The sequence below is a fragment of the Callorhinus ursinus genome, unplaced genomic scaffold (assembly GCF_003265705.2).
Source record: "Callorhinus ursinus isolate GAN/ISIS: 27379988/994484 unplaced genomic scaffold, GSC_fseal_2.0 scaffold1, whole genome shotgun sequence".
Lineage (NCBI taxonomy): Eukaryota > Metazoa > Chordata > Mammalia > Carnivora > Otariidae > Callorhinus > Callorhinus ursinus.
This window is the reverse complement of record NW_027397063.1, coordinates 17,806,718-17,876,346: the sequence shown is the minus strand read 5'-3', so window position 1 is coordinate 17,876,346 and position 69,629 is coordinate 17,806,718. Positions and strand designations below refer to the sequence as shown.

The following is a 69,629-nucleotide window of genomic DNA, read 5'->3' as shown; positions in this document are numbered from 1 at the left end:
TCCCACTCCCCCTGCTTGTGTTCCCTCTCTCTCTCTCTCTGACAAATAAATAAATAAAATCTTTAAAAAAAACACAAAAAACCAAAAGTGACTTGCGGGTGGTGGTGGTGGTGGTGGTGATTTGGGGAAAACTGAAATTGCCTGGGCTTCTAGCACAATTCAAATTCCTATACTATTTATATTCACTTAGTATCAAAATGAATTGTGATTTGGGGTGCGTCAGTGGCTCAGTCAGTTAAGCGTCTGACTCTTGATTTTGGCTCAGGTCATGATCTCAGGGTTGTGAAACCTGCTTAAGATTCTTTCCTTGTCTTTCTGGCCCTCCCTGCAAGAAAGAAAGAAAGAGAAAGCAAGAAAGCAAGAAAGAAAGAAAGAAAGAAAAGGGAAACAAAGAAAAGCAGTTTGCATTTAAAAAAATGAATTGTGATTTTAAGAAATATAGCAGTTTTGAAACAATCAAAGGAGACTATTATTATAAGCATGGTATAGCAATCAAATCAAAAGTGAATAACAAGACTCAAAAGACTGACGTCTGAGTCTGGCCTTCATCACATATTTACATAGTGTTGTAATTCTAGAATTTCAACAAAGATTAACTATGTGAAATCTGTGAAATCAAGATGACTGGGAATAATTTTCATTTGACTTTTCTTTTTCACCACTCCTGCCCCTAAAACTTAATGTATATTTAGAAACAGATTTAGAAGTATATGGTGTTTTATTAGGTTATTTATGTGTGGGGTTTTTTTGTTTGTTTTGTTTTGTTTTGTTTTATAGAGAGGGAGAGGGAGAGGAAGAGAGAGAATCTTAAGCAGGTTCCATGCCCAACTCGGAGCCTGATACTGGGCTTGATCTCACAACCTGAGATCAAGTATCCACTTGACCTGAGCCAAAATCAAGAGTCAGACGTTTAACTGCCTGAGCCACCCAGATGCCTCTATTTGTTTTTTTTTTATTTTTTAAAAAATGTTATTTTATTTTATTATGTTATGTTAGTCACCATACAATACATCATTAGTTTTTGATGTAGTGATCCACAATTTATTGTTTTCATGGAGCACCCTCCTTAATACCCATCCCCCACCCCCTCCCCTCTAGAACCCTCAGTTTGTTTCTCAGAGTCCATAGTCTCTCATAGTTCATCTCTCCCTCCGATTCCCCCCCTTCATTTTTCCCTTCCTTCTCCTAATGTCCTCCATTCTATTCCTTATGTTCCACAAATAAGTGAAAGCATATGATAGTTGACTTTCTCTGCCTGACTTATTTCACTTAGCATAATCTCCTCCAGTCCCATCCATGTTGATGTAAAAGTTGGGTATTCATCCTTTCTTTTTTTGTTGTTGTTTAAAGATTTTATTTATTTATTTGACAGAGAGATAGAGAGCACAAGTGGGCAGAGCAGCAGGTAGAGGGAGAGGGAGAGGCAGACTCCCTGCTGAGCAGGGAACCCAATGTGGGGCTCCATCCCAGGACCCTGGGATCATGACCTGAGCTGAAGGCAGATGTTTAACTGACTGAGCCACCCAGGTGCCCTGGTATTCATCCTTTCTGATGGCTGAGTAATATTCCATTGTATATATGGACCACATCTTCTTTATCCATTTGTTGAAGGGTATCTCGGCTCTTTCCAAGTTTGGCTATTGCAGACATTTTTGCTATGAACATTGGGGTGCTTCTGTTTATGGTTTTTTATTTTTTTTAAAGATATAGGTTTTTATTTTATTTAAAAAAATTTTGGGCACCTGGGTGGCTCAGTCATTTAGCATCTGCCTTCGGCTAAGGTCATGATCCCAGGGTCCTGGGATCAAGCCGCACATCGGGCTCCTTGCTCAGCAGGGAAGCCTGCTTCTCCCTCTCCCACTCCCCCTGCTTGTGTTCCCTCTCTCGCTGTCTCTCTCTCTGTCAAAAAATAAATAAAGATCTTAAAAATTTTTTTTTTAATTTTAATGTGAAGTGTTATGTTGTTTAATGTTTAATGTTAGCATACAGTGTTGTATTAGTTTCAGGTGTACGACAAAGTAATTCTGGGTTATTTATGTTTTTAAAAAAATTATTCCTAAAGGAAATGTCTGTTGAGCCTTAATCACTGTGCCCTTTGGGGATTAGTGAGAAATAAATAGGTGAGAAAGAAAAGAAGTATTTGTATTGACGAAGCTGAATGAATGTACAGGTTAGAAAGATCCTGTGGCTACAAGAATGGGGATGGATTTCATTAATTAAAATTAAAAACTTGGAGTGGAAACCATATGGGAAATAAATCTTTAGAGGAAAGAGAGAGCAGCTTCTCAGACAAGAATTAAGTGGCCAAAAATGGTCTATCACATAATTATATAATTATATGGATATTTTCTTTGATGAAAGAAAGATAGATAATTTGAGGACTAATAGGGGAACAGAGTGGGGCAAATAAGCTAGATACATGAATGGCTTTTCTTCTTCAGCCAAAGTCTTCCTACTGATGTGTTACCGTTTTTAATGGATCGTGGAAATGAAGTTTTCCCTAAAGATGAGGTCTCTAGTATATGAGTTACATCTTTAAATATTTTATTTTTGCACTCTAAAGTCTTTTGCTTTTCTAAAGGCAGCTTTATAGAAAGATACTTTCAAAAGTATCAGAGGAATTATGAATAACAAGAGGTTGGGACAGGCTGAGAAGTCTCAGGACAAACTGTGAGCTGGAGGAGCTAAGAGTGCAAAAAGGAGATTGCATCTTAGTATAGAAACATCTGTTATGGGGGTAGACAATGTGGTGAAGGGCACCATGCTTACAGAAAGGAAATCAAAGTCAAAATGTCATGCCAAACTAGTGTTAAAAAAAAAAGACAACAGGCCCCAAAGGGAGTCACTTGTACTAAGCCCCACGTGTGCAAACCAAGACTTAACTACTTGACCTAATTGCAGTTGCAACAGCCTCTCCCAGGATTATAATATTTAACCAGTCAGTCTGGAATTATCTGGCCAGCACTAGTGAGGTAATCTGCCTGATGGACACCTGCCTTCCTTCAAAGGGAGGTAACCTTGCCTGAAACAATCCATTCTTTGCCAGGGTAACTTCCTTGCTCTGACTCCTTCTGCCTCTAAGAGTCTTCCATTTTGTCCAGCTCCTTGGAGCTCCTTCCTATCTGCTAAAATGGGATGCTGCCCCATTCATGAATCAGTAAATAAAGTCAATTCGATCTTTAAATTTACTCGGTGGAATTTTGTTTTTTAACACGAGAGAGAAGGCAAAGTTCAGGGTCCAGGAAACTAGGTCTGGGTTTAATGGGTTTGATATCCAAAGATTCAGGTCCATTTTAAGAGACTCCTACAGAAGAAGATCAAGAACATTAACCAGAATTCCAGGGTAACAGAACTCAGTTGAAATCTGGGTTTGTGGGTGTCCTGGTGCTTCACTGACAGGAAGAACAGAGAAGGTGAGATGTGGGCAGGCAAGAGCAGGCAATGGTATGAATGGGTTTCTAATATTTACAATAAAAGAAATGAGTCTTATAAATATTACACCAAAAGCTGGCTTTAACGAAAATAAATTGGGTTTATCCAATAATGTTACAGAGAAGTATTCCTGATGATTGGAGGAGACAGGAGACAGGAAACTGAACAAATACTTTGACAATATCAAGCTGGATCTGGGACTTCCTTGAGGAATGGACTTATCTTAGTCACCTCTGGGTCTTTAGGACCTAGAACTTGGAGCTGAGTTGTGGCTCAGTGAAGTGTTGACTCTTTTTTATAGGAACCTTTAAAAGTCTTCCATAGTGACCTGGGGGGAGCAGAAACAGATCTGAATGAATTAAAACAGGTTCTAGGTATAGCGAGTCGTAGAGTATCAAAAGTGTTAGCTGAGAGGCTGAATTTGGCCTATAGACTTATGATCGTTCCCCTCCCCTTTGGCTTAATCAGCTCAGATTTTTATTTATTTTATTTTATTTTTTTAAAGATTTTATTTATTTGACAGAGAGAGACGCAGCGAGAGAGGGAACACAAGCAGGGGGAGTGTGAGAGGGAGAAGCAGGCTTCCCGTGGAGCAGGGAGCCCAATACGGGGCTTGATCCCAGGACCCTGGGATCATTACCTAAGCCGAAGGCAGTCGCTTAACGACTGAGCCACCCAGGCACCCCTCAGCTCAGATTTTTAAAAAGCAATGAATTTGAGTCCCTGGAAGGGAGGTGCACCCTTCAGTTTGCCTTGCTTATTCTATGACACAATTGTTTTACCAGCCTCATACCTGAGCCATTTGAGTTTGACCCTTGGTCACTGCCTGGGAAACAAGAAGCAGTCAGCTGAGTGAGCTGATGTCAGTAAGCTAATGTAAAAAACAAAATTTCAGAAGGTCACACAGGACATTTTCAAACTCACATCCCTGCCTCAAAACTAGGGGCAGATGCCTACATCCTCTTATCTGTTCAATTAGCATCTTTAGTACCCAATTGCCTTTCAATAGAAGCCTAGAACCTCCTTTTTATTTTTATTTATTTATTTATATTTTTTAAAAAAGATTGATTGATTGATTTATTTATTTATTTATTTATTTATTTGAGAGAGAGAGCACGCACAGAGGGAAAGGGAGAAGCAGACTCCCTGCTGAGTGCAGAGCCTAACATGGGGCTCCATCCCAAGAGCCCAGGACTATGACCTGAGCCCATCAGACACTCAACCCACTGAGCCACCCAGGCATCTTTGCATTCATATTTTTCATGTGAAGCTTTTCATTGACTCAGGAAACAAAAACTCAGGTCTAAAAAAATTTATGTGGAAAGATGATTAGATTTAGTGATCTGGGCAAATTCTGTTGAAATACTTACCTGAGTTACAAATTATTTGAGTGAGGCTGTAGAACCTCAGTTCTTAGAAGGCTCTCTTCTACCAAATGTAATAATTAGGTCGATCGTCATAACTTTGTAGATGCTGAGGGCTTTCCAACAGGGTGCCATGTATGCTTCCTCGTGTTTTTTACATCATTTAAAAATCTCAAAGAAGGTACCCTGGGAAGATTCTAAGTAGGAGTGATCAAATCCTAGCCAGCTAAATTTTTTTTTCTTTTTAAAATCAGTTTTACCAATGTAATTCCATCTGACTGAATTGAGAAAGTAATTTATTTTACTAAATTATAAATATGTTAACTAAATGGAAATAGCTAAACCACATGCCTGTTCCCTTCCTGATACACTATAAATCTGAGCTTCCCAGGTAAACATTCAATAAAAAGGCTTTAGACCCAGCGCTTCTACTACTGACCTTCTACCTAATTAGGTATAGAAATGTTTTAGAAAAATATAGACCCTTATGATTTTAATTTACTTTTTTTCAGCTTTGACTCAAAGCAGACTTAATTACGGCCTAATTTGCATGTGCTTAATAGAGATCCTATTTAAAATTTTTAATTGTTATTTTAAAAATAACAACATGCACTGTATGTTAATTATCTAGAATTTAAATAAAAATTTGAAAAAAAACCAGATCTGCTTGATTAAAATACCTATAAAATTCTGTGCACTGAGAAATATCCTTCCCATCCCATTCTCCTTTATTGTCCCAGTTGGCACCCTCATTCCAATAAGGTAACCACATTTATTTCATTAATCCTGAAAATTTTATTGTACTTTTTGTAGGGGAGAGAGGGAGGGAGAGAAATGAGAATTAACTTTATGATATATAAGTAAATACAAATGTTATTCTCTGCCCTTTTTATATAAATGGCAGGCAGCATAGTATACAAATTGTTCTACATCTTTTTTCATATTTATTAATATATTTTGCAGATAATTATATAAGAGTACATAAATAGCTTCCTCATTCTTTTTATAGCTGCACAATATTGTTTTGGATTGTTTCCAGTTTTATGCTGTTAAAAAAATTGCATCAGCAAGTGACTGTGTACAAATACCACTTTACAAATGTACAGGTATTTCTGTAAAATAAAAAGTTAGAATTGGAGTTGTTAATTCCAAGAGTATGTTATGAATTTGTTATTCTTGTAGATGTTGTCCAGTTACATTCCATTAGGGGTTGTACCAAGTTATAGTCCCACCAGTTTATGAGAGTGCCCCTTTTCCTGCAGTTTAATCAATACTGTGTATTATCAAACTTTTGGTTTTTTAATACATCCAACAGATAAAAATGACAGTTCTAATCTGTATTCCTGATATTTGAGGAATATTGCACCTCATTTTCATATATTTGAGACCCATTTATATTTCCTTTTTGGTGAATTATCTACTTATATCCTTTATCCATTTGTATTACCTTTTTTCTTATTTGTTGAAACACACTTTATATTTTAGGAATATGAAGTCTTTATCTACAATACATTTCAAATATCTTTACAAATTTGTCATTTGTTTTGATTTTGTTTATAGGCTTTCTGTTTCTGATTCTCTGGTTTGTTTTGTTTTATCACACAGAAGTTTTGATTATGTGGTTGAATTTATCAGTTTGGTTTTTTTAAAAGATTTTATTTATTTGAGAGAGAGAACAGAGTGAGAGAGCACAAGCGGGGTGGGGGTCAGAAGGACAAAGGCAGAGGGAGAAGCAGGCTCCCCACTGAGCAGGGAGCCCGATGCGGGGCTCGATCCCAGGACCCCAAGATCATGACCTGAGCCGAAGGCAGATGCTTAACAGACTGAGCCACCCCGGTGCCCCCAATTTGTTTTCTTTTAAAATTTCTGAATGTTAGAGTCGTCATCAGAAAGATCTTTCCTTGTTTTCTTCTGTACATTTATGGTTTTATTTTTTTATTTCATTTTTTGATTCATTAAGAATTTTTTCTGGTGTGCATTGTGAAATTTGGGTTCTATGTTAATCCCCCCCACCATGGCTACCTACTTGTCCCAGCAGCATATATTAAATAGCTTGTCTTTTCCCCTGCTGATCTGAATTGCTATCCTTAATCCTCTTATGTATTTTGATCTATTTTTAGACATTTTATTCTGTGACTTGGTCTGTTTATTCATGAGCCAGACAACACTACTGTAACTGTTAAGGCTTTATAACAGATTTCAACATCTAGAAGTTCCAATCCTCTTGCACTGCTCTTCATTGTGCTTTTCCTTCGCTTTTTTGCCTATGTCCTTTTTAAAAATGTACACCAGCACTATCTTGTCTAGTTAAAAAAAGGTTCTTATTTATTGTATTGAAAGGATAAAAAGACTTATGAATAGTTGACATTTATATAATATTGAGTTTTTTCTCATACTAAAACAAAGGATGCCTTTCCTTTTGATCAGTTCTTCTTTTGTGTTCTTCAGAGGGTTTTTAATTTTTCTACCTTTAGCTTTTGTTCATTTCTTAAGATAATTCTTAGGTGTCCTGTCATTTTTGTTGCTATTGTAAATGAGATCATCCCTTCAAAGCTGTTGACACATATATGGACAAACACAAATTAAAAGTAAGAGGTTTAATTCTCCCTGTTGAAAACAAGGGAAGAGGGGCGCCTGGGTGGCTCAGTTGGTTAAGCGACTGCCTTCGGCTCAGGTCGTGATCCTGCAGTCCCGGGATCGAGTCCCCCATCAGGCTCCCTGCTCAGTGGGGAGTCTGCTTCTCCCTCTGACCCTCTTCCCTCTCGTGCTCTCTATCTCTCATTCTCTCTCTCTCAAATAAATAAATAAAATCTTTAAAAAAAATAAAAAAAATAAAAAAGAAAAATTAAAAAAAAAAAGAAAAGAAAACAAGGGAAGAGATTTTCCTCCCCCTCTTTTTCTTAGAGCATTTCCTTTAGAAACTTATAATTAGAAGTACTTTCTCTTCTCTTTGAACTGCATATAAATTCTTATGGAAACTAGATAGGCCTTTTGTCAGCTTTTCAACTCAGGAACGCCTTTCTCAAGAACTCGGGAACCATGTCCTTTCCATGTAAACATCCAAGGAAGATAGCACCCTATTTCCAAGTTTCAGTAGGAGGGCAGGAGCCTCACTTTAGGTAACCTGGCTCCCAGTTGTAAAACTACCTCCTGTCCCCCCAAAATATGAGAAATTTGTTTTTCTTTTGTCAGTTAACTAGCACAGATGGGCACTTCGATTGCCAGGTAAATTTAGGACGAACTATGTGAAATAAAATGGTGCTGTTAAGTCTTAAACGACTTAAGGACTAGTTACTGTTTATCTTGAGAACATGTACGTAATGGGTTGTATCTGCCTATGTGGCTGAAGGGTGAGATTTCTCTCTGCCTTTGCAATCTCTTATCAGATTCCCTGTGATGTGTATCACATTCTGGCTTAATGCTTATTCGATAATAGAATTGTTTTCTTTCTCTACTACCTTTGTGGAGAGGTTTTCTGGATTGGGAGAAGACTTTGTTTTTAGTTGTATTTCCTCACATTCAGCTGGGAGTTGTGTGCCCCTCCCCCTTCTTCAGCTGCAGCTGCCATCTTGGACTGTACAGGTGACCTTGAAGATGGAACCCCCCCTGTGTTGGCTAAGATGTTGAGGAAAAAGGAAGAAACTTGGAGTCTGATGACTGTGGACCCACTGTACCAGCCCTGAATTGCCTAGCTTTAGATTTCTTTCATGTGAGAGAGAAATAAAATGCTCTTGTTTCAGCCACTGTTATTTTGGTTGTTCTGTTATATGAGGCTGAATCAGTTATTCTAACTGATACACTGCCAGAAAGAATAACTTCAGATAAAATAAAGCCAAATCAGCTTTCTTATTTAAGCATCCTTTAACATTTAACTGTTTTTTTGCTTACACCCATGTACTGCAAGTCAGCTGATTTAGTTACCAAGACATGCATTTTGTGACCAGTTTATTTTTGGTCTTTTACCATGAAGCCATTTGTTCAAATTTAAATGTCTTCTGGGTGCCTTTCTGGCTTTAAAAAATGACTGAGATGGGGACACCTGGGTGGCTCAGTTGGTTGGGCATCTGTCTTCAGCTCAGGTCATGATCCTAGGGTCCTGGGATCGAGTCCTGCATGGGGCTCCTTGCTCAGTGGGGAGCCTGCTTCTCCCTCTGCCTGCTGCTTCCCCTGCTTGTGTGCTCTCTCTCTGACAAATAAATAAATGAAATATTTTAAAAAAATGACTAAGATGGACTTTTGCTAATACATGTCTTTATCTTTTATAGGTAAAAATATTAAACATTGGTCACATTTTGAGCATCAGTCCGCCATTAATGCATATGTTGGAATGGGCCTATAATGTTCTTAAGGGTAATCTTGACCCTCTCGTAGGCTCACTTCTATGCAGTGGTAGCTAGATCTATTTCCACATGAGACTGGAAGTGTCTTCAGCTTTTCTTAAAGGATGTTAATTCAGTTCTAGCTTTGCTGGTGATTAAAACCTATCATTCTGTCCTACGACAACACCAGAGAATGTCTCCAGGCACTTGTCAGGAAGTGTAACATTATATTCACAGCCACTTAGTATGAAGCAAAAGCCCTCTGAGAAGAGTAATATTTATGGAGGACAGCTTGAAGGATATGCAGTCCTTCCTTTCTTCAGATGATCTACAATCCATCCTTAACTTAAACAGATCCTCTCGGGGCTGTTTGTCTGAATTCCATTGTTTTGGTCCCTTGTACATGGATTTTATTTAATTATGTTTTGTTGTTATGACTCCTGCCTACATTTAAAGATATTATAAATAATAGCTGTGTGAACCTATTATAATTACTATAAAGCTATTGTTGACTCAGTTATTCATTTCATGGCATGGTGTTTTCTCTTCAGTTTCAGTACAAAACTGTGCATTTATTGAGTAAGTGACTGGTTACTTTTTATTGAGCAATTGGTTTGTTTTATGGATTATGAATTATTTTATGGACTTTTGTGTGGCATATAGTTTTAAGTCTGATGACATCTATATCTGGAACAAGAACATCAGAATAAACCCTTGGTTTACTGTCACTTCCTGATTCACACTTTCATATATTGTCGTCCTTTTTCATGATCTCTATTCCTGTGACTTCTCCCTCCTTGGCTCATCTCTGGTTTTGTGTCTTTGGATTAAGAGTAAAGAAGGTTAGTTGGTTTAGCCTGTTTTTCTTAGCAGGATAAAAAACAAACAAAAATCACTTTTTTTTTTAATTTTTATTTTTTTTTAAAAAGATTTATTTATTTATTTTGAGAGAGTGAGAATGAGAGAGAGAGAACATGAGAGGGGGGAGGGCCAGAGGGAGAAGCAGGTTCCTCGCTGAGCAGGGAGCCCGATGCGGGACTCGATCCTGGGACTCCAGGATCCTGACCTGAGCCGAAGGCAGTCGCTTAACCAACTGAGCCACCCCGGCGCCCAACCACTTTTTTTTTTTTTTTTTTTTTAGAGTGGAGAAGTTTCATTGAGCTTTTAAGAGAAAGAACTTCAAAGTTGATAGTCTTTTAGAATGATTTTTTCAAGAAAAATTGGAATTTCTACTTTATTTTTCAGGCTAACAATTTACTTATTTTTTAAACATGCTTAGAAGTCTTATTTTCCTTCATTTTTTTAAAAATTGATTAATACATCCATGCGGCTCTCAGTGCAAAAGGAACAAACAAGTATGGAATGAAAACTCTCCCCCCAACCCGTGTCCCAGTCTCCCAAGTTCCCTTCCCTTGGAAGTTGCCAATGTTAGGTTTCTTTTGTACTATATATTTTTGGGTATACTTTTTGTATAAGCAAACAAATATATATCATCTCTTTCTTCTGATTTTTTTTTTTTTTTAAGATTTTTTATTTGACAGAGAGAAAGAAGCACTAGCAGGCAGAGCGGCAGGCAGAGGGAGAAGCAGGCTCCCCGTGGAGCAGGGAGCCCGATGTGGGACTCGATCCCGGGACCCTGGGACCGCGACCTGAGCCGAAGGCAGACGCTTAATGACTGAGCCACCCAGGCGCCCCTTTCTTCTGAATTTTTATGGTAATATAGTCTTCACACTGTGCTGCCTTCCTCTTTTGTCAAAAATGGCCTGTATCACCACGGATATATCTCCATACCCGTGCATAGAGTGCTTCCTCATTCTTTGTTCCAGTGGCCAAGGATCTTACGGTTATACTTTATTTAACCACTTCTCTATTCATGTTCATTTTGGTTGTTTCTAATCTTTTAAAAAATTATCAGTACAACTAATATTTTATTGGATAACCTTGTACAGAACCAGTTTGCCTATTTGAGTAGATCTGTAAGACACAGTCCTAGAAGTACAACTTTCAGCTCACTTTGTACATGTATTTTAAGTTTTGAGGGCTATTGCCAACTTGCTGTCCATAGAAGTGGTACTAATTTACATTCCCCCAGCTATTTTTGTATTACTTCTTAAATGAGGCCCTCAAAGCATCAAATTATTTGATAATCATTTATGTGCTATACAGGATTAACCACAGATGATCTCTGCCCTTAAGAAACTAGCATTCAGAAGAGATGAATTTTTTCTAAGTACGCACATATTTTTTAATTGGCCGTCCAGCTTTTTGTAATTTACTTGCCCACATTTCTTTGTCACTTTAGAAAAGTCAGGGAGAGTGAGCATGTGAAACTGACAGAAACAGCTAGAAAGGTAGTTAACAAATGGTAGTCCTCCCTTGCCCCAGGGTCCATCATGTCATCTTAGACGTCTCCCACTCCTGGATTTAAAGAGACCTATGGCTGCAGGAGATGAGAGGGTGGGGAGAGATGAGCTGCAAGTCTGGTGTCTAAAAGTGAACGCTTAAACCTAGCCTTTCTCAGGAAACTTTCCAAACTACAAATTACTCTTAACTTAAAAACAAAAACAAAAAAACAAAAACAACTCCAAACCATTCCCACGGAGGATTCTGATTTGAAAGAATAAAAGAGCAATATACAGGGGCACCTGGGTGGCTCAGTCGTTAAGCATCTGCCTTCAGCTCAGGTCATGATCCCAGGGTCCTGGGATCGGGCCCTGCACTGGGCTCCATGCTCCGCGGGGAGCCTGCTTCTCCCTCTCCCTCTCCCTCTGCTTGTGTTCCCTCTCTCACTGTGTTTCTCTCCGTCAAATAAATAAATAAAATCTTAAAAAAAAAAAAGAGCAATATACAATGTCCTGCTCACTAGTTGGCAGAAGTCATGAAGAAACACCTAGTTTCCGCGGGCTGGGCCTGGCAACGTAGCTCTGGCTCGAAGTGGTTCTATACCCATTTCTGCCCATCTCATTTTATCTGTGGAATAAAAGGACAAATATGCTTTTCTCCTTGTGAAAACAGACCCTCTGAGAGCTTGCCTGCTTTGCAGTGGGATCCTACAGTGGAGATGTGGCCAACAAAGCAAGGATTTGAGAAGGTTGTGCTACCTGCCTCCATTATAGGCCTCAGGCCTCTCTTTTCACTCTATGAGAAGCCAGAGCTCTGCCCCGAACTCAGGGTTCTCCCTCCCAAAGTGGATCTCACACTATTCTGACTCATTCTCAGATTAATCCTTCTCACGGAATCTTCATTCTAACACAGAAGTACATGCTTATCTGGTAACATACTCTATTCTTTTCCACTTCATGTCTTTATGTTCTTCTTGTGCCTGGAAGATTCTTTTCCCCATTCATGACACATCAAAATTCTAGCTGCACTGTGCATTCATTAAATTTTCCCTAACCCTGTTCCAACAAGCTCTACGGAATCTCTCTCTTGGCCAAATTCACGCTGCACTTTCTCATACTTCTCATCTGGCATTCTGGGCGGAGCTGTTCATGTTTATGAATTTGCCTCTCATCTTTCCCTGCAATGGATTATAAATCCTTTTATGGCACAAACCATTATCCTTATATCCACTGCAGTGCCTGACTCACTTGAATGGTTTAAATACACACACACACACACACACACACACACACACACACACACACACACACGAGTGTATTTAGCATATGCATAAAGCAATTATTATTGAAGTGAATGAATGAAAAAGTGTAACTTTTTTCTTGTCAGTTGAATGGGTGAAAGACATTTATTATAATTGATGCAACCAGAAGATATCGTTTCCTCCATTTCTAATTAACCAGTGGTTCTCCATGGCATCAGGATCACCTGCATAGTTTGTTAAAACTCAGTATGCTGGGCCCCATCTCCAGAATTTGATTCAGTGGGTTTGATTGGATATTTCTAACAAATTCCCAGGTGATGTTGATGCTGCTGGTTCAGGCACCTACAGGTTGAAACCAATGAAAATAAGCTATTAATTATGTAAGTTTAGTGACATAATTATTCCTCGGTCACTTTTGTCCAATTAGCCCTGGTCTGTTTACTCAGGAGGATGTTTGATAGATTCCAGAAGCAGTTTGGCCTGTGAGTGTGTCAGTGGACTGTGACTGATGAGAAGACCATGCTTTGTGGCTGGCATTGTTTGGACATTGTTGCTCCCTTGAGCCTGTGAGGGAATCCAAAGAAATCCTTTTTCCACATCCCCTACCTCCCAGAGGAAGGACCGTAGACTTGAAGGTCAATCACTATTTATTTATTTATTTATTTTTTTTTAAGATTTTATTTATTTATTTGAGAGAGAGAATGAGATAGAGAGAAAGAGCACGAGAGGGAAGAGGGTCAGAGGGAGAAGCAGACTCCCTGCTGAGCAGGGAGCCCGATGCGGGACTCGATCCTGGGACTCCAGGATCATGACCTGAGCCGAAGGCAGTCGCTTAACCAACTGAGCCACCCAGGCACCCAGGTCAATCACTATTTAAACTTTGGTGCCCTGTTGTGGTAATGCTCGGGATGGGATACACCACAAAGAGGTAAGACACTGTACTGAACATGGAGCCTGTGTGGTCCTGATGCCTAAATTTTTAAAAGAATGGGGTCACAAGAACATAATTTGTGGGGCCTAGCACAAAATAAAAATGAGGGGTCTTTTGATAAAGAATTATGAAGAATTTCAAGTGGCAACAGCAGAGCATAAAGCACATTCGAGGCCCTTCTCTCTTGTAGAGCTGGAGTGACTGCTTAGTCACGTGTCCATGAAGTTGGTCCTGACCGTGGTCATGCAAGAGTTTCCAGCCATTTCTGGAAGAGAAAGCAGATGCCAGGGGAAGAGACAGGGTGAGGCAGAGGAATTGCATGACGCCTGTGGAGATGGTGGAGCAGGAGGCTGGAGTTAGAGCTGAGTTTCTTGACCCTTCTTTCTCTCCACTTTGTTATTTTGCTTCTCCCACACACCCTCGCCCTCCCAGAATAGAGAGCAGTGAAGGGTTGGCATGTCCCTCGGGATATATGGGCCATGATGGGTTAAGAAAGAATGCCAAGGATGCCACCAACCTGCCCCCCCCCGCAGAGCAGGGAAGAGTCTGAGAAGTGCCAGGCTGCCTGGGAGCAGCAGGTCACCCCAGGAACCTACCAGAACTTAGAGTTGATGCCATTCTCCCCCTTTAGTGCCTCTTTTTCTTCGGGGGCTTCCTTTTTTTTTTTTTTTTTTTTAATGACATATATTATTTTTCTTGGAAAAAACTTGGATTTTAAAGAAGATTTTATTTATTTGTCAGAGAGAGAGAGAGAGAGCACAAGCAGGGGGAGTGGCAGAAGGAGGGGGAGAAGCAGGCTCCCCACTGAGAAGGGAGCCCCATATGGGACTCAGTCCCAGGATCCCAGGATCATGACCTGAGCCAAAGGCAGAAACTTAACCGACTGAGCCACCCAGGTGTCCCCAAAACTTGTATTTGATAAAAAAAAAAAAGGATCCCTAGGTTTTCATTAAGTGCCTACCAGCTGGCAAGCTCCTTGGGAGCCAGGATCGTGTCTCAGGCGTCTCGGTTCCCTGTTCCCAGTACAGTACTAGGCCCACAGAAGAAGTGAGGTACAATTATGTTGAAAAATTGAACAGAATTCTTTCTGACATTTGTTCTAAAACTTCAAATATTCTCCATAGTGTCTAGCACAATGTCATTGTTTAAATATTTTAAAAGAAAATAGCTAATTTGAGGCACACATTTGGGTAATGAGCTAAAGTTTTGCTAGTTTTATTATGGAATTTTTCTTGTTATAATAAAATCCTTTGCTAGAATATGTATGTAAAAAAATTTAAGACCTTTGAGATTTAATCTGACACACAGTCACTGTGTGATCTGGGTAGCCAGTTAATAAGTCTGGGCCTTCTTTTTCACATTCATTAATTTGTCTTTCAATTGAGTAATCAATTAACACCCATTTATTGAGTCAGGCTTTGCTAAGCATAGAGGATCTTCACACATACAAATAGACATAGGTACTAGTTCTTACCTTATCAATTGGTGCTCGTGGACATGTAAAGAAAGAACAGTGTGATTATGACATGTGCCAAAATGGTAGCGGTTGTAAAAGGGCTCCGTGAACCGAGGGGAGGACCCCCCCCCCGAACTGGGGAGTTGAGACAGATTTCACAAAGAGGGTACACATGAGGAGTATCTCCAGGAGTGGTAGATGGGCTCCCCAGAAATGGCCTCAAACTTCTAAATATGTGGGTCAAAATGGAAGAATCCCTAAAATTCCATGCAGAGCTCGCAAAAGATGGCCTAAAAATGTTTGGGAGCAACACATATTTCCACTGACCCTCTTTTTTTCTCTCAGGCACTCAGCTAGCTCCTATTCCAAGACTTAACTATTTTGACCACATGGCTCTGTTGTGGTGAGCAGACTGTCCTTAATATTTTTATTAAGGAGCATAGTTTCTGTCCTCACCACCCTCCGCCTTCACATACTGGTTTATTCTTTTCACTCCACTTTCTTTTTTCAAAGATCCTTGAAAAAGCCTTGTTTTACAGAACCCTCTTGAGGAAGAGCTAATTAGTTTTCTCGGCAAAATTAAAGGTGAATCATCTTTGAAACTCATAGACCTTTACACATTTCTGAATTCTGCAATTTCCAGTAAGAGTCCCTTATCTTCTGATGAAATTTTTTTTGCTGATAGTCATTTGTAATGCAAACAGATTGCTTAACTCTCTCTCCGGAGGGTGGAAGAGAATCTGTTTCCAGAGAAACCATGTAATACTTAAGACTTTTATGATTACATTAATTTGGGGGAACATTTTAGTGTGACCCTTTTTTAAAAGAAAAAGGGTGTAAAGTTTCATCCTTCTGATTCTTTATAGTCTAAGAACTTGTTTAAAAAAAGGAGGCTCCTGAAGACCCAGAGTTCCTGCAATGGGCGGTTTTAACCTTGAACAACAATTCTGTGTTCTCAAAATGGCTACAATGGAACCTTTGAAGCTTTGTGGGAATAAAAAGTACAGCAACTTCTTAGAACCTCAGGTTGGTTCTCTATCTACTAAACTAAAGCATTAACTCCTATCCCATGATGCATGATTATGTCGCTTCAGTTTTATTCCCTCAACATTGTTTTGAATAATGGGAGTAGGGGGCATGGATACGTGGGAGATAGCCCACGTATGGGTTTTATTTGTTTTTATAGTGTGACACACATGAGTGTTTAATAAGGGTCTTTTGGTGAGTGCTTGTGTCATTGTTGAAGGAAGCAAGGAATACTGAAGGCAGCACAGAGACTACTGAGTTTTGTGCTTCCCTGGTGCAAAGATACCTCGCCCTTCATCTCCCAAATGGGAGTGGGGGTGGGTTAAAAAAGCTCAGAGAAATAGGTTTGATGGGAGGCCGACACTCTCAGCCTCCTAGGGAAGTGCCATGCACCCTCCTGCTCCCCATAGTCTCCACGCAATTGGGGCAAAGAATGGTTTTTGTCTATTGTGTGGCATTGCTCTGTCCTCTTCCTTCCCCATCACCTCTGCCTGCAAAATTTGAACTCCACAAGCAAAAGATCCTGCTACCCATACTCAGCAGTTTCAGGACAGCTGAGAAGGTTGAAATAATTTGGGTTTGATTCTCTCCCCTGCACACCCTGCATATTTATCCATGGATTTAAAAGCAAAATCCTAAGTTATCGAAACAGGGTTTACTTGGTAACTGTCACAACTGCTAGGGCACCAGTGTTCCCTCCGCGTTCCTTCCCCCGTGTGGAAACTTTCTTTTAAATATTACTTCCACCGCCAACCTAAAGTCAAAATAAAGGTGAAGCATGATGACAGATTCCCAAGAAATGTTTCACAATTCGCTCACTCAGAGTAAGGTAGAGTGGGCTGTTCACTTGCAAAACAAAAACCATCCTTCTCAGCAGAATTCGCTTTTGTTTTTCTCCCTGTAATTTACTGCCTGGTTAGGGTTTAATAACACAATATACTCTAGTTCACTGCCCCCGTAAAACTTGCAGGCGGAGAAACAGCTACAGTCGGATACGTGCCCACTATGGGTAAAGAAATGAAATCCTGAAGTTTAATCTTGGTGGCAGAGGAGCTGTGAAATGATAAGACAAATCAAGTTTACCAGACATTTTTGCTGAGATCAGGTTGCTAGACACTCAAACACTGCAACCCCCCTGGGGGCCTATTTCATTCAGCACGCTCTACTGCTCTCACTTGGTTTCATTTCTTTTTTTTTTTTTTTTAAGATTTTATTTATTTATTTGAGAGAGAGAGAGTGAGAGAGAGCATGAGACGGGAAAGGGTCAGAGGGAGAAGCAGACTCCCCACTGAGCGGGGAGCCCGATGTGGGAATCGATCCTGGGACTCCAGGATCACAACCTGAGCTGAAGGCAGTCGCTTAACCAACTGAGCCACCCAGGCACCCTTGGTTTCATTTATGAACATTTATTTGTGTTGATTGTTAGTATCAAGTGATGCAATATTGTAAGCGATGACAAGAGCTGAATAGAGCTTCCAGAGCTTTTCCAAACAGAGAACACTCTTGCATACCAGAGGGGTTAAATCTAGAGTGATTTCAACATGGTCTTTCCTTTTTTTTAAGAGAAGCATTTTTCACTTTGTGGGTGCTAAAGGGAGTGCAGGATGTGATGGGGTGCAGATTGTAGAATTATAGGAGATGCCTGTGTATGTGTCTCTTACAAAATGGGAGTTTTTATGACCTCAGGATAGGTTGATGAATAGACATTTAAATGCCGGCTGAAGAAGCAGCATCTTTTATTAGTTGTCTCCTAGTTTTTAAACTAAAAGATCATCTATGATCTGGTCCATTGAATTAATATCACATTAATATCACATCTCATGAATTAATATCACAATATAATTGAATGTATAATATCTCCTTTCATAGACACTCTTTAGCATGAGGGCTGTTTGCAAGGCAAATCTGCTGGTGCTTAAAAAGCCAAACAAATGGGAAGAATCACAACAGGTGAGAAGAGCAGTAGTACATTTTGTACACGGATGCTAGAATTACTAAATGCTGGAGCTAGCAGCTGAGCCCAGACCCTGTTAGCCAGAATGCCTGGTCTCAAATCCCAGCTTCACCACTTACAACCTCATGATGTGGTCAACTCAATCTTGTGCCTCAGTTTCCCATCCATAAAGTAATAGTACCCACCTCTTAGTTTTTTATTTTTTTTAAAGATTTTATTTATTTATTTGAGAGAGAGAGAGTACAGAGGAAGAGGGAGAAGCAGACCCCTGCTGAGCAGGAGCCCAATGTGGGGCTCAATCCCAGGACCTTGGGATCATGACCCCAGCTGAAGGCAGATGCTTAACCAATTGAGCCACCCAGGTGCCCCAGTACCCACTTCTTAGGTTTGTTAAGAGGACTAACTCATTATTAGAGCAACTCGTGGCATATGGTGTTCATTGTTTTGTCATTATTATTTGCTATTATCATTTATCCCAAGTTCCTCCGGTCAAATATCTTGCCTTCTAGTTCAGTGCTCTTCTTTTATACTACGGCTACCCAGAAAAGAATCTCTTTGTAGGTTCAAGTGTGCTACATCATGCTGGTAAACACAGAAACTGGAGTGTGTGTGTGTGTGTGTGTGTGTGTCTCAAATACGTCTATGCTTCCTTTTTTTTTTAAGGTTTTTTTTTATTTATTTAAGAGAGAGAGAGAGCACAAGATGGGGGAGGGTCAGAGGGAGAAGCAGACTCCCTGCTGAGCAGGGAGCCCGATGCGGGACTCGATTCCGGGACTCCAGGATCATGACCTGAGCCGAAGGCAGTCGCTTAACCAACTGAGCCACCCAGGCGCGGCACAGTCTATATTTCCAATCATGGTACAGCAGGGTACTTGAAAGAAATGTTGTGTCCCCTTCCATGGAGACAGGCCATCTAGAATACTGTAAGAGCTTCCTAAGTGATGTGTCCTTAGCCGTCACTCTCACTGCCCTCCTGCAGAGTGGAACATACCTCCAAAAACTACATTTTGTAAATGATACTAGGTTTTCATCACTGACCACAATCAGCATTGGATTTACTGTTATAGTTCTCAAGACTCTTGCTCTTTTCTGAAAACAAAAAAGTGCTTTTACCTGAAGGGCAAAATGTAAATGTGTGACACGCGCTTGTCCCCAGGCAAGTGACTCACTGCAGATATAGTGACAAGCTATCCTTCAGTTTGATAGTTGATCTGTGAACTGGATGTGGAACTGCAGGAAATTTGCAATGTTAGGAAATTAGATAAGCAAGATTATCTCTAAAATAAACCTCTACTTATTAAAATTACTACTGCAGCCAAAGTGAATGGCTATCAAAATTTGGAAGGAGTATTCGTAGATCCAATTCATTCCCTCAACATTAATTTAATGAGCATTTACTACCAGTCTCTGCAAGGGTTGAGGATCCAAAGACAAGGGGATACTGTCCTTGCCCTTTGGGCATTTTTTAGTCTTGGGCTGAAACTGATCCTAAATAAATGCTTTCCAAAATAGAGCTGTAAGCAAACTGTTAAGGAAGCACAGAAATTTGGAGAAAACTTTTAAGAAGGTTAAACACTTAAAGTGGGTCTCAAAAGGTAAAAATAATTTCTGGAGAGAGAATAGGGGCAGGACATTCCAGAAACAGCCAGAGAGCATATGTAGAGGCAGAGAGAAGGGGCTGTGTGGGCTGTGCTTGGGGACTTAGTGGGAGGGAACATTTCATTGAGATGTGTAGTGAGAAATAAAGTCAGCAAAAGTAATTGGGTCCAAAGGTACAGTTTTGAATACCCTCCTGATGGGTTTAAACCCCACCCTAAGGCAACATGCCATCACACATTTTTAGGAATGAATTGTGACTTGGGTAAATGTCTTTGAAAGCTGACTTAGGAGATAGCCTGTACTACAGGTAAGGATGGGGAGAGTGGGCCTCGGGGAAGTATGAACACTCCGGTCTCTTTTCTTCTTGGGAGGACACTAATCCCGTTGTGGGCCCCCTCCCTCATGGCCTCACCTAAACCTAATTACCGCCCAAAGGCCTCACCTCCTAACACCATCACATTGGGGGTTAAGTCTTCAACACATGAATGCTGGAGGCACACCAACATTGAGGGCGTAACAGAATTAGAAGGCCCCTTAATAACCAAGGCATTAAATAGCAGGGCTAGAATTAAGGTTGAGATGGTTATGGGGGCAAGAGAGAGCTCCTACACAATGTTAATAGATCTTAGATGACCGATTAAATGTGAGGGGGGATAGAACTAAGGGTTAGGGTTAAGGATTAAAACTGCCTGTGTAATGATTAAATTCACCTAAGTTCACTCTGTGTGATGTGGGACTTGGTTCTTAAATTCTCTGTACCTCAGTTTTCTGATCTGTAGAGCGGGGATAATAATTATACCTGCCTCTTACAGAAATTTTGAAAGTTAAATGTCATAAGGTGTAGAAAGCACGAAGAACAACGCTTGCTATTTAGGAAGACACTACATGTCTGTATTTTATTACCCACTATAACAAATAATAGTATTCACTACATTTTTGAGTTGATTCTTTCAGATTGGTGACATTTGAAATTCTGAGGGTCAGGATTTGTGTGGAGAGCCATTATATGATTTTTTTCTTTGCAAAAATCTTGTCATTTATTTTTGTTTCAAGCGCTTTGTTATCATGGGATAGCCTTAATTCATTAAATTTGTTTATTTTTTAGCTTTCAGTGAATCAGACATAAGAATAACAGCCAAGAATTGGAAAATGTTTTCCAATTTGTTATTTTTATCAGTTTTATATTTATATCATTTAAAAAAAACTCAGATTGCATGTTCTGATGGAAAATAGCAGTTCCTTGCCTCTTCCGGCCCCACCTTCACCCCCACTCTCCAGCGTCACTTTGATTAACTTAAGGTGGAGCTGTAAAGTTACTCGTTTCTACTTTGTAAATCATAATTATTTAGGGGGAGATGTTTTGAGATTATGTAACTCTTCCATCTCTCATGACAAACTCAATTTATTCACTTTTTAAAATCAGCATGGACATCTATTTTCCCATCTTACTCAATTGATTCACAAATTGTTTTGATACTTAAATGGTCTCTGATTTTGCCAATGGGGTCCTTTTAATGTAGCTTCTGTGTTCTTTTACATGTCCATGTCAGTTTTTGAGCACTTTTCTACTTTTTGGAACAAAAGGACTCATCATGTTCTTTTGCTGCCCTAGCTCTAATGTCAATCATTTCCCTGAGGGGCCTGATTGAGTAGAGAATGATTTGTAGAAATTAAGGTTTGGTTCTAGGTTTCTAGGTGATACTTGTTGCTTTTGTCCAGGCTCAGTGTCCCAGACCCTTTCAGTGGACAAGCACATATAGATGCGTTTATACCTGTTTGCACCTTTGTTCCTCTATTTATCATCTACCTTGAAAATTATGAATTTATTATCTTCAATTCCATTGAAGCCCACAGCGTTCAGTCTAGGATTCCCCCTTTCCAATTTACAAATTGGAAGCTCCCATTGTATTTGATCAATCTCTCTCTCTTCCTCCTCCAGATGCCATCCTCAGCCCATTGAGACTCTGACACCCCATAGCCAGGTCTTTATCTCTCCTGATGCCCCCATGGGTGACCTCCTTACCTCTCTGGTGGTCCGTCAGCTGGCATCAGCAGCCCCCACCTCCAGCTCTAATACCCCGCACCATCAGGGCCCCCTCCGCCCACTCTGGACACCTCACTTATTTGTCTCATTTAGTAGTTATTACACCGAATTGTTCCAGAAGGAAAGGGAAAGAGGCAACACAAACTTCCTGAATTTTCTTAGGGCATCTTGCTTGTGCTATTTCTAGCATCTCCAGTAATGAGATTTCACCTAAATTGACTGATCAGAATAATTCAGCACACCCAGACATGTGGCCAGCTGCAGGCTGCATTCAGACACCAGTTCATGCTTCAGTAGTCTCTCTCTTCCTGTCCACTAGCACAACAGGAAGCCAAGCAGTGGGTAATTGGATAGGGCCTCCTTTTACTTCTAATGAGCATTAAGTTAGTGGTAAGAGGGTGACTTACCTAACAGTTTCAGTTCTAAAGTTTCTTTGTATCTAACTAGGTTTCCATTTCAAAATCACTTAGGTATGGGATTGGAATTTGGCTTAATGAGATCTGCTGGTCCAGCTACCTTAGCTGCCTTCTCATTGATTCTAGCGTGTGATTCAGAAATACGTCACTTCTGCAAAAGAGATTAATATAATATAATATAATATCATATAATATAATATATATAGAATATGGGCCATTTGGACTTTAGACATGCTGTTATCATTTCCTTCTTTTGACAGAGGAAATTCCACCCACATCATGCACAGTCCCTTTAACATACAATTATTACAGTAATATATGACTTTAGCACCTCTGTTTTGAAGAACCAGTTAGGAGCAATGGGGTATATGTTTTCCTTTTTTTTTTTTTTTCTAGGTAATAGCAATGGGCATTTCTAAGCTTTCATTTTTCCTCAGAATGAATTTTGCTGAAACTGGCTTTTTGATGTCAGGAATGCACTTGCTGTCTTCAGGTTCTGATAGGAACTGTTCCTGGAGCCTCTCCTGGTTGCCTTCCAGAATGAGGACATCTAAGATACTCTCTGGATTCACTAGCCATTGTCCTGGTTCAGACAAAACCTTGCTTTACTTAGCAGGGAAAACTTGCCCTATTTTTTTCTTTTCCCTGTGTTTTCCTCTCCTGGTTTTTTCTGTGGTCCATCAGAGTGAAGAAATATCCTACAGAAATATCCTTGACAGAAGATCTTGTGTGATAGAAATAAAAACTAGGAGCCCAGGTACGGGTGGGGACTCTGGAAATGGAATCAGGTGATTTGGGATTTGATCCTTGCCTTTGTGGCTAATAAGCTCTGTAGAATGTTTGGAAGGTTCTTAAGTGCTTTAGGCCACTTTAGGAGGTGAGACTAGATCAGCAGTTTCTTACAGCACTTTGTAGGTACCCCAGGGCTGTAGTCACTCAGAGCTGACCTACAACTTTGGTGCAGGTGACAGTTCGGGGGAACCGGCGGGATAGTCACTGACAAGGATGTGAAGGAAGCTTTGCTCCAAGAATCTCCATTGTCTTTCACGTAGAACAGTGGCAGCATCTCTACGTTCATATATGTTACAATTTATGTTCTTCAAGGATCTTTTTGTTTTGAAGGGCTCTCCTACAATAAAATGAAATCAAATCAAAGGTCCCTTTAGTGCCACATGTTTAGTGGTTTCCTATGATATTTATGTATCTCCCAGGCTGGGTCACTTTGTTCTCAGAGATGAGACCAGGCTGTGTCGATCCGAGACCGAAATTCCCTCCATACTTTGATAAAAAGCAGGGTAGCCCAGCAGGATGTGAACTTCTATTTGCTGGCGCTTTGTTCACACAGGTATGAAGATGAAAAGAGAGGGAGGTAGCAAAGGAAGTATGGTTTTCTATGTCAGTAGCTTGACTCCCCCTGCATTTTCTTTTCTGTTAAGGGAAACTCCCCCAATCTCTCTGAAGGGGAGCAGCAGTGCCCAAGGCCCCCACATTTTTTTCTGGTGCTTTTCTGAGAAGCACTGTGGCAGCAACTAGCAGGGGGCCCAGATGCTACATTTTCTAGTCTCTGAGCTATCTGATTAGGACAGAAAGGAACAAACTCCCCACAGTGAGATCACCAGAAACTTAGTGATTTACCCTATTAATTGTGGGGAGCACTCTACCCTCAGGACTAACTAAATTTATTTCAAAAATGTTTGCTTTGGAGTGATGGTGGTTGAGATTTGGTGATATCTTTCTCTGATACAAAATAACTCTCTAGAGAATGATTTGTGTGGTGGAGGTAGGAGAGTGCGAAGATGATAAGAGATGTACAAACCAACGTTCAGTATTCCAAAACCTTCAGTAATTTATCTAAAATTATTGGGTATTGAGCCTACTAGGGGCTGTATCTTTTACTTTTTGTAGAACACTCAGTTTTCAAATAATTTAAGACCAACACCAGATTAAGAGGAAACATATTGGTAGATAACTGTCTTTGTTACTCAAAAGATTATTTAAGAAATAATGAAAAGTTGTTCCTCTAAGCCCTCTTAGAACACATGAAAACATTCAGAATAGAAGAGCTTGTTGAGTGCATTTCCTTCTCTGGCGATCAAAACCTAAGCTGACCGTTTGGGGGAAGTGCTGCTTAGCGGCACCTGCATGGATGAGGTAATGTCAGATCCATGGTTTTCAGACTTATCAAATGCATGGAGTGTTAAAATAAAATGAAAAATAGTGACCAACTATGGTTCAGTGGTTGAATTTATGTGTCAATTGGACTAGGCTGTGGTGCCCAGTTGTTTGGTCAACACCAGTCTAGGTGTTGCTGTGAAAGTATTTTTTGGTGTGGTTAATATTTAAATAAGTAGACTTTGAATAAAGCAGACTCCATAGTGTAGGTGGGCCTCATCCAATCAGTTAAAGGCCTTGAGAGAAAAGACTGAGGTTCACTGAAGTGGAGAGGATTCTGCCTCCAGATTGCCTTTGGGTTCAAGACTGCAACATTAAGTCTTTCTGGAATTTCTAGCCTGCCCTGCAAATTCTGGACTTGCCAGCACCCACAGTTGTGTGAGCTAATTCCCTAAAATCAATCAATCTCCCTTTCTGTGTGTGTGTATACACACACACACACACACACACACATACATACATATATATACATAATACATATTTATACACATACATACATATATACCTATTTATACAAATATGAATATATACTATATATTAAACGTAGTGGTTTTGTTTTTCTGGAGAACACTAAGTTAATCACTGACATAAGATTGTGGTTTTAATTTTTTTACCAAATAAGGACTCAAAATTAAACAAATAAAAATAAAAACTACCATCTACTGCTGCTATCACTTTTTGAAAGAAAGAACAATTTTCCACTCCCATTATAGGAAAGCTATAATCTCAGGATACACGGCAGTTCTGCTGATGGAATACATGATGTTCTACTACACAGACTATCACACTGCTTGACATTTTCATTTTCCATGCATAGGTGCAAATGTCCGAGCCAGGTATCAGGAGCTGAGCTGCAGGTGACCCAACTTCTGATTGTGTGGCAGAATCATTCCACTGTTACTCTTTAAGAGAAATAATTTTCCCTGATATAAGTCTGTGGGAGAGTAATAAGGTGTCAAGACTTAGTCTTTTTTTTTTTTCCCTTTCTCCAGACAGTACACAGAGAATCGTATAGCTGTTTATGAGCCAGGTTGATTCTGCTGTCTTTTCTTTTTTGTCACAGATGATCATAGACATATCTTGCTGTAAAATCACCTCACAGTTTCTTCTTAAATGAAACCACACTTCCTTTATGTTCTTTTCAGCTCAGTTCTGCTGTTCATGCTGGGGGCTGGGGAGATTTTCCTTTGCAGGCTTCTTAAAATTTATGATCCTTTTAGGGTATGGGCTGGCAGTTCCCCTAAAGAGCACCGAGTTCAATGCCACTCTTCACAGATGAGAGCACAGAGTCTAAGAGAAGAGAGGTAGAGCTGTGCCCAGCAGTGACCAAAGAGGGTTAAAACCCACGTTCTCGAATGCAGTGTAGCAATGGCCTTCCTCTTTAGAACTTCCTCTTCTGCCTCCATCACTTCCCATTCTGTTGCCTCTTTCCCCTAGAAGTGCCCCCCTCTTTTTACATTGCCTTCTCTTTGCTTCGAAGCTGCAGATCCGAAACTGTCTAGCCACACCTTGGCTTCGCTTCACATTCTGTATACCGACTCGCTTCTAATAAGCTGCTTTTTTGTGGGTTAGACACGTCCCACTTCCCTCTGCTGAAGCTTGATAACCAACTGACCTAGAAGGGCTTGGCCTTCACAACAGTCTTAGTCCACTCTTCAAATGAAAAGAATTGCTCGAAAATTTTGCTTGAGTTAAAGCTACAGAATTCATTTTTTTCCCGCAACACACTATTTGTAGTAGCTCTTCAAATTTCTCATTTTTCCTGTGTTTGAAATTTTATCTCTTGGGTAAGGATTTTGTGAATTTCCTTTTTGAGCTACAAATTTATCTGAGTTTCAGATTTCGATTTTCAGTAGTGGTTTCAGTTTAGTTTACTCCAACTGCAAAAACAGTCCTACTCTGTATTTACAGCAACAAAATCTGAATGCAAATGGAGAAATTCAATCGATGGCAAGTCATGGACCCCAATCCCTATCTCTTCTCAACAGTCCGGCAAGCCCTGTCTCCTGCAGCCAGGACCTCTCTCTCACTCCTCCGAAAGCATCTGTTTAGCACTTCACCACTTCTGAGCCTCTGACCCCATCATCTTTTCCTTTTCTCTCAAAGAAAATAGAATCAGCCAGGTGGGGGCTTTCTCAACTTACTCCCCCAAACACATTCATCTGCAGTTCTGCCTTCTCTCCAGTGTGAAAGCCTGAGATGATCCTAAACTTCTTCAAAGACAAACCATTCTAAATGTGCTATTGTGTCCTGCCTCTTCAGTACTTTACTCCTTTTATGATGACTACTTCTCCATCTGTAGTCTTCCCACTAGATCTGTCCTCTTAGTATTTATGCATGATCAAGTACTTCTTGACTTAAAAACATAACCTTGAGTCCACATCCAGACTTCATTTATGGTTAAAATTCGTAGAGATCACAGCCCTGGTCCACTATCCTCTTTACCCACACTTCAATTCATTTTGATCTACTTTTGCTCCCAGAGGTTCATTAAAACTGTTCTCATTGAATTTTTGGTTGCTAACTCCAATGGACATTTTTCAGCCCTTATTAACTTAGCCATGGGGTGGACTCCATTTCAGTTGACCAAGAAAGTCTTGTTGGCCTTTGTATCCCTTGGCCCAAAGCCTCCAGGGCTTGGAAGAGTTCCTGGCACATAACCAAGTCTCAATTTGATGAAAAAAAATTTTTTAAATGGAAAATAGGAGCCAAATGGTGAAGGCTTTTAACACTGAGGTCTGAGAATTAATTTTCATTTTTTGGACAGTGGTCATCTAAAAAAGTATGAGCAGGAAAGTAATATTATCACATCATTTGGGAAATAAACTCTGGGGCAATGGATGGTTTCGAGCAGTGGTTTCCGAAGTGCTATGTAGACCAGCAGCATCAGCATCACCCGGGAATTTGTTAGATAAAAGTTTACAGGTCCCACCCCTGACCTATTGATTCAGAAACTCTGGAGGTGTGGCCAAATGATGTTATGTCTCAGTGGTTTGGAGAAGAAACAGAGACAGAACAAGTGTGAGTTATCAAAGGCCTGAAATAGTCATGGAGGTGTTGTGAAGAGTGGGATACCAGGAGAAATGTATTTAATCACTGGATGAAGGCCCTGGGCACTTTTTGGATAACGACTGATTTACTTTTAGAGAACATGCAGTCCTAGTGCTGCCTCTGAAGTGTCATTCGCATATTCATTCAACAGATGCTTACTGGGCTGAAGGTCATTTAGTATTATCAGGGAGCACATGGGCAAAAGCCCTGAGCTAAAGTTATGATCTTCACTGTTTCTATAAGATCATCTCTTCCAAGATCCCGCTAGATACAAACTGTGAGCACTTTCAGTAATTAGTGGAGAACAGTGAGAGGTTCTCCGATGTCACCCGAAGTCTGAACAATGAACACGTTTTAACAGGAAAACAGACATCCACATTACCAAAAGGTTTCTTTTCAGAATTTTCCCATCATTTTCAGTTGACCCAAGAGGCAGACCATGTGGTCCTAAGGGCTCTCAGCGGTTCACTTTTAGGAACCAATTTTGTTAAGATCTCAGAGCAAAAGAGCATTGGACATGGACCCAGTGGATGAAGTGAGGAGTAACTTGAGTTCTCAGTTATAAACCAGGGAAAGCAACTAGTTGACTTAGGCTGAAAAGGAATTTATTCAATGGGCAGAGAGCACCCAGAAGGTTTGGAAACCAGCAGGAACAAAACCAACAAGATTCATGGGCAGATTTACACAGAGCAATGGCTTCTCAATATCAGATGCCAGGAGCTTACCTGCTGCCCCTACTCGATACTGGATACTGGATGTTTCTCCTATTGATGGACACCGCTGCTCTCAAGATGGATCCTCCCCTACCCAGATTCTCTGTTTTGCTGATCAAGGTAGGGTGTCTCAGATGCAAGAGAGGTTGGGATTAAGTTTTTGCTTCTAGAGGTAAAGGTGGTTTGTGCCATTTGAACACGGGAATGGAATTCAGATGCAGAGCACCAAAAAAAAAAAAAAAAGAGAGAGAGAGAGAAAACCACTAATACAAACTTGCAAGTCATGTAATTTAAGATCGTAGTGATCTGAGATGCCATCTAGATCAGAACCCAGAAGTAAAACCTTTTATGAATAACTCAGAATACCAATATATGTGATATAAAAAGGACATTATTCTGCATGCTGCTCTCCCTCCTTTCTATCCAATACATGCACACCTACTTGCTATGCTCTAAGATAACCTGCAAAGAATTCCAGGCCCTATAAGGACATTTATTTATTATTTATTTTAAAATTTTATTTATTTATTTGACAGAGAGAGACACAGTGAGAGAGGGAACACAAGCAGGGGGAGAGGGAGAAGCAGGCTTCCCGTGGAGCGGGGAGCCCGACACAGGGCTCGATCCCAGGACCCTGGGATCATGACTGAGCCGAAGGCAGACGCTTAACGGCTGAGCCACCCAGTTGTCCCCCTATAATGACATTTAAAAATGAGGGAGAACAAATCATTTTTTAAGTAGTTTGAAAATTCCCATCAAGGCTTGGAAACTGGGCAGGAACAAAGGTGATAAAGGAGCAGTAGGCTTGCATTTTACCCACTCTTTGCTCTAGCTCGGTGAATTCGGGCTTAGAAAAGTGAAGTGACCAATTTCCCTTAACATCACAAAGTAGTTAAAGCTAGACAGGAGAACAATGTCATTTGTGGTCTGGTGCTCTTTCCAGTACTTTCTCCAAACCAGACTCTCTTGGTCTTCATTGCCTCCTCTGGAAAACAAAGTGGTCTTAGACTGTTAGATGTTCAAAAGACCTTCAAGGATGATTACTGTTCTCTTAGCAACCCGTTAAATGTTCCAGTTCTCCAACATCCCTTGTTTTGTATTCGGCCTCTGATCTTTTGTACAACTGTCCTTGTTTCCTAGTTTGAAGCTATCACAAAAGCGTATACATTACTTTAAAAATCATTTGTGGGGAAAAATAGTAATTGTAAATAGTCGGATTCATGATGCTAACCACAAGTGACCTTGAATACTTTAACTTCTATTTTTAATTTTCTTTTCAGAGCCAATTTAAACATATTCACAACAGCTTTATTCGTATTAGCCCCAAACTGGAAACAACTCAAATGTCCATCACAGGTGAATGGATAAACAAGTTATAATACATTCCTACAACAAATGAACACAAGTCAGGAAAAAAAAAAAAAAAGAGGGCACAAACTAGTGATCTTTGTGTTACTATGGAAGAATTTCAAAGTATCCAGTAGAGTGAAAAAAGCCAGAGGCAAGTGACTATAGTACATCCTCTATGATAACATTTATGTAAAGTCTTGAAACAGCCAAATGCAAGTTACAGGGCTAGAAATCAGAACAGGGGAAGGGAAATGGGGAGTGCAGACACTGGCAAGGGACACAAAGGTTGATGGTTAGCCAGTTATGTACATTTGTTAAAACTCACAATCTGTGTATTTACTGTATGGAAAGTACACTCCAATTTAAAAAGTTGCACAGTTATCTGGTAAGCCACAGGAATCTTATTTCCTGTTTCTGAGCTCTTGGGACACAGGCGGTAATAACTATCAAAGAGAGACTTTCACAAAACATTAAGATAAACTGTTAGATAACGATCGTTAAGTATAGATTCCCTAAACCTGCAAAACTAGACCCTTCTTATAGGTCAAAAAAAAAAAAAGTACACTGAAAAATAGACACTGAAGCTAACAGATAACAAAATATTTATTTTATTGTTGTAAAATTAAAAATAGTAGACAAGCATATGTAGTTACAGTTCCAAGGCAGAATACAAATATATAAATTATTGCAGTTTTAAAAGAAAAAATTGCCAAGTAATGTCTAAAACTCTTTTAAAACCAACTTGTTTTTCACCACTGCAGTTTCATTTTCTTTTTCCAAAGACTCTAGCTCAATTCTGTAAAGTAAATTTCTAACAACAAAAAGAGATCAAGTTCAATGATCACAGTATATGCTACTCAGATTTAAAACAAGGTTAACACACACATACGAACCGTAAAAGTAGAGATGATGGCATTTAACAGAAATCACAATGGAACACTTTCTAAACTCTTTTGAAGACAGCAGAATGAAAATAAATATTCTACATGTTTCAAGAAAAACACACTTACTAAAATTCCTTTTGAGGGGTGTGCAGTTGAGGGAAGTTCAACGAACACTTTTTTGGGGGGGCGAGGGCTCAATATTCATCTTCATGATTTTTTGGTTTTACTTTGGTAAGCTTAAAATTGTGTACTAATTCAGTTTTACTAAAATGCATTAGTAATTTGGACTCTTTTTAAACTAAAAAGAATAGGGAATGTATATGTTACAAACTAGGTGCTAAAAAAATCTTAGTGCTATAGACTTGTTATGATTGGTGACCAAATTGCTAAAGGAGTTAGATTAAATTATAACAAAAGCTATTAGGAAGGGATGATGTGAATGCAGACACTGATGTATAGGGCAAAACCTCGTTATTCCACAGTATGAGAACCCTCCTCTAAGATCCCTTTGCTTGTGCCAGAGCCCTAGTACCTTATTATTCTGCTAAATAAACTCTTTCCCACCCCACCACCACAAAACATAATGTGGCAAGAATAACCTGTTGAAGGTTTTATCTCTTACTGATTCTCACCACAAATTTCCTCAAATAATTATTTCCACCGACCCAAATTTAAAAATGCAATTAAACACTGAAACGAAAATCAATTGCCCTTGCTTTACAGCTGCATCTGAACAAAAGATCTTTAAAAAGTTCGTAGGGTACTAAACTTTTTATTAAGTACTTAAAAATACTCAAGATATCTTACTTTAACACAAGCAATATCTCAGTAAATCAGAAAAAAAACACTATAAGAACTTTACATTGTACCATTTGAAAATTTTCATGTCACAACCTAATTTTAAGGTCACCAACTGAACCTCCTTCTAAGCTACACAAATAATTTATTCTTTAAAAGTTAAGTTTAGAGCATATACATTTTGAATTGCATTTTACAATATTTAATAACACAAGCAGACTTCTTCTAAAACAAACCAAAATAAAACCAAAACTGGTAAACATCAACACACACAAATAGATCTTCAAAAATTAATTTAAAAAAACCTAGCAAAAACTGACAAGCTTCAACAGTGTAAACACCAAGGTAAAAATATGTATCAACAAAAAAAGTACTTTAAACCATTTTCAGTGGTAAAGAATGTGATCAGATGAAAAACCCAAGAAATTTCAAGATGCCTGTCGAGATCCCAACAAAATAGAATATATTTTGACTATATTTTTCAAATCACTTTCCAACATGGACTTATTTTAAAAATAATTCTCAAGTGTTACAAAAATGGGCACTTTGTGGTGAAATGAGCATAAAATTTGAAGAACTAAGAACATTTCTTTGCTCCAATATCTCAGGGACTACATGATGGAACAAAACGCCACTATTCTGCTCTCTGCATCACCTGTTACCGGGTCCTAAGTGCATGCCTTCTTTTTTTCCTTAAAGAAAAAAAAAAAGACTAATTTGGGTATTAAATGCTACGATCAAATGAGGATAATCTCAAATTAGAATAGATTTTTAGCTTAATTAAAAGTCTGAACAAATTTGAAAACTTTAATCTTGAAAGTGAATAGTCTTGTGTGATCAAAATTGCTTTTGACTTCAGATTGATTTTTTTAAACTCAATTCGTCTAATTATGAAATCTAACATGAAAAAACATTAGTCTTATTTCATTCTCCCTAATCATATAAGCTCTGAAAATGTTAGTAACAGCTGATTGGCAATCTTCTCCCTTTTGCTGTTTTTGAAACTGATGGCATGTATGAGATTTTCTTCTAAACTTCCTCAAAAAGTACTAACAACTATAGAGAATAGCCAAGTACGGTAACCAATATTTGTAGTATTTCATCTTCTCTCAAGATGGAACTTAATTCTCTTATTCTTATTTTAGCATATATAATTGCATATTCAATCAAGAAAACTAACATAGAAATCAGTTTACCAAATAGTTGGATAAACTGCTGTACAAAATCCTTCAAGAAAAAATTCTTTTACTACAATATTTATCCAAATAAAGTACTAATGTGAGTACCAGCACCACAGATATTTTTTTTTACAGCACCTTTCCTTTAAAAAGCTTAGGCAGAAATATCTAAATGGAATAAATCAGAATTCCGAATTAAGACCTTAGTACACGCACCATCCCACCCAATTGTTCCAAACTCAATTAGTAAAGCTACATATTTGTCAGAAACAAACAAAACACTTTTCTTTGGATTAACACTGTTGCATTTAGGACTGCACCATATGGCTCATACTCTGGAAATATGCTACTACTGATATCAAATGCAACACATCCCAAACTTTTATGACTATCCCTAAGTGATCTATATAGAAGCACAAACATGTGCGAACACACTGGCTAGTAACATTCTTGATGAATTATGCCAAAAAAGAGCAAAGTCAAATTAAAAAATGTGACCTAAAAACTAAGCACTAAGATATTTACTGGCATCATCAGGAAATGTCTTTATTCAACTTGTAAAGTAAATTTATAAAGATTTTGATATTGCACACACTCAGTTTAAAGCTTATCAAAACTAAGGCAATGTATCCCCACTCCCTGGATTTTAAATTCATTTTGGATGACTCAAAAAATTGACAGAAATTGAAAACTTTTTTCAGAAGCTCCAAAACCAGTTATGTCATACTTAAAAGAAAACAAATCAATTGTGATATCAATTAATACTCTCAGGCAAATTTAACACAGCTTAGCATTACAAAAAGTTGTTTTCTACTAGATAGAGGCATTTCTTTGCTTAGTCAAATACTGTTTGTGTTCAAGACTCAAGTCTGACCCACGCGGGGGCAGGCTGCCAGATTTAAGATAGAAGTCATTCATATCTTTATGCACGAAGCTGCCAAGCTAATGGGCTTTTCTGCAGATTCTTTCAAGCAAAGAATCTTACCTCATAAATATATTCTAAGTACCAACTAAAAACAGAATTTAGAGCCCATTTTAATTCTGCACTGGTTATAGATTTTACTACATAATACACTGTTAAAAAAAACGTATCTAGCTGTTTGAGATGACCTACTAGTTCAGAATTCTTTGGAAACATCACAGGCAACTTCCAAGAATACCCTTTCGAAGTGGGCTTATTTTTTTGAACTAGAGTCTTATTTTTCTGTGTCACGCAGTCTTCTCTTTCCTCCTTTAAATTCTAAAGTTTAGAAAAATACCTCCCAATGCCTTCTTTGGGTATGAATTTCAGTGATGCTGCTAAGAGAATCTGGACAGTTTAAGGATTCTTGAACTTGTATCTGAAGCGGCAAACAGAAGACTTTGAAGCTTTTTTCAAAGATAGGACAACAATTTTGCAGCACATTCAATTTGACAGATATTACATTTGACTTGGAAGTGAGGCCTGACTTACTCTGTCCAAATTCTAACACATCAAAGTCATTAGAATGAAAATAATAATGAAGTAGAAGGGGCTTTTACTTCTATGGAGACAAGGTGACATATGAAAACTAAATCAGCATTTTCTTTCTGAACTCAGAACTGCTTTTGTTAGAAAAAAATAATGTACTTTTTTTTTCTTGGATACTTGCTTTAAAAAGTTATTAATTCCTCTTTCATAAGAGTTATTAGAAGTCATAACAATTCAACTAGAGTTCTACTCCAAAATACATTTATCTTTGGAAAACAAGGTAATAGTAAAAAGAGCATATTAAGAGAATAAAATGCAGTGATCTGAAAGATGGATGAACATATTCACACAGGAAGGTGTAAATATACAGAGGCATTCAAATACACATTTATAAAGAGAATGGAAAGGTACCTAAAATAGCATTTTTATATATAAAATTTTCATATTAAAATATTGCTCATAATAAATAAGAGGTGTATTATGAATTCCATTTCCCTCTTAAAATTATCTTTAGTAGTTCAGACTAATCTAAGGAGTTTTTTAAATTTTGACAGGTGAATTACATTAAAATGTTTAAAAAAATCACACTGTAACAGTAGTCACATGTGGTAAGTCAGGGAGGGCCATTTAGTAATTATGGGAAGAAAGATTCCCAAAATGATTAATCCTAGAAGACTAGAGTGTAACGATCTGCTTTATTTGATGAAGATGTTAAATACTGCCTTCAGCTTTGTAAATTTAATGACCATAAAAAAATGGACCATAACTTTCTTCAACTTCTTCAAAGTTGGCATGTCTGGCAGACCAATAAATGGTAGGGGCATGAGGGCAAAGGACGTAAGTGTAAGTTTAGTTTAATTGTTTATGGGTAGGTGTGACTTCGTTCCTGTTCGCCCCACTTGCAGACATGGTAACTTGGAATAGTTCTTGAGAAGCTGTTCGATGGCGACATGGCGGACGTGGAGCTCTGAGGCCAAAGAATCTTTTTCTTGCACTTGGTGTGTTAACTCTTCAAAAACTTCTGTAAAGATTTAAAAGGTAGTTGAATACATAAATGGGTTCAATCAGTATCTACAATGGTTTATGGACAGGAAGTGCCCATTAATATCTCGGTCTGGAAACCCCTCTAAGAGGCTTTGGAATCAGACTGCCTTCATTTCTGAATTCTTGTTCCTATGCTTTTATGAGTCTCAGGCAAGTAACTTAAACTATATTTTAATTTCCTCTTATGTATAACCTCGATATTGACAGTAAGCACATCACAGGCCTACTGTGAGGAGTAAATGAGATTGTACCGGTAAAGTACTTTCCAGAGAATAAGCACTTGATAAATAGAAGTTGCTATTACTATTATTATTGTTACACTGGCTGTGGAGTTAAGGAAGGGGTAATCTCTAATCTGTTATTAACCGAATGCATGATCTCTGAAAGCACCTTAATGCTCTGAAGTGTTTCCTCACCTAAATGGGAATCAAGTACTTAAAAAAAAAAAAAAAGAAAGAAACAATTGGGGAATTTGCACATTAACTGTTGTGTTAGCATACTATTTGATGATGTTAAAAGAATTACTAGCTGTTTTTTTTTTTTTTAAGGTGTGATAATGAGGTTGTCATTACCTTAAAAAAAAGTTATGTTTTAGAGAGAAGCTGAAGTATTTGTGCACAAACAATATGTTGTCTGGAATCTGTTTCAGAATAATCCATGCTGGGGATGGGGGTGAGGTGAAAGGAATGGGTACAAGTAGAGATGAGAGAAAATTAGCTATGCTTTTGATAAGTTGAAGCTGGTTAAGATGGGTCAAGGGGTTCACTATACTCACTACTTTTGTGTTTGAAATTGTTTATAATTTAAAAAAACTCCACAAAACAGGGCTAATACAACCTTGTGGAACTGTTAGGGAGTGCATGCATAGGTGTCTGGCATAATAAACTGTTAGGATGGGGTAGAGGTTCAGCTCAGAGGTAGAGGTCTCCATTTTTACTGAAACAAGAAAAACTTATTTCCTCTTGATTTCATAAAGAAGTTGTTTTCTTATTCTTTTTGCACTGGAAACTCCAAAAAGTTCTAATCCCATTTCCAAATTTAAATGCAGATAAAGCTAATAGTGTCCTGTCACAGCGGATTTTCTATATCAACATTTTCACATGCATAAAACATTGACACTGATTCTTTACCCTGTATTTCCTGTCGGAGCTTTGCTTTCAGTTGCTTTACTTCACCAAGAGTCATCGAATTCACTGAAACATGAAAATATGTTAATTATTACCACAATAGGAAAATAAACTATCTACAACACTAAAACAATATCCTATTTTTATTTTATTTTATTTTAATATTTTATTTATTTATTTGAGACACAGCGAGAGAGGGAACACAAGCAGGATTCCTGCTGAGCAGGGAGCCCGATAAGGGCTCGATCCCACATGACCTGAGCTGAAGGCAGATGCTTAACGACTGAGCCACCCAGGCACCCCAACAATATCCTATTTTTAAAAAAACACTGTCACTTATCTGCCAATATAGTATTCACTAGTATTCTAGGACTCATTCATTAACTCCTGCAGGGTGGAGGACATTTTCAAATCTTGACCGTAACCCACAGTAAGAAACATTTTACACCAGTACACCTCCACCTGAATCAAAAGTTTTGCCAGAGAATACTTAGTATTACATTCATTGGATTCTGTTATTTCCCTTTGTTTCAGTTTTTCAAAAGTGCTAGAAGTCACTACTCATTAAGTTGATTATACTTAAGCACCACATAGTTCATGATGCACAGTTGGAAAGACACAAAAGTACTGTGGAAATAATGTGAAAAACTGATTTGTCTACCTTGTTATGTAACCTTAGATAATTCATATGTAGAATCAAGAAGTTGTATAAAAATACACCGATAGTCCCTTCGAGCTCTAAAATCACTTGACTTAGGAGTCAATTAAAATTATCTCAGCTTCTGTGAGTTTCTGGAGAAATAAATTGCAAACTGAAAGGCTCACTTGGTTTCCAACTTTAAAATAAGTGCACACATTACCTTTGTCCTTTAGTGAAATGTCAGATTTTGGCTTTTGAAATGCCACCCCAGTCAGTGTTGTAGGGATGAGCAATGGGCTCCACCCAGGAGCCCCTTTATCTCCCAAGTTTTAAGCAGAGCTCAAGTATGTCATTTCAATTGTTTTTTAAAATGCAGATTATAGAATACATTTTCAAAAACACAATATATTTCTTAATACAGAATACATTCATACATTTTCATAAATTCAAGCTATATTATTAAAGTCAAACAGCACTGCTTTTATACTGAAGGTGAATAAGGGACGGGGAGCTGAAAATTAATGACCGCCGGAATTAACCAGTGTAAATACACTTCAAGCCAATGCTTGAAGATGTACTTCTAAACTATATGAACTCTGAACTTCCTTCTGTTTGTCAATTCCATTAGTTTAATAAATTTAAAATGGCAAAAGATATGATGGACTGTAAAATTTGAATGCTTTACAACATAATAAGGAGTATTTCAGAGAACTGATGGAGAATTTTTTTGGGGGGAGGAGGGGAAAGGGCAGAGGGAGAGAATCTTTTTGGGGGAGGGACGGGGTGGAGAGACAGACTCTTAAGCAGGCTCCACGCCCAGCATGGGCCTGACACAGGGTTCCATCTCACAAACTGAGATCATGACCTGAGCTGAAATCAAGAGTCAGATGCTTAACCAACTGAGCCACCCAGGCGCCCCAAGACACCTCATTTTTGCTAGGGTGATCCAGTCATTTAAATATGCTATAAAAATCTATAATTCTACAGCCAAATTCTTGACATATCACATATATAAAAATGTGAAAAAACCAAAGCCAACAAAACTGCAATCTTTACCTTTCTCCCCATTTTACTTACATTCCTCTTTGCTGTAACGTGGATGCTGGACCCGGACATTAGCCTCTGGATTAGAGATTATCTCTTCTTTTTTCTGTGGCTGGTTGTGACTATGAGGCCACAATACACTATTGTGGCATAAAGTGGCACCTGAATCTTGCAACATAGCAAGCCCAAAGTCTGTATTTCCCCTCTGCTCCAATATTCTTTGTGAACAGTTTGAGAGGCCGCCTGTACTTCCATCTATCCACTTTGCAGAATACTTTGGTACTTGGGAGTCAAACTGTGGGAGTAACTTTTTATCTGGCTTATGCCTGAAATTTAACAAGTGATGCTGGGGATTTTTAGAACATTCGGAATCAGAATCTAGATCCTTATTTTGTGCATACTGTACAATCCAGTTTATCTTCTTGCTCAAAATGGTTTTAACTTCTTCATAAGTACTTTTTGAAAGTTTAGATCGAGGACAATCCTGGTTCGCGATCAAATGGTATTTTTCAAAGCAGTCTTTATGGCCCCTTAATGATTTGGTGTGCAAGAGATTTGATTTTGGTACTCCTATAGGAAAAAAAAAGAAACAGAAGACTTAAAACAGTTTGTTTTTTTTAAAAGTTGCAGTAAGAGTATACAAAAATCTTAGTAAAATGTGGATGTCAGTCTGTGGTGGTTTGTAAATTAGAGGAAAAATGCTAAAGAAGATTGGTGTTAATAATATAAAATATAGTCTAATAATTTCTGCTTCAATTGAACTATATATTCAGTAAAACTAAGTTCTTATAAATAATAAAGGCCTTTCCAAGGACGTTGGTTCAGAGGCATGTTATTGCATACAATTTTAAAAAAGTACTACCAAACCAGCAATTTACATTTACAAAATGTTGGCCTTTACAGTATAGTGCTTTCTTCACTAATCCTCCTGAAGTACACACTTGCACAAATTTCTATTATTAAGACTCAACAAGAGAAATGCTTGACAATTTTTTTTCCAATAAATACACAGTCAATCCTGTTCTTAAATTATTAGTTATGTTTCACTGGGGAAAGATACACCAGAACCAGAAATATACACATTAATAAAAGCCTCAAAATTCAATGAACTGGTTAGATTTATTTTGTTAAGAAAATGAAAGCATCTAACATGTTTTCACATTTGTTTTAGCTTACTAAAACTTTATCAAGATAATTTTATCTTCTAGAAGAAACACATTACACACAATTATTTTTCATACAGCAGTAAATTCAATCTGCTAAGATACAATAACCAGTATAATTCTTTAACTCACAAATGTTTTATTATATACCATAAGTAGCAGAAATATTCTTATTACATTTTTCTATCTCCCAACTTTTTTTTTTAAAGATTTATTTTACTTATTTTAGAGAGTATGTGAGCATGGAGAGGGGCAGTGGGAGAGGGACAGGCAGACTCTACGCTGTACGCAGAGCCCAACACAGGGCTCAATCTCATGACCCTGAGATCAAGACCTGAGCCAAAATCAAAAGTCGGATGCCCAAATGACTGAGCCACCCAGGAGCCCCTCTATCTCCCAAGTTTTAAGCAGAGCTCAAGTATGTCATTTCAATTGTTTTTTAAAATGCAGATTATAGAATACATTTTCAAAAACACAATATATTTCTTAATACAGAATACATTCATACATTTTCATAAATTCAAGCTATATTATTAAAGTCAAACAGCACTGCTTTTATACTGAAGGTGAATAAGGGATGGGGAGCTGAAAATTAATGCCCGCCAGAATTAACCAGTGTAAATCTGCTTAGCTTTGAAAACAGTGTAAGTGGAGAGCCACTCAGGTGCTAGGTTTAAAAAAAAAAGCTGACTCAGAAAAAATTACATTCTGCATTCATCCTTTGTTTTAAAAATTGAAGCTGTAACAATTTTATTAACCAAATTTCAAACTCTGGGCTAATAGTAAGATAATGAAGTATTTGCACTTTAATGGTATTAAATCAGGTATAAACATGCTTGTATTAATTTGTTCTAAAACGATGTAACATCAGCCAACGGTGGGACCTGCTGAGTTTGCCAAAACCAGTGTTAAATGGGCTATCGGTTCCTTCATAAGTAAGCTATGTGAGTAGACCTCCTGAGCAGTGATAATGTAATAAGCATATGGGAACAGCTGCTCTCCTGAGGTAAACTCAAAATATCTCAGCCTTATGTCTTCCACTGAGCACTAAAACTGAACTTAAACTGACTTTCATACACATTCTATTTATGCCTTTGCTACTTGTACTGCAGTTGTGTGTGTGTGTATATGTTTTTTACCAGTTATTGTCTGATTAGGTCAAATTTTTAGCAAAATTAAGGTACTTGAAGTGCAAACTCTCAAAGCTCTACTTGATGACATAGTGTGCGTAAATTAACACAAAAGGAAGTTTACAAATCTTATTAGAATAAAAACATTAAAGTTTTATTATATATGTTTTAGACCAGAGGTAAGATAAAAAGTAACTAGTACAAATTATAGACCAAATAAATAGCTCCAATCTGCTGTTTGATTCTAATACTACTGCTCTGGATAAACAGGCAGAGAGAACTTGAATTTGCTTATTTTACTAATTGGAAGATCTGTTAAAGAGCTGCCTTACTCTGCAGCCTCCCTTCAGTCTCACTGCCAACATATGGCCACAGTCAACCCCTGAAACAGTCAACGGTCTCGTTAGGCCACTGCCACAGCTCTAAACCATGGAGCAATGATTTAGTTGAATCTAATAGACATAGTAAATTTTAAGTTTCTCCTTCTGTCTATATGAAAGGAAGTTCTTTGGCATGTAAAAAAGGGTTCTAAATTATGCTACAGAAATTACTTTTTTGCTGTTAATTTTGTGGGCTTTTGGTATTTATTTAGAAACTTCAAAAACTGTATTGATAAAAAATAAAAAATTATATAAAACGATGAATTTTATGATATACCCAGAGTTTCAAAAGCAGGTCAACAGATGTCTATTTGAAGAATAACATGGGCTTTTTGAAGTTAAAGATTTTTCTTATCCAATGTTCCTTCATAGTAATTTGTGAAATATAACTTTTCTTTCTTCAAAAATAATTTTTCTTTTAATTTTTACTTAAATCCCCCAATGAATGCTAGGAACCCAGGTAACATGATTATATGCATATAGATAATCTTTTGAGATAAACAGCACATCAGAGAACTACAACATTCAATTTGCTGTGCAAATACATAAATGTAACATAAATGTCCAATTCTTTGAGATACTCAGGAGAAAAAGTCACCTATAAAAGACATGAAATAAAGTGGCTCTTCAAACAAACCCTGCCTCAGCGAAATGCCTTTTCCTCCACTCTCAGTACCCCCAAACCCGCTTCTCCTCCTGAGTCTGGCACCACCTGCTCAAGGAAGAAACCTAGGGGTCCTCCTTGACAGCTCCTCACCTTACCCACCCCAAATGTTTTGCTGTCCATTTTAATAGATTTTTTTCTGCCATAAAATCTACAGTACAGTATCACAAATCCTGCTTCACCCTTGGATCACCCCCCCCACACACACACAACACTGTCGGGTCACCCCCATCTCCTATCCAGTTCTTACTCTAAGAAGCTTCTTTTAACCAATATACCCGGGTTAGTTGATCAGACCAGACTTCACAAGTGCCTCTTCACTGGTCTTTTTCTCCGACTGTAAGTTCTGTGAGAAAGGGGATCGTATCTGTTTTACATGCATCCTCGGCATCATGCCTGGCAAATGGCGAGTACTCAAGAAAAAGTTGTTAAAACGAATAAAGGAAAAACTTAAATTATATTAAAAAAAAACCCTAACAAAACTTATTACCAATTATCATTCAAAGTCTACTACAATGAACTTTTGCCCATCCCAGGCAAGGGAATCAGGCTGTGCAGTTTTGCCAGGGTACTCAGAGGTTAATGAAAGAAAGCCATCTTCCAGTGAAATTACTCCTGCATTTAGTTTAATGGGCCATTATTCTGAAGAACTCCATAGTGGCACGGATATAGACATGGCAATCTTGTGGCATCGTTCAATCTGCCAGGCAAAATCATGAACCTCTCCTCAGTTGTATAATTTTAATAGAATTTACATGCAGTGAATATGCAAGAAGGCTGTTTTACACAAACTGTAGCTCATTAATACCTTTAATTTCTTTAAGCTCTCTAACAATTTGAAACTTGACTGGGTTTTAAGGTTCAATTTGAAAATGTTTGTTTTATAAACGTGGTTTAAAACATCCCACGCAGTAGCAGAGGAAACAAAAAATTCAAAAAGGATAATACACTGACTAGTTCACATATCTGAACAAATTACTTTTTAGTCTGGCAAAGAATGTTGAGTAGCCCACTTAATTTGTATCTGCGATATACGTGCCATTTTATAAACTCTTGAAGTGATTGTTTTTTTCCACTTCATCAGTTCGAATTATTATAAGAGAAACAACCATTGCTATTATCAGAGATCCCAGTGAGTCTCCCTACTGACTTTTCAATTTTAATTGCATTTACAAGTGTAAACAGCTCTGAGCACTAATTTGTTTCCTCAGCAGCTTTGGAAAGGGAATGAATCTAAATGCAATTAAATGAGTTGATATTTTTGAGGAGCTGAGTTATAAGGAGTTTCCAAACCAGGTCAACAAAAATTGCATTACAACTTCCTTACTAATAAAGAAGGTGAAGGCCAATGTAACTGACACCCTATTACGAAAACTTCTTTAAAACATACTTCAAAAATGTCCTTGTAAATTTTTTTGTGATGACGTCATTATTATTAGAGAACCAAGACTTTAATTGGCAACCATAATTGCTTTTATTAAAGTACTAGTTTCTTTAAAAAAAAAAAAAAAGGGCGCCTGGGTGGCTCAGTTGGTTAAAGTACTAGTTTCTTCCGGACAGAGGCCATTTAGAAATTTATATAGGCAATATATTTCTATATGAACAGTGGTATTTTAAAAAGTTCTGTTCCTATTCAATAGTTTTCTTTCTTTATCTTTTCCCACTTTCATCTCTGATTCTACCATTCTCACATACTTTGAAAACCCTCCCACTAACCCATCTGGCATGCTATCCCCATTTCTATTCTTTAAGTCCCTCTTTAAGATCAATTTACTTTTAAGAAAACTTGGTTAAGCCCACGGAAGAGCAAAAAACACTCAAATATAGATTTTTTTTTTTTGTCTACCTACCACAGTGGCCCTTTTAAAGTAAGGATTACTTCCATGCTTATATTTAATCTGCCTTTCGTAGTACCGCATTTTTTTCCCCTAATAAGATGATACTCTAAATGGCACTACAAAATGGGCAGAAAACCCGAAGGCTTAACAACTCCTATTACATGTCCCATCATACTTGGATTTTACCCCCAGCCTCTTGAAGACCTGATTTGTGATTTGGTGGTAATGAGGTAAGCTAAGCAATCTTTTCTTAATGGTCCACCAGCTGGTCCCGTCAAATAGCACGCTTCTCAGCTGACTACACTGATGCTACATGGCTTTATGCCTCACAAATTCTTGAAACCTATCATCTGGCTGCCTTATGCGTGCTTACTCTCTGTCAATTAGACTTCATTTTGAATTTGATTCTTTCATTTCCCAAAGGAGCGGCTTCCCATAATTTGGTGCTCCCCAGGCAGGGCACGTCCAATACAACCAATAATGGTTGGATATAAAGCTGTAATACACAGCAGTAGCAGACTGGACAGCCCTAAGAGAGTGTCCATGAGTTACTTCAAACATAAAACAGAGAACTGGCAGTACTGGTTTTCCAAACTGTGGGTTTGTGTGTTCTTTCTTAATATTTAAATAAGGCAAGAAAATTTAGTATGAATTTAAGTTCCAGGCTGTTAACATGCTGTGAAGAAATTTTAAACATATTGCCTTCAAATATGACCAACATTTGTGCAACGATTCATGCAGTACCGCTTCAAAATCTTTTATATGGAGGCTCACATTGTACCCAGTTTAAAGAATTTTCTGAGTTCAGGTGTTTTTCTTTATTTGATGATCTTCTCTTGGTTGCTAAGAGAGGGAAGACAAGTACCTGCACGTTTATGTGCTGTGCACCTGAAGAAGTAATCCTGAACTTATGTGTTCATGGTAAAAACGGGACGGGAGCTAAACTTTGTTGTCCTAAGAAAGACTAAAGGGATTAAGGGGTTACTTCTTTGTGAGGATCAGACTCCCATTTCTGACCAAAGGAAGAGAGGAAAAGCTCTAGAAGCAGAGGTAGCACACCCACAACCATACTGCAGACAAGTTTTGTTTAGCCTACAAGTGTTTGAAAAGAGAAAAACAAAAACAAAAAATATATATACATACTTATCATTTGTTTTCTCTTAAAAACCAAATCAGAAGAGCTGGCAGCAACTGGCTAGTCATGAGAAACAGCTACATCTGAAAAAAGGACAAGTGCTCTTTAATTTAAAACAGTTCTTATCATTTCCTTCATGAGTGTGTTGGGCACCTGTGACCTAGCAAGCTGTGCAGCCATGTTGGTTAGCGACACTTGTCACCCATCAAGACTATGCAGTGATACAAGGTCTGAACTGCTCTGGTGTAAAAACTGCTTGTTCCAATGACGCTTTTCCTTTTTTTCCCCAGGGATGCTTTGACACCAACCTCGCCCAGGCTAGTCTCCATCTGATGAGCTAGCAGGAGCAGCCAAGCTAGGATTCAAGAAGAGTTATTACTACTGTATCTACTGCCCATCACAGCCACTCAACAGTGGAGGAAGCTCAGATAATCTATTGTGTCAAGGGACTAAAGGTAGGAAATTAGACCAAAGGCACGAAGGCAAGGATAGAAAGCTGGAGCACCTGCCTCCTTCCCCACCCACAACGAGCTAGCCTTCTGACTTTTCTCGGTTGTCCCAGGTGCCTCAGTGAGTCCTGTGGGTGTAACAGTGTCCTATCCCCTCACAGCCTGTGCCTTTAGCTAACCGAGGAGTCACTTAAGAGTGTGTCCTATTCAAGTACCAAACATACTGTTTAAGAGTAATAGGTAATTGCTTATCTCTGCATTTAGCAGATGGAATTGCTGGCAACCACAATAAGCCACTATACAGATGGGTTCAGCAACTTGCTTTTCCACATTTTGAGAATCACTGCCCTAAAGAAAGATATACCAACAGGTGGTCTTTAGACAGCAGACTGCAGCTTAGAGATGTTTATTCCATTCTAAAGTTTTTATGTGTGCTAAGAGAAGGATTAAGCAGTTAAACAGCTTAATCCAGTAAATGAATTATAAGGGAAAATTTTAGTGAGCAAGAGTTCAGAGAGATAATGTTAAAAGATAAACTGCAGTCTCCAATAACCAAGGAACTGAGGTCTGGTATTGAAAGGAGATATATAAACTGCAAATGACTTGTTAAAAAGAGAACCGCTCAGTGAATTTTACTTTTTCATTTTAACAGTTGGAACACTGGGGAAACACACCTACATAACAACTGTTTATTACTAACCGTACAAAAAATAACAATCCACACTCAATTCTATTCCCTAATTTAGCTACCTGTTTTTTAACTAGCAATGTCCAATAGAACTTTCTGTGATGACAGACAGGTTCTATATCTGTGTTATCCAATACGGTAGCCACCAGCCACCTGTAGCTATTAAGCATTTGAACGTAGCTGGTATGACCAAGGAACTAAAGTTTTAACCTTATCTAATTTTAATTAAGTTTAATAACCACATTGTGGTGAGGCTACCAAATTGGACAGGGGCAGTTTGTCCAGAGGTAATTAAACAAAAGAGTACTTGTATTGAGAACATGGATGGAAGCTACCCATGTTCTTACTGATGATTTCATATGGGATACTAAGCTCACAGCAGCATACAATACAAAAAGCTAAATTTGTTTTTCTAATACATTAAAATATGTCAAATTTAGACTATAATTTTTAAGTGGCACAAAGTTGCACTATAAAAAGTTTTAAGTCAATAATCCAACTGACCCAAGTAAACCTCTACTTGTTCCATTTTCTCCAAAAGAGCTTTAACTGAGTGTACTGATGTTTATTCTAAAATTGTTTTTGTGCACAAAGCTGTCATAAAAGACTCCTAAAAAGCTACACAAATTTACTGTAGTACGATTGAGTTATCAGTTTTAAATATCTACTTATATGTGACACAAAGAGACACTAATTTGCAGAAAAAAAACAAAAACCCCCAACTTTCCTAAAAATAAAGTTAAAAAGATACATGTTACTTAAACAAAAGAAAGACTCAAAAAAACCACCTTTAGAGTAACACCAGATGAATGGGGACAAATCATTATGACAAAGTAAAATTACAGGTTCAAAAGTCAGAAATGTGATAGGTGTATGAATTCTTTGCCCTTTATTTAACTCATGAAACCTTGTCTGCCTGGTTAAGGTTCTGAATGATTTATTTTCTTACAAATAAGAAAAACAAAATGAAAAGCTCTCCCACAGGTATTTTAAAACCTCAGTTTTGCATTTCAAACTTCTGCATACGTTTGAATCACAGTTCCTGAAATTCTAGTTGACTATTTCTTAAATAAATGCTAAATGGCAGCATCTAGTAGAGATATATTAGCTAGTGAATTTGAAAGCATGTATAATTCACTTACTGCTATAGGTAGTAAATGGTAAAAGTTCAGGCTGATGGTTAACAATCATTACAATTCACTAACTGATAAGAAAAACTAAAGCTAAAAAAAGCAATAATTGATGAATCATACTGCAAAATGCTAAAATAAAAAAATATTGTCACTGTGTTATAATTGCATCATAGTAATTCTAGAGTAGAAAGAACTAAACAAAGGGGTTGGAGAACTGATGTACAATAAAATTTTCCCAACATGAAACAAATAGTTTTTTTTTTTTTAATTGGAAGATTACATGGTATTAATTCAGCAGTAATGGAAGCCATTAAAACAAATGATAGGACTGCAAGTTGGGACATGCCTCTGATCTAAAAGTCTACCTCTGGGAATTTAAGCTACCATGGAATGGGGATTTAATCAGACATGCATAAAAGATGTACGTATAAAGATGTTTTAATACTGGTATATTGCAAGGAAGCTAAACATTCATCATCAGTGCGATAGTGGCTAAATAAATTAGGGTACAATGGGACGCAACCTTAAAGAAAAAGTGGTAGAATTTTACCTAACATGAAAAAGATGTTCCTAATATAGTAAATGAAAAGGCTGATTATTAATTGGTACATACAGTTTGATTTCATTTTTTAAACACAATTTACTATACATGTGTGCGTGCACATACACATACATAATCTACTGCAGAAAATAATTTAGAAGAACATACCAAAAGTATCAAGAAATTGATGGTAGATAGGTAGGTGGGACTATGAATCTTAATATACTTTTTTTTTTTTTTTAGGGTTTTATTTATTTATTTGACAGAGACACAGAGAGAGAGGGAACACAAGCAGGGGGAGTGGGAGAGGGAGAAGGCGGCTTCCTGCAGAGCAGGGAGCTGGATGCTGGGCTCGATCCCAGCATTCTGGGACCATGACCAGAGCCGAAGGCAGACGCTTAACGACTGAGCCACCCAGGTGCCCCGAATCTTAATATTCTTATTACTTTCTGTATTTTGATTTTTCTGTAATAGGCATAATTTGCTTTTTCAATGAAAAACATTTAAAAAAATGCCCGTGAAGAAATACATTTTGGTTTGGGAAAGAACACAGCATTCCTCAGTCCAAGACAAATTATGCTTTAAGTATTGTACTGTATGTTCCAATGGCTTAGTGAAACAATAAAGACTGAGATACTGAAATGGTAAAAGACACATATGGCTAAAATTCTCAAGTTTTACCAAGACTGTGGAAATTTTCTTAGACTAACAATGTATGGAGCAAGGAAAAATATTTACCTTCAAATGAAAGCAGTTCTCCTGCCCCAAAGAAAATCATAACCACATTATAGTTTTATCTGGCAATCCTTGGTGAAGACCCGAAGACACAAAGGAAGTAAGGGAAAAAGACACAAGTGAACACAGTTTTATATTGTTGATAAAAAACAAACTGTGGTGAAAGGACTTTCTGAGCAGCTGCTACATGAGAGAACTGATGAAAGCTAGAGCAGAAAACCCTAGTGACATTAAATCACAGAAAGGTAAACTCAGGGGCGCCTGGGTGGCTCAGTAGGTTAAGCGTCTGACTCTTGATCTTGGCTCAGGTATCTCAGGGTCGTGAGATTGAGCCACACCAACGGGCTCCGTGCTGGGTGTGAAGCCTACTTAAGATTTTCTCTCTCCCTCTGGCTCCCTGAAGGTAAACTCAGAATAAATTCAAGCCTCCTCAATGTACATAAAACATTAAATGGAGAAGTTGTTCAATATACAAACCAATCACAGGAATCTTTTCAGTATTTCATCTTTTGAGATGAAATGCAAACAAAATCTTTCTATATTTGAATTTAAATACTAACATTCACATCACATACTATATTTACCACAGGGCTTCTATATTCATCATTTGTGTGATCCTGACAGCTGCCCCTTGAACACAGGCAACGATGTTACTTATCATCACCTCTATTTAATGCCATGTACTCCCAAAAGTTGAGCCATTGCATACTAGGAGAACGGAGAAGTTAATGATGTTTAGAGCAGAGGAAACTTAGACAAACCAAGACATGGAAGTGAGAAAGGGAGGGAACTGGAGTGAGAAGGACAGAGATGGAGGGGGCACCCCTTTGGAGAAGTAATGGAAGATGAAAGTGGTAGCTGAACACATTTTAAATATCATGCTAGGGAGCTAATAACTTAACCTGAAGACAATGGCAAGGAGTCAGTGGACAGTTAGTTCTATGACAATGAATGACAGGAAGAGATCTGTACTTTAAAGACCTTTCCTGATACTGAGGGAGAACTGGGGGTGTAGGGCAATGAGGGGGATAAAGGGATCGAATCTACGAAATGAATTAAGTGGTCTTGAGGAAATACTGGTAAGGAGGAAAAAGGGCCTGGACAGAAGTACAGCAGCAGGAATGAAAAGCAGCAAACGAGTGGGAGAGCATCAACAGGACTCGGGGGCAGACTGCAAAGAGAGGGTGGGTAGGAGTCGGGTAGCAGACAGGACCAGCTGCTAACTCATTGGCCAATTCGCCTTTGTATATCCGAAAATTATCCCTGCCAGGGCACACAGCTTGAACAGCAGAGCCTAAGTAAGATTTCTGCTCTACACATCCCTGCACCTACACAACTCTACATGAAAGTCGTGAAGAACCTGGAACCCTTCATTCACTAATGGTGCTTTTTCAAAGTTTGCTCCTGAGAACCATCTGCGGAAGAATTAGCTGGGATTCTTGTTCACATGCAAATTTCTAGACTCAATTCTAGACCTACTGAACCAAAATCCCTGCATAAGAAACCCAGAGTTTCATGTGAACAAAGATGAATGAAATATAAATTGCATGTGTATATGGAAGTAGAGATACATTTAGTTCAAGAAACTTTAATTAAAGACGTACAGAACATCTAACGGAGGGGTCTAGCAAGCAGGTGAATATACAGGTCTGGCACTTAGAAGACTTGGTTTGGCCTGGCACTGTGTCTGTGGTAAAGTACAAAGGTATGGTTGAAGACACTGCAGTGAAAGAAACGCAGGCGTGCGATATGAGAAGGCGAGGACAGAATTCGATGAAAACACTAATTTCAGGGACCTGTAACAGGCAATGAACCTGGAAAGACAGAAAACTGGATAGAAATAAGAAGACATATATTTTATCATGGAACCCAGGGAGTCAAATATTTCAAGAAAGTGGGAAATGTTAAATGTCAGATTCTGAAAATGGTGACCAGTTATGGGGCGCTGAAGAGTAAGAGGGGAGGACAGACAGTGAATGAACACTACTGTTTCAAGAACTATGGTTTAAAGGAAAGAATGTTTTTGTTTGATTTTTCCTTTTAAATATGGGAGACAGGAGCATTTCTGCCATTCTGATCACCTTTTGGTCAACCTGGCAGGGTACGGAGATGGTAACTGTAGGCAGGTAAAATGATGATTAAGCCTCAGTTAAAACAGACGGAGGAGAGGGTAAATAAATGAATTAAGAAAGTGGGTGGTAGAAAAGACAGTCCGTAAAAAGCATGACATTTTTCTATATCCAGTCTTAACTGGATTAAGATCTTAATTTCTTTCTCAAGACACTTATGGCTGGTATTTATCAGACACAGTTAATAAATATACTGGTAACCTAAAACTGAGTTTTCTGGAGAACTTTCTGATACAGTATGTAGGAATTATATTTTATCTATATTGTATTTATTCTACTTTGTAGTAGAAATATAGCCAAATGTTGCTTGACATTGAGTTGAAAATTGATGATGTCCTGAAAATAATCTGAGGAACCAAAGTAACGAAGTCAAGATTATAAAGGATACTTTAATAATAACAAACAGAAATGTTCTCAGGGCAAATATTAACAGTGTTAATGAGGAAGTAGAAAGAACACAAAAACTTTAAAATTTTTTACACTGTCCCCAAAACTTAAAGATCATTACGTATTTTATGTTAATTTTGAAATACTCCCCAATGCCACTAAAATTTCTCAACATATGGGCTGTTTTCAAATCAGACTAGCAATTTTTTTTCCTTAAATTCACTGTAGATATTATTCCACCAGTTATCCTAAGTTTTAGATATTAAAAATGTCATTTAAGTATATTTGTAGAACACTTTAGACATTGGAAGGTGCTTTTACTGTCTATTAAATTTAATCTCCATGTTATTACATAGGAAATGAATAAGTGTGAATTTTAAGAAAGATAATACATGGAAGAATATATTGGTGACTGAATTTATACTTCATAAAGGCAAATAATTCCATATCCTCTTCTAACATGTTATATAATTCATTTATTCTCTTGTCTTTTACCTCCTCTCAAGTAAGTTTTGCAATGGTGGGGATTTATGTTTGTTTTGTTCAATATCTTATCCTCAGCTACTAGAATAATTTCTGGCAGTTGCTTAATTTTTACTGAATAACTGGGCTTAAAAAAATTGCTATGGATCCAACCACATAGCTTTAATTACGAGATTTAGATTTTAATGGGTACATAGAAATCATTATTCTGCCTTTCTGGTATACAACTGAGACAGTAATGGCAAAAAGCTACCAGAAATCGGAGCACCTGGGTGGCTCAGTCGTTAAGCGTCTGCCTTCGGCTCAGGTCATGGTCCCAGGGTCCTGGGATCGGGCCCTGCATCGGGCTCCCGGCTTGGCGGGAGGCCTGCTTCTCCCTCTCCCACTCCCCCTGCTTGTGTTCCCTCTCTCGCTGTGTTTCCCTCTGTCAAATAAATAAATAAAATCTTTAAAAAAAAAATAGCTACCAGAAATAGATACACTAGTTTAAAATTATTTGTAAATAAACAATGTTTCCTTATCACAAACTATAAACCCAAGGCTGTGTTTAATGGGTTTATTCCCCTTATCAAAATCCTAACAGATGGTGTGCCAAATTGGTTTAACATAATTTAAATCCACTCTAACTAGAACTATAGTTAATATCACATTTTGACAGTTTTTCAGGGTTAGCCACTTTGGTTTCAATCACTTACACATTTTTCATATATTACTATATTTGAAATTCACACTCAATGTTAATTTCCTCTATGATGTGGAGATTAAATTTAAGGTGCTATAAAAGCACCTTCCAATTTCCAAGGAGCTATACAAATATAAAGATATGTTGTCTTCATATTGTATTCAGTGATAAACACTGGAAAATTTTAAGTTTTATTATTAGAACATCAACAGAGGTGCAATATTTCTACATATGTCCTAAATATTTCTAAAATGTTCTATTGATGTAGTTAAGTTCAATGTTCATTATCTTCTAAACTCAGAAACTTTCTAGAAAACTCACCTCAAACTACTCTTTCTCTCTTTCTCAAAGCACCCCAGGCACTTATTGGGGCTGATGAGCAAAAGGAACACAGTGTGCAATTCCAGGAATGGTGCTAACATTTTCACTTTGTGTTTGCACTGACTGCCTTCACTTACTCAAAACCCTATTTCCTCTTGAGAGAAAGACTAATCAGGCTATGTTAGCCTCCATTACCTGGATGGTTGGGAGGACAGAGAACAGTGTTAGAACCATTACCTCATTATAAGCTGACACCTGCATAATTCTGTAGCAAATGTCAGTCTACTCTCAACTAGCGTATCCTTTCTGGGCAGGAATGGCAAGACAGTCACATGTGTGTGTCCATTCTCCCTGATCATTACCAGTCCAACCTAAGAGTTCTAAAAACTATTTTCTTGACAGATTGTTGAGATTACAATCTATATGGAGACTGCATCATTCCACTCTCTTAGTCATCAGAAATGTACATTTTCAGATATTCCACTGAACATGCATTATTAATTAAATATGGGTAGAAATAATTTTTAAAAAATTACATCTCTGTTGAGAGCCAGATTTTGTTCCTTGCCTCAATATTCAGATTTGTATAATTCATCTTTAACTTTGCCTAAAAGTTACTTAATATCTCCTAAATTTTAACAGTTCATGTAGTTTTCTTTGGAGGCAGAAATGATTTAGGTACTTGGTTTTTTAGAATCAGAGGCCTTGGGTCTGAACTTGTAAGCTGTGCAATTTTGAACTAGTTACCTAGACTCTCTGCTCATTTTCCTTATTAATCAAATTGCAATAACACAGTACTTTACAGTTATATTAAGAAGTAAAACAATGCGAGGCGCCTGGGTGGCTCAGTTGTTAAGCGTCTGCCTTCAGCTCAGGTCATGATCCCAGGGTCCTGGGATGGAGCCCCACATCTGGCTCCCTGCTCGGTGGGAAACCTGCTTCTCTCTCTCCCACTCCCCCTGCTTGTTCCCTCTCTCGCTGTCTCTCTCTCTGTCAAAATAAATAAATCTTAAAAAATAAATAAAACAATGCATGTAAAGTGCATAATACTTGACAAACAATACCTATAATTTGGATAAGTCTCTAATCTAAAAATGTAAATGCCTTAAGTATTTACTGACAGTTGAACTAGCTTCTCCCAACTTGAGAGTGATATTTCACTTCTTCCAGAGAACAGAGAAACCTACTTTGGTCTTCTTTCTTCACAGGACAATATTACTTTGCATGGAACAGACAAGTTACCCTTTTATTTCTGGATAGCTGATTTCTCTTTATCAACTTTCCAGTAACAGTTTTAAATTATTTTAATCACAAAATTTATATCCCTTTACTGAGAATAATTTTGACCTACATATTAAAGATTTTCAATCTAGACTTGTTTCCATATCTCATAAAACATTTTTCATCTTTGTCCACAATGGGATGAAATAACTATGAAGTTGAACCAGAATGCCATTTTTAAATATTCTAACAAATCCTTTTTATAAAAATAATTATATAATTATAAAATCATGATGCTGTTACTAAGATATTCTGGGTTGTATATTCTGCTTCCTTGTTTTCAACTTTAAATTACTGATTTAAGGAATATGTTCTTATCACTGATTTAAAAAGGACTCAGGATCATCAAAGGCCTTGGGGTCATCATTATGAGCACAAATCATTCTGTTGAGGTGTCCAGAATAAGAGAAATGCAATGAATAAAATGAATCTAGAAACCCCCTTTCTAAACATAGCCCTGTTAAAAGTTCTTGCTCTGTGTTTGGGGGAAAATACTGTGTTTTTTATCCTCCTGACTGAAAAGGAACCAATTATCAGTTAGTATTATTGGCTACATTTTATTTTTTTGAATATGATACAAAGTTCTATTAGTAAGATTCATAAAACCTTTAGTAGACTCCAGAAAGATCTCATGAAATTCTGTAAAAGGGCAGAAAAGAGCACAAAAGTTTCATTGTGAGGAAGTTTAAAGGAAAAGAAATGTAAAGAAAAGCAGTACTCTTGTCTCCTTTAGATTGATTCACTCATCAGTCAAATATTTATTCATTACTCCTTGCCAGTCCTTGTGCTACTGCTGATTATATACTAGCAAATAAAAGAGACTCTAAAAGAAATCCATGCCCTTACGGAATTAAAAATGGGGGGAGGGAAGCACATCCACCCAACAGGCAAGCAAATAACTGCAGTAAACAATTATAACCCAAGTACCATGAAGAAAAGGGTGCTGTGGGGAAAAGAACATTAGGAGAGGAGGCGGGGGGGAAGGGGCAGTGAAAGGCAGGGAAGGCTGCTTTGAGAAGTAACTTTTTAAGAATTAAGATACAGGTGGGTTCTCTCTGTGGAGCTACCTTGCATCTATTTTAGCTAGGCATGTAAGTCTATACCTTCTCCACACTTGACTTCCAACCCTGGTATTTTTGGTTAAAGGGATGGAGGGGGAATTCGCTTATTTATTCACTCACTCATTCTGAAAAGAGATACGGAGAGGGCAGGAATAATAGCTTCGATCTGGACATGTAATTTGAAGTACTTACGGGTTATACAGGTAAAGATGTCTAAAAATTAGTTGCATATATTGATGTGTAGCTTGGTGGGGGGGAAGATAGGAAGGAGGGAGGAGTTATTTTGCTAGTTTTCATTATATAAAAGTCATGAAAGCCCAAAGAGTCAGGATAAAAAGCCTAGGACAGAGTATGCTAACATTAAAAAACCAGAAAAACAAAAACCTATAAAGATTATCAGGACTAATCAGAAACATTAGGAAAACAACTGAGTGAATGGCATCATCATACAAGTGCTGGTCTGTAATTTAAACACTTAAAATATGACAAAGGTCAAACAGAGAACAGTTCATTTCCCACAGTGGTACAACAACTCTGACATGAGAGACCTGATCTGAATCCCTTCTGTGCCGTTTACTATCAAGGTGACTTTAAGGCAACTTTACTTGACCTCAGAGCCTTCATTCCTCCCCATGTAAATGGAACTACTACCACTTACCTCTTAGTCCTGATGGGAGCGCTCTGTTAGCTATAATAAATGCTTGATTCTGCATAAAAATCAGTTGGCAAATAAGGGTTTCCTACCTGCCTAGTCATTTCTACAGGCATTTTAGCTATACACTGTGTCATAAATGGGAGAAAATAAATATTAATCATTCCCTATTTAAAACTTGGATGGGCATATACCTCTAGCTGAACTGACAGAATTATAATACCCATAAGTAACTTGCCCAAGTTCTCTCAGTTAGTAAATGGGAATTTGAATCCCGACAGTCTGGCTCTGGTATGTCTGCCCGACCTGGAGTTTCTGGATCTTTGGGGCACAGTATCACTACACTTCGGTTACTCTGCAGCCCCATCCTGAGCATCAAGAACAAACAAATCTGAGCTCCACTGCTTATTCTGCCAAGTACTCTTCTTGGAACAAATGGCAACAACTGGAGTTCGGCCTTCTGAAATAGATTCTGGCACAGTAACTTCAAGATTAAGAAATACAAATATGAAACTGCTTTTACTGGTTACATCTGAGAACCAGTATGACACAGAAACTTAGGAATCTTGCTAAGAAAAGCCACCTAGTATGTGGCAGGGTCAAGATGCAAGGCCAGGTCCGAGTCCAGGGCCCACATGCTTCATCAGTGGAGCAGAAGTGGAGCAGTGACAGATGTGTCCAGCTGCAGAAAAGTGAAGTATGTAAAGATGTGAGGAAGGCGGCATTACCATGTTAGTCTATCATGAACTAGTCAGATAGGGAGTCAGGGAGAAAGCAGGAAGAGTTTTTCCAAGATTATAATCTCTAACTTGCTTCATCACACAAGTTTCCAACAGAGTAAAATATGGGGGGGGGTGGTTTCTCTTTAAGAACAATAGCATTAATCATTACATGTTATATACTGAGACAGGTCAGAAACTTAAAATTCTTACAGCTGTCTGGCAACAAGTCCACACGTGATCTGGCTGCATGTCCATCCTCAGAATATAAACCTTCATTTTACTAAAATCCCTTATAGTTCTAACTCCAGGATTAGAAGAATCATTAGAGCATTACTTGTTGGTATTAGCTGGAGCTCAAATAGTTTTGTCCTCAACGTGGAATCACCTTTAATTACTAGAAAGGCCTCTCTGTGGCTGATTTTGCGTGTTGCCTACTCAATATCCTTTGTCCCTTTTCTTTGAAAAACACTGATTTTATTTGGAGCAGCTTCTCTTCAAGGGCAATGAAATGTGTAAGAAACTATTAGGTGGAAATTCAGGAAAAACTCCTTTTTAGATGTAGGAGATTACTAACAGATGAACTTGAAGATGGTTAAGTATGTGGTAAGGAAGGTGGAATAGAAAAACAGAAGCAGCTTGAGACCTTCTGATCATGGAGCTACCATACTAACTCCAGATTCAACTTCTTTTTATATGGGAGATATAAATATCCATTCTATTTTATTTCACCATTATTATCCTGTTATATACAGCCAGATCTCATTCTTAATGGATATATCTTCCCAACCAAAATTTGGGTACAATCTACATTTTAAATTCATCCTAGACTTTAGATTTAGAAAACTTAACAAAGTTAAAAGGGAGGGAAAGTTGGGAGTAACTAAAAAGAAGCCACCATGACAGGGATAAGACTAGAACCTGGCTCCTCAAAGATGGGTTCCAGTTAAGTCCCAAGTCTTCACTAGATGTTGTTAGCCTAGATTCAATTTTTTTTTTTAATATTCTATAATTTAAACTTATCACCAGTCAAACCCACCTTCCACTTCCATCCCTCCCTATTTCTGTCCATATAATGAGGTTTAACTGTTACTGCCATTTAAAAAGTAATTCAAGTTTATTTAAAGTGTCACAGGTACTTTAAAGGCATCAAAAAGGCAGGTAAGAAAAAAAAATTAACCTTGTGTCTGTATTTCTAAGTATATCAAAGATAACCAAGTTAAAGTTCAAAAGTTACATTAAGTTTTATATTTAAAAGTGTTCTCTTAGTTAACACCAATGTATGATGTTTGCAATTATGTGAAACAACAGAAAGAGGCTAATGCCAGATTGTTAGCTGTATATACAGTTTCCCTATCACAAGAGGTGGGTCATTTTACTTAAGTGGAAAGATGCTAGTATGTCAGAAGCAGGACAATGGAAGAGCTATTGAAAGACTCTGAATAGTAAATAACCATCTTGACATCGAAACTGAATCAGGACTTAATATTGAGATTCAAACTGCTCCCTGACTACTAACCATGTGAACAGTGTTTTGGTCAAAGACACAGAATCAAGGAAGAAAGAGATTAAAAGTAAGCACTGGGTTCACCAGTGCCTTAACTAAGAGAAAAGACCTATAGATTTTTCTTGCTAGAAAGATTACCAAGGATCTGAATTTGGATTGGCTTCCAGAAAAGTTCCTAGAAAGTTCAGCAAATGAGGGGGAGAAAGAAGACCGAGATGCACTAGTAAGCATTAGTGATGCTTACTAATCAACCACCAAGTTAGACTAAAATCTTGCTCGGCATAAGAGGAACTGAGCCAGTCTTAGAAAAAAAAATTATTTTCACAGAAAAGAAAGGAAGTCAATTATTAGAGGAAGGTAGGGATGCCCTAAGAATTATTTGCACAGTGTTTTGGCACAAAATTAAATAGATAGTATGAAGTAACAGATCAGAGTTCTGGATCTTTGTCCCCTCTAGTTTCATTTCTGACTCTGTTACCTTTTACAACCGAGTTTCATTACTGGCTCCTGATTGCCCTGGGCTGACTTCCTCCCAGCCCCAATAGCTTAGGAAAAGGTAGTAATTTCATCACTAACTGTAGAGATTTTAGCATAACGAACTATGATGCATATTACAGTATCTGACCATACATGCATAAAAAAGTTTATAGTGTTTTAGGGCCATGGATATAGGCCACGAGTATTAGTTAGTTTATGCATCTGTGTTCTAATCCATAGGCAAATTATTCTAATGGTGAATTACAGGTACAAAGAAAAGTCAATCTTACAAGCATTTCAAAAGAGTTGAATTCTCAAAGTACACTTCTTAGATCCTTGAAGTATACAAGGAAATATACAAGATGTAGGTACTATTTCCTTTTAATTACCAAAAAGTCACAGAAAAAAGGCAATTTAGAGCCAGGCTCAGAATATGAAATCTGACAAGATTTAATTGTCTTTTGTTATTTTTCTTTTATTTTCATTTTATAAATATATGCACACAGCTTTTAAACAAGAGGCCATTTGAAGAGACCAGTTTTGATTTGACCTAATGAGCAATCCTAAAGACATATAAAATATTTTTGTTTACTACAAATGTGTGGAGTCAAAATTAGGTAAATTGTTATTATTTCTTAAGAAAATTTTTAACTGGTCTCTTAGCAGAGAAAACAGAATGCTTCAGAGTAAATTTAGCTATTAGTAAACTAAGAAACCAGGTAAGATCAACATTACTATACTACAAAAAGTTATACCAAACTAGTAAAGTTAAATGTCATGTTTTACAAGTTCTTCTTACATTCTAACATTCATTGACTGGCATTGTGCTAACAGCTTTGTAGCTTAAAGTGTTTTAAACCTTAAAACACTTTAACAGATTTACTGACATAGACATGAATATACCTTATTATTTTTCAGGTATGTGATTACTTTATTATCACCTTTTTTTTCATTGACTTTTAAAAACCTGTATACTGATATGAAAAACCAAAACTCTGCGGAATTCAGTTTTCTCCTATAATAATCTTAGGACATTAAGTTAAAATGGTTATAATAGACTAGTGCGGTAAATATAAAAATCTGTGTATTTGGGAGAACTCACATCAAATAAATTGAGATAAAAAAGTTTAATTCTAAAATAATTTTTCCTCATGAAGGTTTAATTCACATTTTAAAATATAAAATCCTGAGTGTATGTAGAGTACAAAATGAAACAGTTCTAATTCAAATAGAGAACGGTCTTTTAAGTTAAACATAACTATTATTTCAACAACATATGACTTATATATTAAGATAGATATTATTAGGGGGTGGGGGCGCCCGGGTGATTCAGTCCGTTAAGTGTATGCCTTTGTTTGGCTCAGGTCATGATCTCAGGGTCCTGGGATGGAGCCTTATATCGCCCTACATTGGGCTCCCTGCTCAGCAGGGAGTCTGCCTCTCCCACTGCCCCTCCCCCCACTGTTCATGCTCTCTCTCAAATAAATAGAATCTTAAAAATAAAATAAAATAAAAAATATATATTATCACAGGGCACCTGGGTGGCTCAGTTGGTTAAGTGTCAGACTCGATTTCGGCTCGGGTCATGATCTCATGGTCCTGAAATAGAGCCCATGCTTAGTGAGGAGTCGGCTTGAGATTCTCTCTCCCTCTCCCTCTGCTTCTCCCGCCCTCCGCCCCCCCCATGCTCTCAGAACGCATGCTCTCTAAAAGAAATAAATCTTTTAAAGAAAAATAGATATTATCAGAAATGAAATATTTACAAAAGTGGTACCTGAGGAGTATTTGTATATTCTCTATATAATGACAAAAAACCAGTTAAAAGACTTATTTTAAAAAGGCTAGAAAAGCAATTTATGGAAGTTTAGGTTTCTGTGGAAAAAGTCCATCACAGCACGATCCCCACTAATGATGATTTAGTAGGAAGCACTGGTTAGGAAAAGTTGGCTGACCGAGTAGCAAGGATAGCTAATTAGGATTCAGGAAAATGGGTTTCTAATATCAGCCCTATCAACTAAAATAACTACTGACAATAGCTCAACGGTATTAAGATCATATATATATACTGGAAACAATCACTAGGCTTCAAACCCCAGCATGTCAATTACTGCTGTGTGACTTCGAAGTGCACTTCTTAGGTCTCAAAGGTTAGGTTCCCCTACCTTTAAAATGGATAACAGAAGCCATGCCAGAGCTATTCTGAGTTAAATAGGGTAACTCATGTAAGGTGCTTAGTACAGAGTCTGGCCCTAACAGCAGGACGCCATCACCACTAGAGCAACCTTGAACGGTCCTATTTGGCCCTCAGTTTCCTTCAATGTAAAATACAGGTTTGAGCTGGTTCATTTCTAATGCCTTTGCCCATCCAAAATTAAAATCTACAATGTAGGGGCGCATGGGTGCCTCAGTCGTTAAGCGTCTGCCTTCGGCTCAGGTCATGATCCCAGGGTCCTGGGCTCGAGCCCCGCATCGGGCTCCCTGCTCCGCGGGAAGCCTGCTTCTCCCTCTCCCACTCCCCCTGCTTGTGTTCCCTCTCTCGTGTGTCTGTCAAATAAATAGATAAAATCTTTAAAAAAAAAAAAACACTACAATGTAAAAGAATACATATAGGGCCAACTCTTATTTTCAAAGAACATAAATTTAGATCTTTCACTGTAGTATTATTAAGGACATGGTAATTCAAATGCTATACAAGAACCATATTTTTAAGTGAGCCCTTTTAAATTAGTTATAATGACTACACTTATTAAAGACAAAGTTATAGGTATTCTATTTACCCCCAAGAAATTCAAGATCTTCCATCGATTATCATGTTCAGCAACTATAATTCTTCCAGAGTAAAATGGCAAAACTATCATAACCAATATGATCTTAAATGGAAAATGAATACCATATAATTATACTTTATTTTAATATTAAGATTCTTTTTAGTTTGAGTCATAAATATTTTTTAAAAGTCCCAGGGTCCATAAGATCAAGATTAAAGAAAAAAACACATCCCTCATGTTTCTTGAGGGCAAACTATTAACGTCCATACACACATTAACTGTATACCAATCCAAACAGTATACATGATAACATTTTTTTTTAATATTTGGAGAACTCTTTTTCATATGCTTTCAGAGACACTATTAAGAAATGTAAAAAACCTTTTTAATTTTTAAAAACTATTGAAAGTGTGTGTGATTACTGAAAAGAGGTTATCTAAAAATTTAAAAAAAGTTTTTCCAGATAAGAAAGCACTAGGGAAAAGTTATAGCTCACCTCGGTCAGGTACCGGCATGGAAGGCCAAAGTAATTAAATTACATTTGCCCATCAACTAAAGAACAAAAGCATACACACAGATCTATTAAACTTGACAACTTAATAAGGCCTCAAATCAGAAAACATATTTACTAATCAATACTCATACTTTTTTATATTAGCAAAAATGGGGTTAGTACTGTGGGAGTTAAAAAAAAAAAGGCAAAGATTTAAGTTCACAGCTGTGAGAACTTCAGCTTCAGTTTCCATAAATCCTTATCTTTAACAGATCTTCACACATCATACTTGGCACAACTTCCAGTCATTCAAGAAATTTTATTTTACCTTATAACTAGTTCAGCAAAAGTAAAGTTCATGCCATAAAATGAATCTATACTGTGTCCTTACCCTCAATATTTAGCTCAAAACAAACGTGGCAGAAGGAGAGTGTTTCTTTGTCTGTTCCCAGTTTACAAACACTGCAAACGTTGTCATCATTCAAATCAATGTTTACAAACTGCTCCTCTTCGTTCATAGTGCCCCTGTTAAGAAACAGAAAGGGAAAGTTATGCAATTTCAAGAACCTGACAGGATGGTAATATTAGGAACTTCTAGAAGGATGCTCTTTATCTAATGCAACAGACTCATTAAACAAGCATCGCCATACTTGTACTTCAGTATCGCTCTTACTGTGTAATGACACAAAGCTAGTAAAACTTAAAGCCTTGCCATAGGTGTCACTCTGCCTAAACGCCTTTTTCTGATCCCGTATTTCATTCGGTTGAGGAGGGGATCTGAAGGAAAGCAGTTTGCGGGGGGTTCTGCTCTGCCCCATCCCCGGCCCACGCACAGAGAGCTTAGGAGCGCTGCCGGGGGCGTCTTTCAACCTACTTAACGCCGTTAAATGCAGGAAAAACGACCTGTTCGGGACACTGCTTTGCTAACTTCATTGTGGGAACCGAGATGCGTTTCGCTAACTCGACGTGGCGAGGCTTCCTATCGGAGATCCAAAGCAGGAAAATACACGTGGAAGCGCTAACACCCGAGGACGTCCCGGCAGCGTCTGAAGCACCCGCACGGAAGGCCGGGCAGAGGCTCCACCGTGCTGATCCGGCACGGCCGGAGCCGGGGTGTCCAAGCCGGGCCGGGAGGTGCCTTGGGGTCCCCTCGCCCCGGACTTCCTCCCGCCCAGGAAGAAGGCGTCCGAGGGCCAAGGCAGCCGGTCAGCCCGGGACTCAGAGCCTCGGGGAGCCAGGCCCCCACTCCACATCCGGCGTTGGGGGCGCGCACCCGCCGCGCAGGATGCCGCCGACCGGGAGTCCGTCTCTCCGTCCGTCGGGGCGCCCCGCGCGGAACAGTGCGAAGGGCCGCGGGGCTTGGAGCGCGAAGGCGGCGGCACCGCGGGACAGCGGGGCCGCGGCGCGGGCCGGTCGGGGACCCGGGCGCGAGGTCTTTACCGTCGGCTCCGCGCGCCGCAGGAGCAGTTCCGCGCGGATCGGGCTCCTCCACTATTGTTTCCGGCCGCGGCGGAGGCGGTGGCTGCAGAGGCGGCAGCCGCGCGCCCGGCCCCGCCCCCTCCCGCCGGTGCCATCCCGCGAAGGCTGGTGGGGGGATGCGCGGGGAGGCGCGGTCGAAGGCAAAGCTGCGCGCCGGCACAGCGGCTGCGGGCTTCCCCTCTCGCCGCCTGCACCGACGCCGCATCCTTGGCTAGGAGTTCCTCGTGATTCCGCGTCTCTTGGCCGGATCTCTTACGGTTCTCTGGAACGTGGCGACTCATATGCCCCCCTCCTCGAAGCAAGCAGATCGAGGAGTCCGTTACCACCTACCCCTTCAGCGTAGTGGAAACTACTGCCCCCGGGCTGGGGCCGCGGGGGGGCGGGGGCAGAAAAGTGACGAATGGATGGGAGAAGGGGACAGAGATGCGTGGGTGGGATTTTGTTTGAAATCAGTAGCCTGAAGCAGTAGTATCACTGAACGTCGAGTTAGGTTCCAGTTGAAATATTTAATAAGGGAAAAGTTCATATTTTAGGGTTTCGTAATTTAGGGATAATTTTAAAATCCAGAACCTTGCTTTTTAGATGGGGCTCCCCTTCCCTATGATATGGTCCATTCCGTGCTCGCCCACGGGGATAATCCCGGAGCCCCCTCCCCACCTTACTTTTAGGTCCCGCCCTGTTCTCAAACTCTGGCACTTAAATTCTTTTGCCTACTGTGCTTGACGTTTTAAGCTTTTTTTTTTAAAGATTTTATTTATTTATTTGAGAGAGAGAATGAGAGATAGCACGAGAGGGAAGAGGGTCAGAGGGAGAAGCAGACTCCCCATTGAGCAGGGAGCCTGATGCGGGACTCGATCCAGAGACTCCAGGATCATGACCTGAGCCGAAGGCAGTCGCTTAACCAACTGAGCCACCCAGGAACCTTTTTTTTTTTTTTTTTAGGTTATAGTTCATGCAATACTTTCCACTTACATTTTCTATTGTAATCTTCACAACCGCCTAGAGAGGAGAAACAGGAACTATTCTCTCATTTTGCAGCCTAGGAATGACTAACTCAGATTATGGTTGCCTGAGGAACAGAACTGGGATTTGAACCTGAGGCTGCTGATGGAAAATCACTGATTTTCCACCGCATCATGAGCACCTGTACTGGTTACGTTCACAAATAGGAAGCGGGCTGGGTTGTCAATTTGCATGGAATGGATTCCATAGGTTTGAGAAACTTCTAGGCCAAATTGGCTCTTGATACAAACCAGCAATGCCTCACAAAAGTGATGTGTTCTTGCTACTCAAAATGCAGTAGATGAACCAGCAACATCATCATCACCTGGTGTTTTGTAGAATCTCAGCTCTTACCCAAGACTTCCTGAATCACAATCTGCATTTAGCAAGACCTTTAAGTGATTCCTATGCACACTACAGTTTGAGAAGCATTAATTGAAATAGAATAATCTGCCCTTTTTCTATTTGAATTTCTCAGTCAAGGTACATATAACTGAAATATCTTACATCATGGATTCCACACGGTTTCAGTGAAAGTGCTATATAAAATCACTAACACTTTCCTTGTAGTGAAACAAGTTATTTTCAATTCTCAGAGTTATCTCATTTTCTGTGACGTTTTGCCCTGTTAACTCTCCTTAAAACTCCCGACCCGTGTCGCATTGTTGTTTTTAAGTCCACAAATCCAGGCCTAATTTACAGAAATAAAATTTTCAATTTTAAAGGTACAGTCAGTGAATTTTGACAAATGCATACATTGTGTAACCACCACCCTAATCAATTTATTGAACATTTCCACAACTCCCAAATTCCCTTGTGTCTCTCTCCAGTTAAGCACCCGCCACCTCTGATCTAATTTATATCACTACAGGCAAGTTTTGCCTCTTCTACAACTTCATATACATGGAATTAAATGATATATATTCTTTTGTGATTGGCTGCTTTGAGGTTCATGATGATGTTTTATAGTAGTATTGCACAATTTGTTAGCTCTGTGAGTTGTTTCTAGTTTTGGAATTATTATTATAAAGCTGTTATGAATATTCATTTAAAAGTCTTTTTTTGTATTCATGTTTTCTTTCTTGCAGCTAAATACCTAGGAGTGGAATTACTGAATCGTATTGTAAGTGCATATTTAATTTTAAAAGAAATTGCCAAAGTGCTTTCCCAAGCACTTATGTCATTTTATGCAGTTAGTACTGTTCTGTCTTCTTGATGAATTTACCCTTTTGTCACTATATAATTTTTCCTTTTATCTGTGGTAATAGTTCTTCTGAAATCTACTTTCTCTGATATTGGTATAGCCACTCCTGCTTTCTCATGATGAGTGTTTCCATGTGTATCTTTTCTTCTCTTTTTATTTTCACCTCCCCTGTCTTAAATTACTGCATTTTTTTTTTTTGTAGACAAACATAGTTGTGTCATGCTTTTTTAATTCAGTCTGACAATCTCTGTCTTTTAATTGGTGTGTTCAATCCTTTTATGTTTAATGTAATTATTGATATATTGGGTTAAGTCTACCATCTTGCTATTTGTTTTCTACTTGTCCTATATGTTCTTTGTTCCTTTTACCTTTTTGCAGGGCTTCTTTGGATTAGTTAGGTTTTTTGTTTTGTTTTGTTTTTTTGTTTAGTATTTTGTCTCCTCATTTTATCTCTTCTACTGGCTACATTTTATGTATGTATGGATGGATATATTTATGTATTTGGGGGCTGAAAAATAGCTATGGTTTAGTAGTTTCATCTTTAACTTATCACAATCTACCTGAAATAAAATTATACCATTTTATGTATAATGTAAGAAGCTTACAATAATATATTTCTCTACTCTGATCATTTATTGTCATATATTTTACTTCACATGTGTTATACACTCCAAATACATTGTTTATTTTCTTAATAAGCCATATTTTAAATAAATTGAATAAGAGAATCAAATAACTTTTATATTTACCCACATATTTACCAATTTCAGTGTTCTTCCTTCCTTTGGTTATATCCATATTGCAGCTCGTATCATTTTCTTTTACCTGGAGAACTTCCTTCATTATTTTTTGTAGTGTTGCTCTGTTGGTAACAATTTTTTTCAGCTATCATTTGTCTGACAATATCTTTATTTCGCCTTCAGTTTTGAAGGAATCATTCTGAATATATAGAATTCTAGGAAGATACATTTTTGTCTTTCACCCTTTTAAAGATGTTGTTCCATGTTCCCTAGGATTGTATTATTTCTTATGAGAAGTCAGCAGTACTTCTTAATTTTTCCTTGCATGTGTAATGTGTCCCCCACCACAATGCCCCATCTGCTTTAAAATTTTCTCTTAATTGTCTTAGTCAATTTGATTATGATGTGTCTTGGTTGATTTTCTTGTGTTTATCCTGCATGGGCCTTGTTGAGCTTCTTGAATATGGGGTTGATATTTTTCATTAAATGTAGAAAAAAATTTTTTAATCTTCTCCTGTATTCCAGGATTGCAATTACATATATGTTGGATTAATTGATATTATCCCAGAGTTGACTAAGGTCCTGATCATTTTATTATTCAACATTTTCTCCTGTACTTCAGTTTTTACAGTTTCTTTTGACAAGTCTTCAAGTTTACTGACTGTTTCTTCTACAGTGTTTAACTTTATTCTTATGTTTATCCAGTGAAAATTTAATTTCAGATAATGTATTTCCAACAAAAAATTCTGTTTAGTTCTCTCTGTTTAGGTTACATTTATTTCCTCAGTCTTTATGTTTTTTTTAAAAAAAAACATTGGATATGTTTTTAATAATTATTTTAAAATCCTTATCTGCTAGTTCTATTCTCTCTGTCATTGCTGACTGTTTATATTAATAGATTTTTGGGGCACCTGGCTGGCTCAGAAGAGCATGTGACTCTTGATTTTGGGGTAGTGAGTTTGAGCCCCGTGTTGAGTGTAGAGATTACTAAAAAATAAAATAAAATGAAAAAAATATATATTAACAAAATTTTCCCCCTCCTGGATGTAAGTTATATTTTCCTGCGCCTTATCTGTATGCCTTGATTGGATGCTGAATATTGTAAATGGGACATTGTTGAGTGAGGTAGGCAGAACAGCTACCCAAAGATGTTCACATTCTAATCCCTGCATCCCGTGAAAAAGTATGTAACATAGGAAAAGGGATTTTGCAGATATAATTAAGGTTACAGACTTTAGGATGGGGAGATTATCCCAGATTATTGGGGTAAACCCAGTCTAATCTCATGAGCCCTTAAAAGCAAAGAATTTTCTCCAACTAAAGTCAGAGAGATACAGCAGATGGAGAAACAAAAGTGAATGGAAGCCTGAGAAGGACTTTAGCCACCATTGCTTTAGGAGCAGAGACTGGACCCCAGCTGATAGCCAGCAAGAAAATGGGGACTTCAGTCCTAATACCGCAAGGAACTGAATTCAGCCAAAAAACTTAAAGGGTTTAGAAGTTTATTCCAAAACCCTGCCAACACCTTGATTTCAGCCTTGTGGGGTCTAAACAGATGACTCAACTGAATCACACTACTTGAAATTTTTACCTACAGAACAATGAGATAATAGGTGGGTATAGTTTTAGGCCATTAAATTTATGTTAATTTGTTGTGGCAGCATTATAAAACGAATACATTGAGTGTCTAGAATTTTAATGAGTGTTGGGCTTTGTTTTGGGAGGCTGTTATCTAGTAGTGGATCAGCTTGATCTTTTGAGGCTTGTTTTTAAACTTTGAGAGGGTCTAGATTATCCTTTTGTTTTAAGGATTTTCTAGTCCTTTCCTAAAGAATTTGGCTTAGGTTTTCTATTGTATGTTGCAGGTCTTCAACAAAGTTTCTATACCCTCGTTGGATAAAACTCAAATGACTCCTTTTCTCTGTGAGTTCTGGTAGTCGTTCAGACTATAGTTTCCCAGTAATTTTTTTTCCTCTGGTAGTTAATTTTTGTCCAGTCTCTTGGAGCCTAACCCTACATATGCACAGCTTAGTATTCAGGCATAGACTTAAAGGGTATTCTGAAATTCTTTCTGTATAGTTCTTCCTTTCTAGCACTGCTTGTTGCAAATTCCAGGCATCTCATACTCCCAAACTCAGTCTTTGTCTCCTCAGCCCAGCTTTGCATCTCCCTATGTTGACCATGTTCCAAAATTACCTCCAGGCATAAAACTGGGGCAATTGTAGGGCTCATCTCATTTTTTTCTTTTCTATTTGTGATTGCATTTTTGCTTTCCTGTGTTTCAGTGTTTGAAAATAGAGATTTCACCTATTCCCCCCAGTTTTCTAACTTTTAACAGCTATTCTGGTACTCCTTACTCCATCCTGGCTAGAGTCCCTTATTTTGTCAGTAGATTCTTCATTCACCAAACAAGAACTTCTTCACAGGATCTCTTTGCTTCCAGTCTGGTTTTTTCAGTTCACCCTTCACAGTCCATTCTGAAATAAACACAGATGAAATCCTCTTCCCAAAAACTTGTCATGACTTCCTCACTTTCTCATAATAGTAATACATAAATCTATTTAGCATTTAGACGGTTACAGTGGGCTTCCCAGTTTACCATCTCTTTTGATAAAACCTGACTTCTTTACTTGAATACTTAAGGGTTTTATCTTTAACTGCAATTCTTTCAACTCTGGTAACTCAATAGAGTGAGCAAAAATGTGTTGTAAACTGTAAGGTAATGTACAAAGACCAGGTGTATCATTGGTTCTTGACCTGAAACAGGTATTACCTCGACTTCAGGCCTATGGCAGTTAGGAGTTCTTCCCAGTACAAGTAACAGAAAACCTGATTAACAGTATCTGAATCAAGTAGGTTTTACGTATGTCACAGAACAAAATCAGAGGAACCAACTGCTAGCAATTGTTCATTGGCTGATGGTTGTCAAGACTGTCCTCTCTGGAACTGTTCTGGCTTTCCTCTGAAGAGTGCAGAATGTGCCCTACAATTAGGTTAACATATTTTCTACCAGGCAAGAAGACAGTGTTGGAAGGGGTAGGGGAATTTGGAGGGGAAGCTGCCTCTTTCATTTTTGCAAGAAAGGAAAACTTTCCTGAGAAACTCTGGCAGATTTCTGGTTATATCTGATCACCTGAACTTGTATGACAACAGTGGATTTAGTATTTGAGTATTGAATATTTGAATATTGAGTATTTAGATTTTTCAGCCTCTATGACAGAGGCAAGGAAGAGAGATTAATAAACCAACAATGACAATTAATAAACAAACAGAGAGTTTACATACTTTTCTAAAAGTCGCTTTTATATGTGGGACAATGAAAATAATCCTTACTTATTATTCAAATGAATGTCTGCTATAAAAAATTCTTTCATCTTCTCACTTTTCTGAATCCCCACAACTCTTGTCCATACCACTACTCTTTTTGGTATTTTTTTCAGGCATTGTTCCTTTTTTATTTTTTAAGATTTTATTTATTCGGGAGAGAGAGAGAGAGAGAGAGAGAACACAAGAGGGGGGAGGGTCAGAGAGAGAAGCAGACTCCCCGCCGAGCAGGGAACTGTGGGCCGATCCCAGGATCCTGGGATCATGACCTGAGCTGAAGGCAGTTGCTTAACCAACTGAGCCACCCAGGTGCCCCATTGTTCCATTTTAAAGTAAAGGATTCAGTATACTTAGTCTATCTACTCATTCATCTCTCACCCTCTGTCTTCACTTTTCTTCACATGTTATCTCTTTCTTGGCTGTTAGAGATGTGCTTCATCCATTTAGCCTGGAAGATGGGTGCATGCTGCCACTGGCTTAGAGCCTTTTAATACCATGACTCTGAAGGTACTGGAAAGTCAGGATATGGGCACAATTTATTACATTGTCTTTTCCACTTCTTCATACACTCCCTCTACCACGGGACCTTACAATTCACTACACTGGGCAGAATATATTTTCCCACTCCAGTGGAATGTTAACAAACATGACATGAGTGAGACCTTAAATGTGCTTGTGTGGTGTAGCTGGGCTTCCTGTGCCTCTGCCGCATGGCACAAGAATTTCACTCAGATGATTGCTGGTCCAAGGAGCAGGAGAGATGTGGAGCCGACCTGGGCCTAATTGGCAGCCTAAAGCTAGGTAGGCCCAACTGACCTAGAGACCCAGGATAGGTGTTGGTTGCTGTAAGCACTGAGTTGTCATTTGTTTTGTTACACAACATATTGCAGTGATAGCTGTTAATACAGTGGGATTCTAAATGGCCAAGTTTAATCCATGTGCTCATTCCTGAATGAGTCACAATGGCTGGTACCTTAATTGGCCAGGCTTGGATTACATTCCACTTCTCCCTTCCTCTCCATCTCTCCAAATAACTGAGGTTGGCTCAGGAATGGGGCCACAGGTATTAAAATTTGATCCTATGATATGGGAGAAACGTTACTCCAAAGGAAAGTGGTTGCTGTTATCAGAAGAGGAGAATTGGTTTGAAAACATAATAAACAGGCAAAAACTATCATAATCCACCCTGGTGCTCTTTATACTTAGGTATTCACTGCTAAATTTTAAGCTGATCGTGTGCAGGAATTCTGCCTTACTCATCTTGTGTTTATTTCAACACTTAAAGTATCTTACAAATGTCTTGTATCAGTTAAGATTTGCTTTCACCACAAGTACCATAAAAACCCCAAACAACAGTGACTTCAAAAGATAGGACTTCTTTCGTTTGCATTAAAATCTAGAGGTGGGCAGTCTAGGGTGGGTGTGGTGGCTCTGATTTGCTAAGTCCTTAGGCATTCATACAGCTTCC

At 38.3% G+C, this 69,629-nt stretch overlaps 1 protein-coding gene across 4 annotated transcripts; it reads right to left on the bottom strand.

The window, feature by feature from the left end:
* Positions 1–30,016: 30,016 nt before the first annotated feature.
* On the bottom strand, positions 30,017–61,986 carry CUNH21orf91 (chromosome unknown C21orf91 homolog). 4 transcript variants are annotated; one of them, XM_025872673.2, is made up of 5 exons: positions 61,853–61,986; positions 60,804–60,937; positions 37,630–38,166; positions 35,916–35,978; positions 30,017–34,762 (listed from the first exon to the last, which is right to left on the bottom strand). In XM_025872673.2, exons 1-5 carry the CDS (start codon positions 61,984–61,986, stop codon positions 34,596–34,598), a joined length of 1,035 nt encoding a protein of 344 aa, XP_025728458.2. In that variant the 3' UTR covers positions 30,017–34,595. The 4 variants fall into 4 exon arrangements, with proteins under 4 accessions (XP_025728458.2, XP_025728475.1, XP_025728450.1 ...); XM_025872690.2 differs by lacking the exon at positions 61,853–61,986 and adding an exon at positions 61,686–61,833; XM_025872665.2 differs by lacking the exon at positions 61,853–61,986 and adding an exon at positions 61,287–61,628.
* Between the last annotated feature and the right edge of the window lie 7,643 nt (positions 61,987–69,629).

Coding starts and splice junctions, on each gene's coding strand:
- CUNH21orf91 (XM_025872673.2), bottom strand. CDS start 61,986: ATGGCACCGGCGGGAGGGGGCGGGGCCGGGCGCGCGGCTGCCGCCTCT. Junction 38,167..60,803: donor TTTTGAGCTAAATATTGAGG/GTAAGGACACAG, acceptor TTTTTCCTATAG/GAGTACCAAAATCAAATCTC. Junction 35,979..37,629: donor ACGTTACAGCAAAGAGGAAT/GTAAGTAAAATG, acceptor TTCATGTTTCAG/TGAATTCGATGACTCTTGGT.